General features: G+C 37.2%; 9 protein-coding genes across 11 annotated transcripts; 1 reads left to right on the top strand and 8 right to left on the bottom strand.

Annotated features, from left to right (window-relative positions):
- Positions 1-5996: 5996 nt before the first annotated feature.
- Positions 5997-7048, bottom strand: LOC147499951 (molybdopterin biosynthesis MoaE family protein). Its single transcript, XM_086561696.1, has 2 exons — positions 6890-7048; positions 5997-6710 (listed from the first exon to the last, which is right to left on the bottom strand). Exons 1-2 carry the CDS (start codon positions 6918-6920, stop codon positions 6184-6186), a joined length of 558 nt encoding a protein of 185 aa, XP_086417822.1. The 5' UTR covers positions 6921-7048; the 3' UTR covers positions 5997-6183.
- A 261-nt stretch (positions 7049-7309) lies between these two features.
- LOC147499950 (putative CRM domain-containing protein At3g25440, chloroplastic) lies at positions 7310-10605 on the bottom strand. Its single transcript, XM_086561694.1, has 4 exons — positions 10472-10605; positions 10071-10365; positions 8724-9125; positions 7310-8417 (listed from the first exon to the last, which is right to left on the bottom strand). The coding sequence occupies exons 1-4, from the start codon at positions 10555-10557 to the stop codon at positions 8259-8261; spliced, it is 942 nt and encodes a 313-aa protein (XP_086417820.1). The 5' UTR covers positions 10558-10605; the 3' UTR covers positions 7310-8258.
- A 415-nt stretch (positions 10606-11020) lies between these two features.
- LOC147499949 (uncharacterized) lies at positions 11021-12898 on the bottom strand. Of its 2 annotated transcripts, XM_086561692.1 has the most exons (3): positions 12714-12897; positions 11384-12560; positions 11021-11159 (listed from the first exon to the last, which is right to left on the bottom strand). In XM_086561692.1, exon 2 carries the CDS (start codon positions 12552-12554, stop codon positions 11421-11423), a length of 1134 nt encoding a protein of 377 aa, XP_086417818.1. In that variant the 5' UTR covers positions 12555-12560; positions 12714-12897; the 3' UTR covers positions 11021-11159; positions 11384-11420. The 2 variants fall into 2 exon arrangements, with proteins under 2 accessions (XP_086417818.1, XP_086417819.1); XM_086561693.1 differs by lacking the exon at positions 11021-11159 and having other exon boundaries at positions 11254-12558; positions 12714-12898.
- Positions 12899-13291: 393 nt separating this feature from the next.
- Positions 13292-16214, top strand: LOC147499948 (pollen receptor-like kinase 1). Its single transcript, XM_086561691.1, has 3 exons — positions 13292-14477; positions 14913-15287; positions 15507-16214. The coding sequence occupies exons 1-3, from the start codon at positions 13646-13648 to the stop codon at positions 16091-16093; spliced, it is 1794 nt and encodes a 597-aa protein (XP_086417817.1). The 5' UTR covers positions 13292-13645; the 3' UTR covers positions 16094-16214.
- Positions 16215-17177: 963 nt separating this feature from the next.
- LOC147499947 (uncharacterized) lies at positions 17178-18888 on the bottom strand. Of its 2 annotated transcripts, none has more exons than XM_086561697.1 (6): positions 18549-18888; positions 18416-18485; positions 18228-18337; positions 17894-18008; positions 17686-17794; positions 17178-17568 (listed from the first exon to the last, which is right to left on the bottom strand). In XM_086561697.1, exons 1-5 carry the CDS (start codon positions 18643-18645, stop codon positions 17710-17712), a joined length of 477 nt encoding a protein of 158 aa, XP_086417823.1. In that variant the 5' UTR covers positions 18646-18888; the 3' UTR covers positions 17178-17568; positions 17686-17709. The 2 variants fall into 2 exon arrangements, with proteins under 2 accessions (XP_086417823.1, XP_086417824.1); XM_086561698.1 differs by having other exon boundaries at positions 17178-17565.
- Positions 18889-18950: 62 nt separating this feature from the next.
- LOC147499946 (serine/threonine receptor-like kinase NFP) lies at positions 18951-22474 on the bottom strand. The gene is given in 3 exon segments (XM_086561690.1): positions 18951-19823; positions 21153-21677; positions 21679-22474. Coding segments are annotated over 3 exon segments (1833 nt in total). The 5' UTR covers positions 22246-22474; the 3' UTR covers positions 18951-19082.
- A 10711-nt stretch (positions 22475-33185) lies between these two features.
- LOC147499945 (uncharacterized) lies at positions 33186-33695 on the bottom strand. The gene has a single exon (XM_086563574.1). It carries the CDS (start codon positions 33693-33695, stop codon positions 33186-33188), a length of 510 nt encoding a protein of 169 aa, XP_086419700.1.
- Positions 33696-34100: 405 nt separating this feature from the next.
- LOC147499944 (uncharacterized) lies at positions 34101-34556 on the bottom strand. Its single transcript, XM_086563573.1, has one exon. The coding sequence runs from the start codon at positions 34554-34556 to the stop codon at positions 34101-34103; it is 456 nt and encodes a 151-aa protein (XP_086419699.1).
- Positions 34557-39932: 5376 nt separating this feature from the next.
- On the bottom strand, positions 39933-41114 carry LOC147499943 (F-box/kelch-repeat protein At3g23880-like). The gene has a single exon (XM_086563572.1). The coding sequence runs from the start codon at positions 41112-41114 to the stop codon at positions 39933-39935; it is 1182 nt and encodes a 393-aa protein (XP_086419698.1).
- Between the last annotated feature and the right edge of the window lie 17899 nt (positions 41115-59013).

Genomic DNA, 59013 nt, shown 5'->3' with positions numbered 1-59013 from the left:
AGATTTGTCAGGACTAAGAAGAGAATGACCCTTTCTTTGGAGAATCAAAGTACACCTATACGGCTGTACCCTTTCTTTGTTATAATGTTCCACAAATTTTACTCAACTTATTATAATGTTCTACTTATAATTTTATTTATAACTACATATTATAATTAGAATAAAATGTTCTACTTATAATGTTCTACTAGCTTATAACTATATACTACAAATATATAATTAGAGTAAAATGTTATACTTATAATGTTCTACTAGCTTATAACTATATATTACAAATATATAATTAGAGTAAAATGTTCTACTTAGTATAATGTTCCACTAATTTTATTCTAGTATAATTTTATAATATATATTTGTCAATATTTCTCTCTCTTCTATATTTACATCTCTATTAGAATGTACATTTGTAAATTGTATAGGAAAATAAGAATTAGAAGTAACACATTTATGTCTTTATGTTAGTTTACTCGATCATTTAATTTGCAAAAAGAAAAAAGAACGCATTACATAGATATACAAAAGCTTTTAAGTCATGGCCGGTCAATCTCATATCTCTTTTCCCCTCTATTTTTTGTTTCTTATTTATGTTTCTTCATGCTACTCATCCTTATAAGATTATATATATATAAAGTATTTGAAATGAATTTTTGAATAATTCGGTAATTCGTGTTTTATACGTTTATAGTGAAAAAAACGTTTAACACTTCCGAATCTTTCAATAATTTGATTCGTGAATTATACGCGAATTATTCGGAGTATTGCTAACAAGGCATGCATTAATGCTTAATTAAATATCAAGACATAATATTTCTTTTTAATCTACAATTGTTGATAGAAATGCGAGCAAAATGTTATAAAATAGTGCAATTACATTGGTTAAACAGAGCTACAACGAATTTGGCCAGTGGTTATTTTTTCGTTACTGGTTTTATGTCCTCGTTTGCCTTCTGGTCAATGTGCTTATGGTCACAACTGTGGCAATATGGCTACCTACTATTGAAAAAGAGAGCAACAACAACAATAATGGCAGGGTAGCAAGCAAAGAGATGAATGACGCATTTTATTACCTTCAAATTCAAGAATTATTATGGTACCCAAAAAATAATAATAATAATAATAATAATAATAATAAAGCAAGAATTATAGATCTTAACTTGGACAAAGTTAAATCAAGCAATTTGTTCAACTCCAATTTGACGGTACAAGTTGGCTATACACAATGATCAACAATAATACTAAATGTTAATTAGAAATGTCCAAGGGAAACTGAGACTCTGCGCCTCTAGGCACAAAAATGAATAAACAAACTACAGGAGATTAGGATTTCCATACATATGAGTTCTTTTGCTCTCTACCATTACAACACAAAATGCATGCAGCAGGATTGAGAAAACAGCTACCTGATTAATATGGGTGTTGAATAAACAAAATGCATTAAAGAGAACGAAGCACCTTGAACATAATTTTAAAGTACATTTTCTGTAAAATCTCAAACTAATTAGGGGTGGACTATGCACCACTGAGAAGTTATGACTTACCAAAAGTCTCTCAACGAACTTGTGCATGCCATACATGATAAATCAGAGTTGTTTGATCTAGTGCAAAGGGAGAAAGTGATATGAAGATATAAATTTTCGACTAAAGCCCACCAAGAGACAACTCGCCCAGAAAAATGGTGCAACTAAAAGCAGTTGAATGTTTGTTTAGTACGACAAAGTTTCGTCTTGCCAATGAGTTAGGGTACCCAATTAGTATGAACTTATATGGTCCTTACTGCAGAAAGGGATAATAAGGTCCATCTAGATCTAGTGTTATCGTAAATACAATGCTATATTTTTCTTTTCCTATTGAATATTATAACTGTGCATGCTGCTTATGGCATCACATGTTAAAAACATAAATGAGGAGAAGATCGAAAATGGGGAAGGATGGGAGAAGCTAAGGCGGGGGGAGAGACCATGAAGGTATAGAAGTAGAATAGAAAGGAACTAGCTAGAAAATGATGTCATATCCTACTTGATTGGTACTAATTACATACTGCCTCATTAAAGACTTTTACAGTTATTAATCCTAGTTTCACTCTCTCTTCTTTCTTTCTTTTTTTTTTTTTTACTAGGATGTTTGCTTGGAAAAGATTTGTCAGAACTAAGAAGAGAATGGCCCTTTCTTTGGAGAATCAAAGTACACCTATACGGCTGTACTAAAACGAGAACTAGCTTTCGAACCCGTACTACGAATGAGTGTCGTTATATTAAATTATTTTTAAATATATTAGCAACTATACATAGCTATGAGATATGAATATTATATTGATCATTCACTCTCCATAAAAAGAAATAACTCAATTTTGATAAAACCATTCGACATATTTTTGTAGTTTAATAATAAAATTGGATTGAAATTATGTAAGAATACCCAATTAGGCAAAAATTATATTGAAACTACTTGAATAGCAAGACATTCTCAATCATACGAAAAAAGATGTGATGAACTTCATTTTAAATGCAAACTATACTTGTCAAGTGTACATATAATACAACTATGTTTTGAGATTAGTTCAATGCATTTTCATCAAGTTTCCAATTTTCCGTTAATTATTTTTTGACGTTAGTTCAGTGGATTTGCAATTTTGCATCCAATTTTCAATTTTTCGTTAATTATTCTTTGAGGTTACTTCAATGCATTTGCATCCAATTTTTGATTTTTCGTTAATTATTCTTTGAAGTTAGTTCAATACATTTGCATACACTTTCAGATTTCCAGTTAATTATTCTTCGAGGGTAATTCAATGCATTTGAATCCTTTGAATTTCTAATTAATTATTCTTTGATGTTAGTTCAATGCAGTTATACAACTCTTATCTAAAATAAATGAGAATGAACTGATTTCCCATTAATTATTTTTCTTTGATGTTAGTTCACTACATTTCAACTGCATTCAATTTTTCGATTTCCTGTTAATTATTCGTTGAGTTTCGTTCAATGCATTTGAATCAAGTTTCCGATTTTCCATTAATTATTTGAATCAAGTTTAATTATTCTTTGAGGTTAGTTCAATATAGTTGCATACTTGCATCTAGTTTATGATTTCCTGCTCATTATATATTCTTTTTTGAGGTTAGTTCCAATGCAATTGCTTCCAGTTTTTAATTTTCCGTAAATTATTCGTTAAGTTTAGTTCAATGTATTTGCATCTAATTTCTGATTTTCTGTTAATTATTCTTCTTTAAGGTTAACTTAATGCATTTACATACAATTTCTGATTTCATGTTAATTATTCATCTTTGAGATTATTTTAATGCATTTGCATCCAGTTTCTTATATCCCGTTAATCATTCTTTGAGGTTAGTTCCTGGTTTTTGATGTCCCGTTAATTATTCTTTGATATTAGTACGATGCACGATGCAGTTGCATCTACTTTATGATTTTCCATTAATTATTTTTTGAGATTAGTTTGATGTAGTTGCATCCTATTTCCGATTTCCCGACAATTATTCTTTGAAGTTGGTTCAATCCAATTATGATTCCCTGTTAATTACATATTCTTTGAGGTTAGTTCGATGCAGTTATATTCAGTTTTTTATTTCCGCGTTAATTATTTTTTGAGGTTAGTTCGATGTAGTTGCATGCATCTAGTTCCCAATTTCCCGTTAATTATTATTTGAGCTGAGGTTATTTCGATGCATTTTCATCAAGTTTTCGATTTGCCGTTAATTATTCTTTGAGGTTAGTTCAATGCATTTGAATCCAGTTTCCGATTTCCCGCTAATTATTTTTTGAGGTTAGTCCATTGCATTTGCATTCAGTTTTTTATTTCTTGTTAATTATTTTTTGGGGTTAATTCAATGTAGTTGCATACAATTTTTAATTTTATGTTAATTATTCTTTGAGGATTTTTTTTTGAAAAAAATTATTATTGATATGGAATTTCTAATTATTAATTATTATTATTATTATTATTATTTACTTCAACCATACGTTGTCTAAGAATTGAATCCATAATATTTAGTATACATGTAGCAAACTTACTTGAGACCAAAATTCATCTTTAAGTTGGGAGGTGGTAGCAAGCTTACTTAATAAGTTTGAAAGTCTTCTACAATTATAATTGATTGTTCCCAAAGAGATAATAAAGTAATCAACTAATAACTAACATAAAAACATCCCAACCAATTAATAAAATTTACATACAAAATAGTTTCAAGTGCATGATTTATACACTAACCAACAACACTCAATCACAATGTAAGTGGATTTGGTTAAATGTTTGACAAAAAACTAAAGAGAGTAATAGTTACAACCTTTGGAAGCTAATCCCATATTTGGAGATTTTTCTTTCTAGAATTCGACAAAGAATCACATTCAATCACACAAATCAATAAATTAAACCATTTAGTTGGTCTATCAAACAAACCAGAGATTGACGCAACAACAATAAAGTTACATTATATATACTTGGGAGCCATCGATCATCTTTTATTTTTGATGTATTGGTTCTCAATTAAATAGTTAATCTCTCTTGTTGTTATTGCACAAATTGTAACTCCTTTTAACACCAATATGATGAGTATCAAAAGAATCTACGAAGCTCATCATCCTCATTAATTTGGCAATGCAAGATTTGTTTATAAGTTGAACATATTATTAACACATGTGTCTCTATAACAAATTTGGTCCGTACATGCGCCTCTCACTGTTGGTATCTGTGTGTTGTTGTTCTAGGCACATACCCTTCTCACTGACTATCCTTTCGATTGCTGTCCTTAATTAAGATAACCATACTTGTACAATTGTACTTTTTTCATCAGGTCAATTAATTACAACGACATTTGCGCATCTCTCCAATTCAGGTTAAACAAGAGCACCATAATCTATTTTATCCAATACCTGACACTCCAATGGTTAAACTAAACAAACCGTAAGAACACCTTTCTCTTAAGTAACATGCTTTTTATAGTGAAAAAGTGCCAAAAATAACTAGGTAGGAACTAGGGTTTCAATGTAATTCAAAAGGTTTCACCAAAAAGACCCAAAGAATTAAACTACAGTGCTAAAGAAGAAAAACATATCTATGCATCCATAACATGTTTACATTATGAGACATGCATGCTTGCATCTCTTTAACCTTCACTTTTAATATAAACTTCACTTTTAATGTGTCACTTCGTGAAACTATAAGTGGAGTTCTCCACGTAAACTTCTTTTGTTTTCCACAACCTATTATCAACCTTCAGTCCCATCCACCTTATCTGTGTCAACTCATAGTTCACTTTGTTCAATCACTACTTGGCTTACTTTGGATATAAATTGCAATCCTAGAAGTAAGTGGATATAAATTGCAATTCCATTAGAACCTTTTGTTGAACTTGTATGCCATTATTTAGCATGAAGTAAAAAAATACATGTAGATGAATCAAAATAAAGTAGGTAAATAGAGGTTTAGTGAAAACGAATCAGTAGGTAAAACGACAAATAGAGAGAGAAAAAAGCTTAGTTTCTTTGTTTGGGATTTCTAACTGCTAAACCAAACATGCTTCCAAAAGGAGTGTAAAGAAGACGATACAGGAATAAAAGATTTTAAGTGTAGAGTTAGAAAAGATCAGAATTTGATTTTTCCTATGGAAAGAATTAATAGTGATTTATTTTTAGTGGAGACTCTCTAGAAATGCTTCAGTTTCTTTGTCCTCTTCTTTGGTATCTTTCATGTTTTCTCTCTTATTATTTTTTTTTTTTTTTGCAAAGTGATTTTTCAAAATTAGCTACTTGACGTGGACACTCTAAAATCGCTCAAAAAATTATAGCCAAAAGGACATAACTATAGTGTATATCTAAGGACAATGCCCCTTTTAACGATAAATCATGAAATAAAATATGAATACTACTTAGTTATCAATTTTTAGTTGTGGGAAAATTTACTTTAGCCATCCTATTTTTTTTTTCGTAACTTAAATAGGAATTGTTATGTAATTTATATAAATCTTAGAGACCTAAAAAAAAAAAAAAAAACCCTGAGACGTCCATGATATATTAAATAAGAACAACAATTCTACAAAAATATGACCAATTATTCTACATTTCTACCAGAGACATCGTTCAAAATTGAAAACACAAAACATCATGCATTTGTGCCTTCTACTCATTTCCCAACTTTACTTCATAGAAAAGAAACATTTTCCTTCCCATCCTAAACCATCACCTTAACTTTGCCTCCACAACACCCACCACTCTTTCTCTGGCCACCCTTCCCAAACTCCAATCTCCTCTCCATGAACTCTGAATTCTCCTTCCAAACTTCCCCATTAGCATAAACCTCCTTTTTCCAAATTGGCACAGATGCTTTAATCTCATCAATTACATATTTACAAGCATCCAACGCATCAGCCCGATGAACAGCTGAGACTGCAATGAAAACGCTCGTTTCTCCAACAGGAACAGGACCCAAACGATGAGCAACCGCAATGGCATCCAGGTTCCAAGTTGATCTAGCGGAAGAACAAATGGAGTTAATGCACCGAACAGCCATTGGTACATATGCTTCGTAGCGCAGCTCCACGACAGTTTTACCCTCAAATGTATCACGCGTTGTGCCAGAAAATGTTGCGATCGCACCAGACTGTGGACTATGTACGGAATTTATGTACTTAGCTATGTCAATAGGAATGTTTTCCTCCAGGATTTCGACTAATGTTTTCTCGTCCTCATTAGTCATATCTGTTTAAGTTCAATTTCAAAAAAGTCACATGCATGATAAACATATTATGTATTTCGACTAAATAAAATTAATTTTCCTCAAACTTTCTGATTAACATCAAAGTCAAACGAACCTGATAGATCAATGAAAGGAAATTGCATAGAAGAAAAAAAACGTGAGAAGAATAAGGTTTCATTACCAGCACCGGGTGAATTTGCCTGGGCAGCCATATTGAGTAGAAGAGGATGACAACGTCAGTTGCAGAACCAGATTCTCAACTTTGACTTTGGAACAAAGAAATCAACCCATAGTCCCATACAAAATGCTGATATCTACCGAAATTTTGTTCCTATGTCGGCATATTACACATTTCGTAACATTTTGATCCATATTTGTTGGCTTGTACAATGGTTGATCACCAACTGCATATGCAATTCAATGGAGTTTTGTTTTTCCTCCCTTACGAAATACAAATATACAATTCATTTTGCAGTTCATTTGTAACTAACCATTATAGGAAACTAGAAATTCTGTTGACAATCTTACCTCAAAGCTAAAAGTACTTCGTAAACAATACTACAACAGTTTTAAGATAGCTGAAAAACTAGACTCAAAGAGCAAAGCAAAAGAACTGCCCCATATATAAATACTATACATCTACAAAGCCGAGATTGGCAACTGCAAAAGTTGTTATGCAGCAATGCGATATCAAGGTACAGGAATGTATGGACATCTTTTACTACAAACGGGTACTGCCTTGGCAATACAGGAGCCAGAGCCAAAACTTTCAAATAACTTCAAAAGCGGGAATTTAGTAGAACTTCCCAATTACTGCCATAAATTGTAACAAAATCCCAGGCAAGATGTATGTCCACTGGACTTCCATGTTGCCACTTCAATCTACTCATAAATTTCAGGCACTTGGCATTCACCTCTCCACTCTGCGAATTTGTTTCATTGATGGCATTCTCTTGGCATTGATGACAACACAGTTACTTCATAGCAGAGCACCCTGTATCTTCAAGCTCACCAATTCCTTCCCATCTCAACATCAAGAAAGATACACGGACCTTTCCATCGATTCAGTAAAATCATACCTTATAAAAAAAAAAAAAGACTCGGCAAAATCATATGGACATTAAACAACAAATAAAGGATTGTGAGTCGCTCCATGCGCTTTCTGCAGCTGGATATGTGGTTCCAAGTAGTAAGGGATACCATAATGCTTGCCTGTTGCTTAGCAATAAGATGAAAGAATCGTGGAAGACATCTGCAACTCCTGAAGCGGTTTAGCCCACTCCTAATCGTTCTCCTATCTGAGGAAGAAGACAGAGCATACCAACATAATTTTCCATCGACGGAATACAAATAGTCCAGTTCAATTCTCCTACACTGCTCACCATTGAACTGTTAGAGTAAATACAAATTCCTCTGACAAACTCAAGTTTCCTCTGATGTTGTCACTCAGCGTAGGGTCCAACAACCAGTTGTAGCCTTGTAGCACCTAGGATAGCAGTATCCCTTTTGACCTTGTTAAACCACATTTTTCAGTAGACTCTCGTATCGAGTCAAACAGCATGAGATACATGGGAATCATTTGATACAGCCTCTTTGTTCTTTTTGTACCGCTCAATGTGCTTACGGTACTCTTCTAGCTCGTTTTCTAATTTCTCAATGAACTGACTTGTGTGTTCAAGTGACTGCTCGTATTTAGATTTTTCCAATGCCTGCAACATTTTAGAACAGATAAATATGGGAAACAAATCATATAGGTTTAAGCTAACATATCATGGCATAATCATATTGTGAAGTTTTTGTTCATACATAACTAAGTATCATAAATATATGCACACATCGCATTACATGTAACCCTATATCCTAGAAAAGAACATATCTTTACAGTTTGTTAGATCGACAAATATAATCATCACAGTTTTCTTATTTAATCATTAATATCATTGCATTATGAAAGTGAAGTGAAGAACCAGAAAATATCGTACAACATATGGGAAACCATGGGAAGCAGAAGGTACCTTATTCTTCGACAATGTATCTGGAGGTGACATAACCTTTGGTTGTACATAATTCTTCCCACGATAAAATATAATAGTATTGTTGGATTTTATGTCAATCACAGTGCCTTTACTTAGACGGGTAAGCTCCTCAGCATATTCCTGTATCTGTCCAGGTCTGCAAGGCTTGCAAATCACCTTTACAGTTTCATGCTTCTTCCAGTGAAGATGCATATTGAGAACCACACCTCCAAAGACACCACGTCTACCAACTGGAACATAATGCTTCTTTTTCGCACCAGTACGCTTAAGATAAAACTTCTCTTCCACTGTTAAAATTTCAGGATCATAGGTTTCAACTGGAGGCTTAGGACCCTCAAATTTCATTAGCTTCTCGATGAGCCATGCTTCCTTTCGTTTTGCCTGAATCAGGACGATACAAGTTGACAGTTAGCATTTATGATTTATTGAGGATAAAGAGCCACTATTATATGCAAAAATTACATGGAGTGAAGACTGGTAATCCATTACTGTATCGTGTGCTTGCAGTTCTTTTTTCCCTAATTCTAGTTAGATCATTAAGAAAGAAGGTGAACCCCTAGTCTACGGTCAAGCAGAAGTTTCAAAACTTAAAAATGTATAACTGCCCAGAATGCAATGTCATTCATCAACACAAGAATGCTAAAGCAATACTGACATATAATCTTAAACAACAGAACTACTGGAGTCCTTGACTCGCAAGGTATCATAGGCTTACGTCGTCCTATCCATTTAGAGCTGCCAACAACCGTTAAGAGGGAGCTCACCTTTCTAATATTGTTACCATGGAGGGGAAATCTAAAGGTGGACAAAACAGAATCCCTTCCTCGCATTAGTCCTCTGCAGGGGCGGATCCAGCATTTTCACTCAAGGTGGGCTGCTACTACTAATATACACCAGTACAATTTTTTTTTGGTAGATTAAACACTAGTATCACTACCAAATTTTTTATTTTGGCAAAATTGGGGTGGGCTGCAGCGATCCGTCCCTGGTCCCCAAAATCTCTAACATCCCCTCTCCCCTCTTCTCCTCTTTATACAAAAGGAGCTAAATCATTTCACCAACTGAGGCCAATTCACCAAGTACAATTTTGTAGCTAATCACTTATTGGGAAACTTGTAAAGCTCAACAAGACGGTTGAAAGATACACAATCGTACCTTTGGCTAGGTCTATAATATCGACAATGCACACTTACAATATCAACATATCAATCAAACTATCCCAACAAGCAATCATAATTCATAAGCACCTACGTTAAATACGCTAAATACACAGGCAGAAAAAGAAAAGAAAAAAGACAAAATTCACAATAGTAAAACGTGTCAGACCTTTCCAAGTTTGTACCTAATCCTCACTTGAGGATTGGGAGATGTCATCTTCTTTTTCGCCAGTAATCGATACAACTTGAGTTCATTCACTTTGGCCCTCTTAGACTTGTTCTTCTTTTTCCACGTCTTCTGTCCCCTTATTTCAGTGCCATTCTTATCAGGCGGGGTCGGTGACTTGTCAAGGCAAAATCTAATAACATCATTGTCCACCTTCAACGACACCGATGCATTGCTAATACAACGAGTGGGTGTCGAAATGAGGTTAATTGCATGACGTGGCTGCATTGGAGTATTCCTGTGTGAATGAAGTTGGAAAAAGAAAATAAAAAAGATGAGTTTATTATATAGTTGTATTTAAAGCAATTATGAAATGAATTGAGAAGGTGAGAAGAGTTTGGTACCTGATTGAAGAGGGGAAAGATTGAGAGAGTAATTTGTGAATTGATTGAATGCGCTTTGAATTGAGTTGACGGATTATGTGTGCCATGACGAAAATGGGATTCGTTTCAACTTGGAATTGCGTATTTGGCTCTGTTTAATTTTGCGGATCTTAAAATCGTGGAACCTTACCCATCACCATATATTTACGATACTTATCGAACTCGCTAAAAGGATTATGTGAAGGCACCTAATCCTCATGAAACAGAATGCAAATCACATTCTTTGTCTCTAATTCATTTCATCTTATGGCTTTCAAGAACTTTGCTCTTCAACTAACAAACTCATGCATCATGGGATTGCTGGAACGCTTTAATACAACTTATACCTGCACCAACCACATTGTTCTTTCCTTCATGGATACTATGGCTGTACAATTCATATCATTTACTCATGATTACTGGCCTAGTATGCTTTTAGTTTACTTGGTTTTACATCCCATGAGAGATATACTAGAGGGCAGAGGCTACTGCGACACAACATCAGCTTCTCCTACAGGACCAGCTCAGAATCTTCTTCAGTCACCTCCTGGCGTAGTTTGACACTAGTGTTGTAAAATCAAGTGACTGGAGTATATTACATGGTTAAGTTTCTGTTCTTAGTAGTATTTAACTTTTCATTGGAAGGAATAGTTCGTACACGTGGATTTGCCTGCAATTCAAAACAATATGACCCCAACTATTAGGAGGTATTTGCACCAAATGAATCAAACAAATACAGGCATTCAATATTTTCAGAAAAGCGCTAGAGAAAATATGTTGCTCACTTTGATCCAACTGTTCAAGAATCTTGAAGGCGAAACATTAGTGACATACATTCAGATATAAAATCAAATTAAGCCAAAAACACATGGTAAACATTTTGTTTGTACTTACAAAGTTACAAGGCTACCCTTTTCCAGTGACTAAACTGTCAGAACTTGACTTGAGAAGACACTGGTGGTCCATACGAATATCTCCATTGCCCACAAGCAGTACATTTATCCAGCTTCACACTGTTCTCAAGAGTACAATGTTTACAAGACCAAATCTTAAACTTAGTCGCTACGTCTTTGGGCCTTTCGATACAGCAAGCTTCACATATCGGAGCTAATGACGGATTAAACAAAGTGCAAATCTCACACTCCCAAAATGATTTCTCCTCTATACCATCTGTTGTTGTCCAATGATCAGAAATGGAGCTAGAAGTAGAGGCAGGCACACTATTTTCCACAACACCAGATTTTGGTCCTACATTGGAAGTATTTCTTCCAGCAAAATTACCAGCAAGACGGCTCTTTTTAGAAGGCACCTCGTCCAAGGCACGAGAAGATGAACCACTAGAACACGCTGAGCTTTCACCAGATAATCTACTAGCTGTAAATGCTTGAGAAACATCAGTGCTACTCTCATCTTCAATAATAATCGGCGAAGCTTGAGATCCACACCATAACTCATCCTGCATTCTCCTTTCCGCAGCCATTGCAGCCGCTTGAATTGGGTTCAGTGCAGTCATCATACTTCTATCACCACCAAGACGCTTAGGACCAGACGGTAACAAAGAACTAACACGTGCTCTATTCTCCGCTGCAGCCAATGCAGTTTTTCTAAGAGATGACAAAGGAACTTGACGAGATACTCCACCCAATCGTTTTCCAGCACAATCAAACCCCTCTCCTGTACCACTTACCCCTTTAGATATCAACTCCTCACATTCCTTTCTAAGCTCATCCCATAACTTATAAAACGATGCATTATGAGGACCGTGCTTGTTATGACAAAGTTCATGTAACATTGTGTCAAGAACTTGATTATAAGGAATAAAATTTAAATCCCCATTCACCCTTCTCAATCTTAACTTAACTTCTACACCACCTCCAACATTCAATCCAAGAAGCGCTGGATTGGTTGGACACATTTCCGATAAACGTTTGACTCTCCAATTATGCTTTTTCATTATAGGTTGAACTTGTTTCGCTATTTTCTCAAGCATTTTCCTCGCTTCGTCTTCTCCTGGTTTTTTTAATGCCTTTATTTCCCATACCTTGTTCAAATCGCCATGATTCATTGGTCTCTAGGAAATAAAACGAGGAAATATTCTCAAGCATTAATAACAAATTTAGCAAATTCATATAATTAAAGGTTTAAAAATTGTTTTAATTTTTGCAAAAAGTATATAAAAACAAAATAATAAGAAGCATAATATGTTGGGGAGGGAGAAATAGACCTGAGATTTTGCTGATCGAAGCGCCCTTGTTTATTTTTCTACTTTTCAATTTTTATTGAAAGAAAAGGGAAGCCGGGAAAACTTAACAATATTATTCGGGTGGATCCGATCTTACATTGGGTGGGTCTGAAAACTGCCCCCATATGTAACCCAATTTTGTTTCTACCCGTTTTAAGTATTCCTAGAGCATTCCCATTCCCAATGCAATTCAATATGAGGGGAAATTGAGAATTTTCACCTCTAAATATTAAAAAACTCTTCTAATGCAAGGGTGACTATGGGCTGATTTATTCACTAAGTCAAAACCAGAGTGAGTTGGGAACTTCGGAAGGGATGTTTTATTCGGTCTTCGTGTGTTTTTTAAAAAAAAATTGGGTTTTTTTTTCCGACGTCCCGCGTGTTTTTTCGGTTTTTTTTTTAACTTCAGACAAAATGTTTCATTCCGTCCAGCATGTTTTTTCGATTTTTACATTCAGACGGAATCAAACATCCCATCTGAAAATAATAGTCACTTTTGCATTGGGCAGCCTCACCTTGCTTTTCACCAAAACGGTAGAAAAGAGGAGAAATTGAGCCTAAGTAGAGGTGAATATGAGTGACTTGCATTGGGAATGCTTTTACCAGTCAACCAGTCAACCAATTCGGACTCCTCTATGGAGTATCAAATACGGATCAACAGCTTATCCTAAAAAACAAGAAAATAGCTGTGTACACTAATTCCTGATTTCTAACTTAAAAAATGATTCTTAGTTTGTTCCGCTTCTGTGTCATGCCGTCTTCGTACATGCAATACAAATGCTTAGATCAATATTATTTTCGTAAATCCTTTGCTGCCCATTCATTTTGGTTTTCTTTCTTCCAGTTTGATGCATAACAACTCTCAAGTAAATTGAACCTCTTTCTCAACTTTAAACCAAAAACAGATTATATGAATGAATTTCACTACGCTCCTGGTTACCGTTACCATGCTGATCATGATTCATCCATTGATGGCGGCAGAGCTTGAAGAGTTCTATCCAGGCGAAAGAGATGCTCTAATTCAGCTTAGGGAGTCAGTCAAATCCAATGCAATAGATTTACATTCAAGATGGACAGGTCCTCCTTGTAACAATAATAGTAGCAACTGGGTGGGCATCGCGTGTTCTAATGGTCATGTGATCCACATTGTTCTTGATAATCTTCAGTTAACTGGTTTACTCCCACCTACATTTCTACAAGAGATTACTTACTTATCTAAGCTTAGCTTTGAAAACAATATCTTATTAGGACCTCTTCCCATTCTCGCTGGTCTTGTTCACCTTCAATATGTCTTCCTGTCGCACAATCTGTTTTCTACGTCAATTCCAACGCACTACATCGACTTGCCAGAATTGACATCTCTACAGCTGCAGCAAAATCTACTCACTGGTGGTATCCCGCCTTTTGATCAACCAACTCTTATGGTTTTCAATGTCTCATATAATTCCCTTGAAGGCCTCATCCCACAAACTCCAACTCTTCAGAAGTTTTCGGACGATTCTTACTCTCATAATTTGGAACTGTGTGGAAAACCTTTGAACAATACTTGTCCTACTCCTAACATTTCCCCTCCACCCGCTGCACCTCCTCTTCCTTTGAGTCCGTCAAAGTCCACAAAGCTCTCAATATGGACAATTGTTTTGATTGCAGTGTCAGCGGCATTGTTACTTTTTATCGTCATGATTGCTTTCCTTTGTTATTTTAGGAAAATCAATGTTCTTCAGGGTGATGGAGAGGATGTATCAGGTACGGATGTATGTCTTTCAATTTCATATTTTAGATATTAAGAGCATCAAACTAAGGTATTAAAAAAAGAAAGAAAACTCAATGCAGGAAGTATGTGGAAATCGTTGAATCATATTTTCTTTTTACACTTTTCAAGCACTGTGACTGGAAGTGTTTTGAGCTTTCAAAATTAAGAATTCCATATGGCATTTGAGGTCATTCCTAGGTGTCACAGTAAATTGCTACAGAAGGAAAGAATTTGGTATAACCTGGCTACCTAAACACAAAATTTCTGAGCTTCATATGTGAATTCAAAACTTGCCCCTCGAATCCAAGGGCCAAGATCCATTTGGTTCTTACTCTCCTACAAGAATTTTATTCATTTGCTTGGATGCTCTAAGGCATCCGACAACTAGGACTTATTCAACATCTTGAATTGACTGAGATTTGTTGCAGATGAAGAAAAAGTGCAAAATGCGACGAAAAGAGACTCTGATCCTGAAAGAAGAGTAGAGTTAGAGTTCTTTGACAAAGAGAGACCAATGTTTGACCTAGACGATCTATTAAGGGCTTCAGCAGAAATGATAGGGAAAGGAAAGATGGGAAGCACATACAAAGTTACAATAGACTCGGGTCCCATTGTCGTAGTTAAAAGGTTCAAGGAGATGAGTGACTTGGACAAGAAGGAATTCGTTCAACAGATGCAGCTGCTAGGACAAATGAGGCATGAAAACCTAGTACAGATAGTCTCTTTCTACTGTTCTAAAGATGAAAAGCTCGTTGTCTGTGAATTTGTCCCCAACGATGGTAGCTTGGCTGAACTTCTACATGGTATGTGCCAAGACTGCATACATATATCTAAGATAATCGAGCAAGGCTTTGACCTACTCTATGACGTACAACAACGCTAAAACTCATAAGCGTCCTACACCTACTAATGAAGTTACCACTTGTTTAATTACAAAAGGTTATGCGCTGCGCGAATCATATATCAAAATCTAAAAACTTGAAACTAATTTTCTCATGTTTTGATTTTCTTTTGGGAGTCAGAGAAGAGAGGAAGTGGAGGAAGAGTAGCATTGAACTGGAGCACAAGATTATCCATTGTCAAAGGCGTTGCAAAAGGTCTTGCTTACCTCCATGAATCCTTACCTTCTCATAAGGTTCCCCATGCCAACCTTAAATCGTCCAACATTCTCATACGTCCTAACAGCAACAATAATAATCACCAAATATACCTCACAGACTTTGGCTTCCTACCACTCTTACCTTCTCGAAAAGCCGCTTCAGAAAAGCTTTCTGTAGGAAGAGCGCCAGAATTTTCTCAAGGCAAAAAGCTGACCTACAAGGCTGATGTCTATTGCTTTGGGATAGTATTATTGGAGATCATAACTGGACGTCAGGTTCCACCAGAGCGAAATGGTGATACAACTATTGAAGATTTAGCTCAGTGGGTGAGATCGGTCATTAATGATGATTGGTCAACTGATATACTGGATGCGGAGATATTAGCTGCCAGTGAAACTCATGATGAAATGTTAAAGCTTGCAGAAATTGCTCTGGATTGTACAAGTGTGGAACCAGAGAAGCGTCCCAAGATGAATCAAGTGTTGCGAAGGATACAGAGCATCAACTGAGCAAGCACATAATTTTTCATTTTTTCTTTAATCAAGTATAGAGATACCTGTGAATAATGTAAGAATTTATTTTCTTAACCTCAAAATTATTTTATTTAAAAATTCTTTGTTACTTACGCTAGTACCTTGTGCAGCAGAGCTTTGTTCTCTCATACACTACAAGATAGTAGGTACCAGTAACTATGAAATTTTATTGCTGGAGAAAATCACTGCAAGTCATGTGGAAATCCCAAATTCTACTAAAAGTTATTTGATCTTCAACTGTATACTTATATAGGGAAAAGTTTTCTAGCAAAAAAAAACAAAAAAAAAAAAAAGGAAATTTTTTTGACTCACTGTTCTGAAATATACCAGCAATCTTGGACGAGTGGAATTTCCTAGTGCCCTGTCTGAATCTGCATGTGCAGGAGAGAACATCTTTAAACTTAGCACCATGATTCCAAAACCTATCCATTTCGGAATAAGGATTCGAAGGGGGTTTCAATATAAGCAAAGTTAAGACCACATCAGAGGGGCGAGTTGGTTGTAACTATCAGAAAGGATTCGGCACCCTATTGGAGTATTCTCATGAATGAAAAAACACGGGGAATGAATGCCAGAAGCAAGCATGCTAAATTACTCCAAAATTCTCTCACTAACACCATTCACACACTCTGGTACACTGACAAAAAAGACTCTACAATTCAAACACTATAAAAGGGGAAGTTTTAACTGTTGTCCAGTGGCCTACTGGTCAAGACTTGGGAGGTGAAAACGGGATTTAAGGGGATCAGGGATTAAAAGTTCTCCTCCCCCAAAAAAGAGAAAAAAACTCATGCCAGTAGCAATGGTTCACGAAAAACCACTAAACTCTTCTTCTTTTTTCTCGGTAAAAAATGTAAAAACCAATAAACTCTTGCCCGTAAACTCTTTCTGCTAGAAGTTTGTTGAAAAACTAACGAGTTAGGACTATGCTTTGAAATATACATTATAAATGAACAACAGACATCCTGCCATCCAGGTGATATTATCCCGCTCAGCCCTGAGCCCAATGTCTTTGTTAAAATATCTTTACAAAGAACACAAAAAATCCTCAAGAATCATCTAAAGTGCAAATTCCTCATTTTACTATGTTGCGATCTCAATTTAAGAGACTGGTCTGGGTGCTTCTAAAGCTGTATATCTAGTTTCAGACACCAGAGTAATTAACAATAATTAAAGACATTTCTTCTATCATCCTCTGGTACACCACAAAAATCACTGTGAAGACGGAAGATTATTTCAGTTAAGGAATCTCAAAAACAATCTACATCGTAGAAACAAAAGAGGCTAGAGAAGAGAAACAACTACAACTATTTATGGTGGTCGATACCATTCTTAGCTTAACTCCATTTACCAGCTTTGGGCTTCAACTGAACCTTACAGATTCCTTGAGAATCCAGAAGAGCTTGCTTTAAAAACTTAGTTTTGAGAACATGATGAATCTGCAGCAACTTCTGGTAAAACAAAAATAAGAAAAACAAATGGGGTGGGTCTGCATTACACATACATGAAATGCGAAATATCAAAATGGTAAATCCCCATTCAATTCATGGTCTGCACTCAACGCTTACCATGTAAATCTTGCAAACTGATGTTTAAAGATTTCTTCGACTTAACTGCCACACAAACTGATCAGCAGCCACCATTGCACGGGTCGCTGAACCGATTGATCCTTCATACCTATAATTACATAACAGATATGAAGAGGAAATCAATAATGATATTTAAAAAAATTCAGAAAGAAAGCACAAATTCTACAGAGGCAAAGTCAAGTCTTACAAAGCAACCAAGAGAAAAGCAGCTGTCTGCATAACAATAGCACCTTCACCAGCTGCTTTTGATGTATTTACACACCTAGCACAGAAGAAGCTCTCATGTATTGATGTCACCATATCTGTCATCAAGCCAACCACACAAAGTCATTATCAGGGTAGAACACTTTCACAACACATTCCATCCACACTCCTAATCATTGTAATGCAGGAGATTTCCCAACACTCTTAAAAATACCGTAACGTTAACTGCTCCACTATTTTGTACAAAAACATAAGTGTAAGTTGAAGTGGTATAATATCGACTATGGAAGAATGTAGAACAATGCAACTGGACTTACATTGATTAGAACCAATAACAAAACACTCCCCTGGAAGATTGTTCCGTTTAACGTAGTCAAGAAACGAGACCAACTCAACAGGCTTTCCAACTATCCCTCGTTGCTCTGCTCTGCCCAACATAATAATTAAAAATTTAAGAATGACAAACACAAAAATGGGTTGAAATAATGTAATAAGGTTTACTTACATGATTGAAAGCAGGCGAGAAGGACCAGTTGGGTCATAGTTAAGTAGCATAGCAGCTTTTAATGGTTCACCTGCACCAAAACTATTTTTAGACAAGGAAAATTATATAGTGATGATGATGATGATGAAATTACCAGAAGACCCAATATTGTGAGATGCCCATTTCTCCCAAGCTTTGTGTGTGAAACCCAACTCCATTTTTAAGTTTCTTCTCCTTTGTTTTCGGTTCATATTGAAATTTTGAAAGTGGCTGATATTTATGAAATATCGGCATCTTCACGGAATGTCATGGGAAAATTGCGGCCACTCTATGTGTTGAAATGTCAAAGAATTTCAGACTTTTTGGTTATCACACAGATGTTAAGTCTGAAATGGCATTTGTACAGTGTGACTGTGTGTGTTCGTGTGGACTTCTCTGTGAGAAATAATGGCAATTTCTATCAAACATTACTGTACTAATAACCAGTCTGCTATGCACGATAGTACGATACTACTAGATAGATTGCAATAGCACTGAGTGCCTTGATCAATAAACATCTCAAGCAACCATCAAAACTTTATTTATTATTTACATAGAACGAAGCCGCTTGTTGGAGTACCATTCTGTTAATCTGTTTATAGCTAACGATATCAACTTGAAAAAAACCAATTTTGATGCTAGTAATATATCATCTGGCTGATACGGGACTGACTGATAAGCCTTCCTCTGAGAAATCAAAGTAGAAATCATCGCTCTTACATAAATTATACACAATATCGACCATGTTGGGTCGCCTAGACGGCTCTTTCTGTAGACACGCGATAGCAACAGTCATTACATTCGTCACAGCCTCAAGTGAACAATGTTCTTCGATAAGAACCTCATCCATCCACTCTTTCAGCCTCATATGCTTAACTTCTTCTCCTCCTTCCAGAATTCTGTCTACATTCAACCACAATACCTTACCTTCCTGATTAACTGCTTCCCTTCCGGAAATTAACTCAAGAAGAACAACCCCGAAGGCAAAAACATCCATTTTTGTCGTTACCATCCCATCTGCCAGATACTCTGGAGAAATGTAACCCTGAGTACCAACAATGTGTGTGGTTATGGCGTTACAACCAGATTTCGCTAAGCCAAAATTGGCAATCTTTGCTCTCATGTTCCCATCTAATAGAATGTTGCTAGTCTTGATGTCTTTATGCACAACCTTCGGTCTTGTGTGCTCATGGATGTAGTGGAGGCCATTTGCAACATCAATTGCTATTCCTAGTCTCTTTTTCCAGTCAAGATTCTTCTTGGATAACCTTTCTTCATGAAGCCAAGAACTAAGAGATCCATTCTCAACATACTCATACACAAGAAAGCAATTCCCATCTTCAGGATCTATACAAAAGCCTTCTAACTTAACCAAATTTCCATGGTTTACCTGAATTAGAAAAAAGAAAAAGAAAAAACTAATTAGTAAAACATTGAAGGACAAATAAATCCAGAGTGTCATTTAGCAACAAGGTTATTAATACACAAGGAAGGTATACGAGTGAAGCTGAAACCACGCTGCTCACTGAACCATTTAACAGACTATGACTACATACCATGGCTCATCAATTAACTTCTAAATAAAATGCCTGTCCAAAACATCACTATCTCTCCTTAAAGAATGGCACACTATATGGTTAAGAGGGTTAACTAAGTTCCTGTTAATGCTCTGCCATAAGTTGGCTAACAGCGAATCTGAATGTCTACTGAGGTTTGGAAGGATTTTTTTTTAAATTTGGCATCTGAAAACAAAAATGTCAAGAAATTAAGTTGGGCCATCATCGACTCGAATGAACTCTGGCTCATTTTCCTTGAGTCTTTGTCTAGATCAGGGGATCCAGCCAGTACAAACAAGCAATGTCAAATTACCAACTTATTTTATTTTCCCTTAACTAAAAAAAGATTCCTTGCTGTTCAAAGAGAGACATGCAACTGAGAGCTTAGTAGACAAATTCACCTATTTTCTATTCCAAAATTGTGTGTTATAATCCAAAGCTATGGCCTACTATGACTGCATTTGAGTAGAATAATTTACAATTTCAACAGCAATCACTCATTTAAAAATCTCAATCCATTTGGAACTAGACTGGCCATTTCACCTACTACTTATATTCAACTAATTGAATAAGACATTTTTTAACTACTAAATATTCACTGTCAAAATTAAAGAGAAGTGAAAAGGCATCTATTTATTTACAATGTCCTTCTATGAGGAGAATATCCGGACTAGTTTAGTGATTAGAATCTACTATCTAATGGATCCTATCTGAGGGATCCCCATAAACCAGTGTGAATTAGTGATGATCTATATTATAAATAATCGTACCAATCAACGAAGAATGTAATAAACAGTACAAACAAGTGTATGTTGGAAGTTGTAATCAGGTCACTTTGATGGCTTTGATGTTCAAGAGTTGCTTATCTACTTAACTATGCTACTCAAGATATACTAGTATTGTGCCAAGTGAAGTCACTTTCTCTGTCTAAAACTAGAATGTGTATGAAGAATGAAGAATTAACTGTAAACAACGTAGAAGACGTGCCAGAAATATAGATTTCACACTACTCAATGAACAATCTATGTGTAAATAATTTTTGGTAGTGATATAAGGTTAATATGATTGCTAGCCAGTTTGTCAATGGGAATTAGGCTTGCAATACTAAAAAGTGTCGAATCCAATAACACATATCTGACATTGGCTAACAGATAAAATTTTACCTTCTGCAAGATCTTGAGCTCTTCACAGGCATTCCATTTCATCCTTTTAATGGCGTAAAATTCCCCGCGAATTTTCCCTTTATACACAAATCCCTGAATAACAGAATCTGGACAAAAACCTGCTGTTGCTTCTCTAATCTCTTGAATCCCATATATTTTGTACTTGTCTAAACAGTCTGATACATCAGCCATTAAATTCTCCTCCTCAATCGACAACTTCATTGGCTGGAACCGGAACGAGTCTCTCTTCTCTTGCCTCAAACTTTCGCTCTTCTTTAAGTGTTCTCTGTAGTACCATATACCAATTGTTGAAACTAACAGAATTAACAAAAAACTAGAAACCCCCAAGCCAACAGACAAGCCAACTATCAATGCTTTCCTTTCGGGCTTTGAAAGTGGACGAGGAAGAACAACAGGTTGTGTAAGCTGAGGAATGCGAGACACCGGAACAAACACTGTATCGGAAGGACGAATGTTCTGTCCATTTACATCAATCAGAGACTGCAAACTCGACCCAAACTTTGCAAGCAATTGAAGATAAGCTATCAGAAGGTTGAAAAACATAAGAAATGAGATAATTCACTTGATTCAACACCTGGGTTCTATTTGGGCACTTGCAAAATATTGGAAAAATGACTTCTACTCCTATTTGGAGAAGTATAGGGATAAGAGTTGGATTAACAAGTTCAACAGCTTGGTAAGTAGTAAGGTTTTGAAACTGGTGAGTTGAAACTAGATAGAAAGTATCGCCTTTACGAATTGTGTAACTGATATTGGAGTAGGAGAAGTTTTGGTTTGAGTTGCAAGAGCAAGTTATAGGGATTAGGAGTGAGTGGTCTGGAAGAAGAGGTGAAGATGGATTGGAGATGTTGCTTGGTTTTGAGATCATGCGTCTGCTTACACCAAAAAGATCAGCTATGCTAGCAAGGTCTAGTAAGTCTGGTGCTATGGGTCTGTACAAGACATAGGTTTGGCATGGATTGGTGGTTTGGTTAGTTGAGCAAGTGGAAGTTGGAAGGATTGATTGGGAGTGTACTTGGTGATGGAGGAAGAACAGCAGTATCAAAGACAAGCAAAGGAGCTCTGGCCTCATTTTCTGCTTTTAGTGAATGTGAATCTAGTGAAGGAGTTCTGGCCTCTTTTTATTCATTTTAACTGACGTGTGAATCCTTTTAATTTCATTGTGCTTTTCGGTCAAAATTGGATGCAAAATCCATTTTAGCATCCCCTTCTGAGTTTTGAGAGATCAAGACGAGTAACACTCGCTGTTGGCGGTCCAAGAGGACGAAATTGGACGGCAGTGACATTCACTACTGTCAATATCTAAAGTTCTAAACCATTGCTTACGGGGAGGCGACTGCAGTCCTGTAATGTAAGTTGGCAAGGTCACGGTCATTTATTTTGACAATTTGTACTTCTGGAAGATTTTTCTTTTGAAAAATTAAGCTGGGATTAAGACAGACCCCACTTGTTTTATTGCCAAAGATAAAACCTTACAAAACCCCTTATTATTATAGTTGGATCATTAAAGGGAGTGACATAATAAACTTACAAGTTCAACGAGCATTAAGCCATACACTAGCTAATAGCTATTTCAATTCAAGCCTAATATAGAAGTAGGTTAGATTGATGCATGTCTAGATAAATAAAAATTGTTGTTATATTTAACGGTTCAGAAATGTCGAGTTTTTATAATTATTTTTTACCAATGTAATAGGTTTTAAAATGAGTTGAAATTTTGTGGAGATAATCATTATGGTGAATATATCATATTCACAAAAAATTAGGATTGAATTCATTTTCTAGGTGAAGTTTTACTTACTAGAAAATAAATTCAACCATAATTTTTAATAGTTATAGAGTACTCACATAAAGATCATCTCTCTACAAAATTTCAATTTATTTGGAAACTTCTAACATAGATAAAAATTGTTGTCATCTTTAAAAGTAAATCTAACAGTTTAGAAATGTCGAGTTTTTGTAATTATCTTTTGCCAATGAGGTTTCCAAATTAGCTGAAATTTTGTATAAATGATCTTATAATATTTAGCGTATCATATCCACAAAAAATTATAGTTGAATTCATTTTCTAAGTGAAGTTTTACTTACGTATTTATTTTAAGTTAACTTAAGTAACTACTTTATAGAAAAAGGCTATATATATAGCCAACTCTCATTACGAGCAGCTACCAACAAATGTATGGGGATTTGTTGTCCAAGCTTGATAATAGGTTCTGTGTAAGATGACCTGCGTATGATCTGATGGAATCAGGATTAAAGAAAGAAATGAGAATGAGCCTTCTGTTAGTTAGCGTACAAAATCACCTTCCTATATTCCCCTTTCTAGAATTAATGAATTATGTCTACCAAATCCAGCTGAAATTCTCGGAGTCGAGCCATCTCCAATGCAATTAGCTTGGTTACTTCTTGCTGATCTGATGACGGATCGGAGCATAACAAGGTGAAAAAGTGTATGCTATACCACTGTTCAAGACCCCCGTAGGAAGGGGATATTGGAGTTATCCCTCACATGATGAGAAAAGGAGTTCAGTTTGCGTGGAGAAACTTGAGCGCGCACACGCTCCTATTGGTCTTGCCCAGGCGCTCCCGCGCCTATGCCGTGAACAACCTCTAGTGTTTTTAGGGTGGGCGGGCTCAACTTTGGTCTTGCCCAAGGCACGCCCGCGCCCATGCCTATTTTGGTCAGGATTTCTATTTTTGCGAAACCGCGAGTTTGCAATATAAGGTTTGGGTTTTTGGCAAAACCTAACACATGCTAAGACACGAAAATATACAACACAGAGATAAAACCCAATCTTAAAAGCAATTAAGATTGAGAGAGAATCTTTACAGAGAAACAACTCTGTAAAGAGAGATGAGTGATCTAGTAAGGTGAGAGACTGAAAGCAATGATTGTAATCTTCCTTCCCACTTTATAAAAGGATTAGCTGTTGTGGAAGTAGGCACCATTGGCCGAACCACGCACAGTATATCTTTGTGTTATGGTATGCTTTTTTTGCTTTACATTATTATCTGTTGTTAATAGTTGTTTAGCGAGTTGGGCATGTTAGTTTGGTTGTAGGGAATATTTAGATTGTTGTCTAGAGTTGTTATTGATCATAGTATAAGTTATTTGTGTAATATGGATCGATTGGAATCGGTGTTAAACCCCAACAAGTATTGGAGCCTTGATTAGATTAGCCTAGGATGTTATCCAAATCTTGGTCGGAAGGTGTTTGACAAAACTCCTGAGAGAAGATTTGAGTTTAAATAACTTGTAGAGATGGATAATTCCGTGAATACTCGCATGACGAGTCTGAATAGGAAGAACTACACCATTTGGAAAGCCAAGATGGAAGACTTGCTTTATTGCAAGGACTTTGCACAACCTATTGAGAATGAAGGAGAAAGACCGGAATCGGTTGCTGCGGCTGAGTGGAGCAAACTTGACAGAAAATCAATTGGGTACATTCGACAGTGGATTGACGACAGTGTCTTTCACCATGTATCCCAAGAGACTACAACTTTTGGCTTATGGAAAAAACTCTAAGACCTCTATGAGAGGAAGTCGGGCGAAAACAAAGTGCTGCTCGTTAAGAAGTTTGTCAACACGAAGTACCAAGAAGGTTCTTCAATGTCTGGGCATCTTAACGAAGTACAGAATACCATCAATCAGATGCATTTGATGAAGATTAATTTGGGAGACGAAGTTGAGGCTTTATTTCTATTAGGCTCTCTACCCGAAAGTTGGGAGACGTTAGCAATCTCTCTACATGGATAAGCCAAGGATGGAATCGTTTCCATGGAGATGGCTACCACGTCTTTGTTGAATGAGGATACTAGAAGGAGTTCACAAAGCAACTCCTCTCACTTAGAGATCCTTGTCACAGAGAAACGGGGAAAGGTATAAGCAGAAAACCATCTCGTTCTAGAGGTGATGACAGAAGTAAATCTAGGGGTGAAGCTAGAACTCCTAAGGAAAAAGAGGCAATATTACTATTGTGCCACCAAGAGTCACTTCAGGTATGAGTGCAGAACACTAAAGAGGGATGGAAAGAATAACTGTGTACATGAAGACATAGTGCAGAGAAACGGAAACACAGGCAGAGATACTACCGCACTAGTCGACGATCTAGTGGGAATTATGTCAGATTATGGTGTGTGCTGTCTTAGTACCTCGGGCCAGGATACAGAGTGGGTGATAGATACAGGAGCATCTTATCACGTCATACCGCACAGGGGATTCTTCACTACCTACAGCTGTGGTGAATATGGTGAAGTGAAGATGGGTAACAGTGGAGTCTCGAAGATTATAGGTATTGGTGATGTTCATGTAGAAGCCAATGTCGGCTACACCTTGACACTCAAGGATGTAAGACATGTCCCTGACATTCGGCTAAGCCTAATTTCGGCTGGGAAGTTAGATGATGATGACTTTGTAAACTCGTTTGGTAACGGGGTATGAAAACTTAGCAGAGGTTCCATTGTAGCAGCCAAAGAGAAGAAAACTTGCTCTCTTTACAAAACACAGGCTAGTTTGTGTAAAGCAGAAGTGAATGCGGTAGAAGAAGAAGCTTCTTCTGAACTATGGCACAAGAGACTGTGTCATATGGGCGAAAAAGGGATGGAAGTTCTTGCTAAGCAAAAGGCCTTACCAGACATCAAAGGTACATATTTAAATAGATATACTCACTGTTTGGTAGGAAAGCAACACAGGGTGTCTTTCCAAAGATTCCCGTCTCACAAAAAGGATAATATCCTTGAACTAGTGCACACAAACTTATGTGGTCCTATAAAAGTGAAGTCCCACGGGGGAGCTTTATACTTCGTGACCTTCATTGATGATGTGTCAAGAAAGGTATGAGCATATAGTCTGAAGACCAAGGATGAAGTACTTGGTGTGTTTGAGAAATTCCATAGCATGGTGGAAAGAGAGACAGGGAAGTTGTTGAAGTGTATTCGCTCAGATAATGGGGGTGAGTATGTACATTGGGCCGTTTGAAGAGTATTGCCAAAGTCATGGGATTCGTCATTAGCAAACCGTTCCTAAAACTCCGCAACAGAATGGAATAGCCAAGAGAATGAACCAGACTATTGTGGAGAGGATGAGATGCATGTTGTCTCACTCTAAGCTACCTATAAGCTACTAGGTAGAAGAAATACGCACAGCCGTACATGTGATCAATCTATCATCGTCAAAGCCTCTAAATAGTGACTATCCAGAGAGAGTATGGTCAGGCAGAGATGTTGATTATGGATACTTTAGGGTATTTGGGTGCAGGGTATTTGTGCATATTCCGAAGGATGAGAGATCCAAGCTTGATGACAAAGCCAAGAAGTGCATTTTTCTGGGTTATGGAAATGAAAAGTTTGGTTACAAACTCTATGATCCGATTAACAAGAAGGTAATCCAAAGTTGAGATGTTGTGTTCTTGGAAAACCAAACCATAGTAGACTTTGAGGATGGTGAGAAGCTAGAAGCTTTCACTAATGATCTTGTTGATTCAGAATCAGAAGTTCCTACTGTGGAACTTGCAGAAGGCATTGAGAATGCAGAGAACCATGGGTTTGAAGCTCATGATGATGATCCTATTGCTCATGATGAGATAGAACCTATTGATATAGAAGATGCGGATGAAGTGCATTAACCACCACCTGAGCAAGCAAAAGTGTATCCTCCTGAGACACCAGCAGATGGGGCAAAGAGGTCAGACAGAGAGAGACAAGCTTCAACTAGGTATCCACCACATACGTATGTTTTACTATCTGATGGTGGACAACCTATGTACTATTAAGAGGCACTTGAAGGTACAGACAAAGAGAAATGGTTGAAGGTCATGCATGATGAGATGGATTCTTTGCATAAGAATCACACTTATGACTTAGTTGAGAAACCGAAAGGAAGAAAAATTCTCAAGAATAAGTGGATCTACAATCCAAAGTCAAGCATGAGGAGAATAATCCACATCCAAAGCACAAAGCTCACCTTGTTGTGAAGGGATTCGATCAAAGGAAATGTATTGACTTTGATGAGATTTTCTCTCCTGTAGTGAAAATGAATTCTAACCGGGTAGTATTGGGTATGACCGCAAGTATGAACCTAGAGGTTGAGCAGCTAGATGTTAAGACAGCTTTTCTTCATGGAGACCTTGAAGAAGATGTCTACATAAACCAACCAGAGGGGTTTGAGGTCAAAGGCAAAAATCACCTAATATGCAAGCTGATAAAGAGTTTGTATGGGTTGAAGCAGGCACCGAGGCAGTGGTACATAAAGTTTGATTCCTTTGTAGTGAAGCAAGGATACAAGAAGTCTGCTTCCAATCATTGTGTGTTTGTTCAGAAATTTCCAGACGGGAATTTCATAGTACTCTTGTTGTATATGTGGATGATATGTTGATAGTTAGCCCAAACATCAACAAAATATTCAAGCTAAAGAAAGACTTGAGTAAGTCCTTTGAGATGAAGGATTTGGGTTAAGCAAAGCAGATACTTGGTATGCGGATCACTCGTGACAAAAAGAGTGGGAAATTATGTCTTTCTCAAGAAAGCTACATTGAGAAGGTGTTGAAGAGATTCAACATGGATCAAGCGAAGCCAATTAGTTGTCCGCTTGCTAGCCAGTTCTGCATGACCAAGGAGATATGTCCAAAGGGTGAGCATGAGTAGAGTCAGATGGAAAAGATTCCTTATGCATCCGCAGTGGGCAGCTTGATGTATGTAATGGTGTGTACAAGACCGGATATTGCATTCGCCGTGGGCATTGTAAGCTATTTTCTGTCAAATCTAGGGAAAGAGCATTAGGAAGGTGTTAAGTGGATATTGAGATATCTCAAGGGCACTTCCAAATCGTATTTGTGTTTTGGTGGAAGTAAGCCCTTGAAGGCTACACTGATACAGACATGGCAGGTGATGTTGACTTGATGAAGTCCACCTCCGGTTATCTGGTTACTTTTGCAGGGGGAACAGTTTCTTGGCAATCTAAGTTGCAAATGTGTGTTGCTCTCTCCACTACAGAAGCCGAGTATATTGCAACCACAGAGTGTTGCAAAGAGATGCTATGGATGAAGAGGTTCTTCAACGAACTAGGGCTAAAGCAGAAACAGTTTGTAGTTCTATGTGACAGTTAGAGCGCCATCCATTTGAACAAGAATCCGAGTTTTCATTCTAGATCCAAGCACATACACGTGTGTCATCATTGGATTAGAGAAGTACTTGAAGACAAGCATTTGTGCATTGAGAAGATCCATACCGATAAGAACAGGTCGGATATGATGACCAAAGTCTTACTGAAAGATAAGTTTGATGTTTGTTGTGCTACCGCCGGAATAGTAGCAGACTCCTTCTGTTAATTTGAAAATTGCATGGAGGTATCCCCCCTCACTGTTCGGGAGGGGGAGATTGTTGGAGTTATCCCTCACATGAGGACAAAAGGAGTTCAGTTTGAGTGGAGAAGCTTGAGCGCACACACGCTCCTATTGGTCTTGCTCCGTATGCCGATGCCCATGCCGTGAACAACCTCCAAGAAGCTTTAGGGTGACGCCGACTTTCGACTTTGCCTTGCCTAAGCTTTGCGCCATACCTATTTTGGTCAGGATTTCTATTTTTGCGAAATCGCGAGTTTGCAATATAAGGTTTGGGTTTTTGGCAAAACCTAACACATGCTGAGACATGAAAATATACAACACACAGAGAAGAAACCCAATCTTGAAAGCAATCAAGATTGAGAGAGAACATTTACAGAGAAACACCCCTGTAAAGAGAGAGGAGTGATCTAGTAAGGTGTGAGACTGAAAGGAATGATTTTAATCTTCCTTCCGACTTTATAAAAGGGTTAGCTCTTGTGGAAGTAAGCACCATTGGCCGAACCACGATATATCTTTGTGTTGTGGTATGCTTTTTCTACTTTACATTATTATTTGTTGTTAATAGTTGTTTAGCGAGTTTGGTATGTTAGTTTGGTTGTAGGTGTATGATCAGATTTTACAACCTCTGAAATCAAAATGTAGTCTCTGATCTTACAACCTCTCTTTTCTCTTTCTCTCTGACTTTTCTTTTCTTCCTCTTCCCTCTCTTTTTCTCACTCCTTTATATATCCCATAACCTCTCTCGTTTCTCCAACCACTCCATCCTTTCTAACCACTCTCCATGATCTCTTTTCGTGTCCCACGTCTGCCACTTGTCCAACCATTTCTCTAGGTATTGTGTTCTGGCTACTGTGCTCCTGCTACTTCTTTCCTTAATCCACATCCCTTTAGGCCCCGATACTTCACTGAATCTTATGCCTTTCTAGGTTTCGCGGTACTTCGCTGTTCCGCGGACTTGATCCGACTCTCCCACTCTTTCTTACATTATGCTGCCCCTGGCCATAAAACCTGTCGTTTTGATAGTTATGAATTAGGCTGATACAGATGCCCCCTCTTGGGCCGCGAACCTCAGGTTTGGGGATCGAGATACCCTCAGTCAAACTAAGCCGCGGTGTAAGAGCATTAAATCCTTTCCATGTTTGCGCGTGCCTTACCCTAACTAACACGTGGCGCCCTAACTCTATTTGCGTGCTTCTCACATTTTGCACGCTTTCACAAGTCATGATGACCTGCAGAACCTGACGCCTCATTCTTTCCCCTCCCACGTGTCGTTCCACCGTTGATCCCTCCTTCTGACCCCTTTGGCTTCTGCACCATGGAATTTACCTTGGTGCCCCTAGCGCTTCGTATTCCATTCAAACCCTTCTTTTTCTCTCCCACACCGTTTCATTTTCTCATTCATTCCTCTCTTCTTAGTCTTCCTTCTTCCTTCGCTCTTCACTATTCAGCCATTTTCCTTTCTTTTTTACTCATCTTCTTCCTCTCGGTGACACCTCCACTGCTCTGACACCAGCTTGCAACGTCACCCTTTTCTTTGCTGCTGCTGCTTCATGAACAAGGTTTGTTTCCTCTTTCTTCCTTTTTTCAAATCTTTACTTTATACTTTGCTTTGTTGTTCGCTGGTGTCTCTTGGATTCTTCCCACTCGTGCCATTTGAATCTTTCACTTTTTCATTTCTACGATTCGTACTGTTTGCGACATGTCGGCTTCTGAGTCGACAAGCTCATCCGCCGCCATATCCATCAGGTCTAGGTCCCCCTCCCCTAGATCTAGTATCCCCGTCGCTAATAAATCTGAGTCCACAGCTTCGGACTCAAATGGACCTATCGCTATCCCCTCTACCTCTGGGAGATCCTTTAAACTCCCTCCCCCTTCATCTCATTACCGCTGCCCTAATTTAGCTGCGGTCAAGGCGGCTTATGATATCCCGGACGACGTGATTTTAGAACATGTGCATGGGATTACTCATTTCCCTCATCTGGTCAAGCCATGACAGGGAACCCTTGTCGCTACAGTAGGTCAAATAGTGGCCAGTCTGCGCTTTCCCTTGACCTTACTAGATGTAGAAGTATGCAACCATTTCAACATTCTGCCCTGTCAGGGTATTGGTAATTTTTGGCGTGTTATGTATGCCGCTAACTTCTATAACAAAACCAACTCCCCCAAAATCCAACTTCGAGACATGATCGCCCATTATTATATAAAGAAGAGTACCAAGTTTGGGAGTGTAGGTTACCAATCCTTTTGTAGCCGTCCGCGGAAGAAATCCTTTGTTCTCAATATCACGACCTCCGACAAAGTGTGGCACCACTATCTGTTGTACATATCTGGGAGCTTTCTGTCTGCGGACATAACTACTGAAGTCTCTCTGAGGCATTTACATTTTCTCCCGAGCGGTAAGTATAGTTAGACCGCCTATGTTCCTTCTTCATGTTCTCACCGCTAATTCCCTATACTTTTCTTGGGCACAGGTTGGAGACCAGACTCGCACTCTCAGCTCTATGCCGGCGTTTTCTCTAACATCTTCCAAAAACTCCGCGAACTAGGTAGTGAACAGTGCGACGCTCTTGGAATTGATCCGGAGAAAGGCACCCCTCTTCTTCTTGATCCATCTCTCAAAGACTTTGGCAAGTACCAGGGCCCCTTCTACCGTCTGCCTCCCCCCAAGGAAAGGTTGCCCCCCTAAGACCAAAAGGAGGGGCTATACCAAGAAGATTTCTCACTCCCAAACTGCTACCAAAAGAGTTGCGGCTGCTCAATCACACATTCCCACCGCGGATACCTCGTCGGGCAGCCCCCAAAGTGCCCCGGCCCATTACTCTTCCCTTGCTAATTGGGAGGACGATTTTGAGGCTGCCGACTCCCCTCTTCAACCCCCAAACATGGATGTCAACAAGCTGAAACTATGGGACAACGATGAAGAGGACGTCAACACTGACTCTGCGCCCAAGAGCCCGCCCACTAAGAGATGCAAGACTATGGGAGCTTCCACTAACCTTTCTGCCCCAGCTCCAGTTGTGTCGCGACCTGTGGCCCCTCCCCGTCGCCCTGTCAAGGATCCTATCCATGTTGGTCCTGAAGTCTGGTGTCCTGAGTTCAAAGCTAGGGATAGGGTGGTCACCACCCGTGACTCGGCTATGGATAACGTTGATGTGGCTGCCACACTATTTTTCAGTCCCCACCTTCCTCGGGACCATGCCTACGGTGACTCGGGAACCTTCGCTGCTCACCGCGCTGCTATCTACACTGGTTGGGAAAAGGTATGCCTCTTTCCACTGGCGTCAACAGCAGGATCCAACTATTTTTTATTTTATTTTATTTTTTTTTCTTGTGGATAGCATACTTAACCGCTCGTTTGCGTTCAGCTAAGCTTGGATGTAGGCTACGTCATCCGCGGCCTTACCAACACGCTGGACACCCTAGAAGTGGTGAAACAAGAGATCCACGGGCCCGAGGGTTGGAAAGCGCGATATGCACGTCTGGAGAAAGACCGAGATGATTCACGTCTCGCAGCTCTCAAATCCCACAAGGCGCTCTAGACCGCGGAAGAGACTTTCCGCCAACAAATGTCAGAAATTCAGGCCAAGATGGAGGGTGAGAAGACAGCCATTGAGACGGCGGCAAAAGCCTCACTTGAGCAATCACTGAAAGCTGCATTTGATCACTTTCATGAATTAGCCGAAAAAAAGATTGCTAGGGAGCTACAACGGTAGATAGAGGATCTCACCGCTGCATGCCGGGAGACTCATTCCCTCACCCTCCTCCACCTCTACCCCTGCTGTTGGTCCTTCCGCTGCCTCACCGCCGCCACCCGAAGGAAATCTCAGTACTGACCTGGTGGCTAATGACGCGGTGGTGGAGATATCTGAAGGCTCCCCCCAAAAGGAAACAACTGAAGATCACAATTTGAAGGAGGCGGTCGTGGAGCAGTAAATTGAAGCAAGTTTTTCCTGTACTTAACCCGACCATATTTTGCTAGAAATCTTTTTGTATGCACACTACATTTCCTATATTTCTGCGTAGTCCTAGCGGGCCTTAACTGATGTTTCAATATTTCCCCCAGTGGGTTTGCTATTCCCTTAGTCAAGTGTTTTATCTTATTGCATTGACAACCAACAGTTGGGGTGAAAGGGTTGTGCCACTTTCCCTCTTTTTCAATTCATTAGGATACTTGGGGGCAGCTCAATTTGCCCCCAGTCGGGTTTCAGACCTCATCGTCCGCGGAGGGCTTCCTCCCCCACTAGCTCACGAGTGTTCCCAAGTGGGGCATTTCGGTTGCCCCGGTTGGTTTCGGACCTCGTCGTTAGATCCCACGGGGCTTGCCCCCCTTGTTATCTCTTGCGTTCCCAACTTGGTGCAACTTTCGATTTGCCCCAAGTTGGATTCATTTCTCATTGTCCGTGAAGGGCTCCCCCGGCTTTTCCAGCCATGAGGCTTGTTAGGGCAACTCAATTTGCCCCCAAGTTAGATTTGGACCTCATCGTCCTTAATCAATTTCTCTGCTCGCTTGCATCCAACAATACCATTCAACATTTGGAACAAAATTGTACTCTATTCATTGATAACATATGTAACATAAACATTATCATAAACAATCAACACATCTCTAGAAGCCGCTGATTTTATCATTGATTCCAACGCCGTACATGGTTCTACTCGTGGAAACTTTTCAACATTCTGATGTTCCAAGGCCTCGCGATGTCCTTTCCTTGCAGTGTCTGCAGCCAATACGTTCCTGCACTCCCTTTTCTACCACGGTATAGGGCCCCTCCCAGTTAGGCCCTAACTTTTCGTCCACCTCCTTTCTAGTTGTTGGTGTCACTCGCCTCAGAACGCGATCTCCCACCTGAAACTGTCGCGGCTTCACTCTCCTGTCGTACTGTCTTTGCAATCTCCTGTGATATTCCTCTAGTCTGATGCGAGCTGTGTCTCTCATTTCCTCCGTAAGATTCAAATTTGTGGCCAAGATAATCTCATTGACCCCCTCTTCCACCACTTTGGTTCGGGTTGTGGCCGCCACCATCTCTAATGGAATCACCGCTTCTACCCCATATGCCATGGCAAACGGTGACTCATGAGTGGAGGTTCGCGGAGTGGTACGATAGGCCCACAACACATGATTTAACTCGTCCGCCCAAGTCCCCTTTTTATCTTCCAACTTCTTCTTCAGATTATCCATGATTGTCTTGTTGGAAGATTCTGTCTACCCATTCCCTTTTGGGTTATAAAGAGCCGCGAATCCCTATTTCACTTTGAACGCCTGTAGGAAATCTCACACCTTCCCACCTATAAATTAAGTCCTATTATCAGCAATTATGGTGTGTGGCAACCCGAACCGGCATATTATATTCTCCCACAAGAATTTCTTCACCTGTTCCTCCTTGATCTGTTGGAGCGCCACACCTTCTACCCACTTGGTAAAATAATCAGTCGCAGCTAGCATATATCTTCGTTTACCACTGGCAATCAGTAGCGGTCCTACAATATCCAGTGCCCACATCGTGAACGGCCAAGGACTACATACCTTATGCAAGGGCTCAGCCGGCGCATGTATCAGTGGCGCGAATCTTTGGCATTTCTTGCACTACTTGGCATACTCGGTTGCTTCTCTCTTCATGTGTGGCCAGAAATAATACCTTGGGGCTGACACCGATCTTGTGATCGTTCTTCCAACCGAATGGCTCCCACAGTCCCCCTCATGAGCCTCTCCCAAGATCTCTTGTGCCTGCCGCGACCCTAAACGTCTCAACAAAGGTCCGCTGACGTTCCGTCGGTACAGGTCTCCATCCATCAAAGTGTATCTTTGTGATACCTGTTCCATTCTCCTTCTTTCTCGTTTATCTTCGATCTCTATCCCCAACAAGAAATTCCTTATGGGCTCTATCCACCCTATTTCTTCTTCCGCGGTCACCCTCACCTCTGCATTTTTGTAGGTACTAGGCTTGTTCAACACCCTGACCTCAATGGATTTGCCCTCGGATCTAGAAAGTACTGCGGCTACATACGCCAATGCATCCGCATGTCTATTTTCACGCCGCATCCTAAATGGGCGAATCGAATGTTGCCAAACTTACTCGCTTTCCTCTGTAATACCTCTAGATACTTCGCCACCGTGGGGTATCGGGCAGCGAATTCTCCATTCATCTGACAAATCACCAAGTTGGAATCGGAATACACTGTCAGCTCTCTTACCCCAAGGTCTGCGGCTAATCCTAGCCCAGCTATCACCGCTTCATACTCTGATTCATTGTTAGAAGCCGCAAAACCCAACTTCATCGACAATTCAAGGCGATTATTCTCTGGGGTAACTAATACCACTCCCATTCCGTTCCCAGTGTCAGTCGCGGACCCATCTGCGAAAACCCTCCATCCATTCCTCATGTCCTAAGGGTCTAACAAATCCCGGCTGACCTCACCCTCTTGTTCCATGATCATTTCTTCCCCCCACGTTGGGTCTTCGGCAGGGAACTCTACCAAAAACTCTGCCATAGCTTGTGCTTTTTCCGCTGTTCGGATTTGATACTCAATGTCATATGCACTTAACATCACGACCCATTTCAACATTCTCCCTGATTTGTCAGCCTTCAACGCTTGTTTGAGAGGCAAGTTGGTTACCACGACCACAGAGTGAGCCTCAAAGTAAGGCTTCAATTTCAATGCTGAAAACACCAAGGCCAACGCAAACTTCTCCGATCTTCTTTGATATCGGTTTTACGCATCTAACATTGTTTTACTCTGGAAGTACACCGGCCTCTCTGCCTTGTCCACCACCCTTATCAACACAAAACTAATTGCGTATTCTGACACCCCCAAATATAAATACAACTTTTCCCCTTGCCCCAGTCGCGACAAGATCGGAGCCTTTCCTAAATACACCTTCAACTCTTGGAAAGCTAGTTCACATGCCTCGGTCCACTAAAAGTCGGTTGTCTTCCTTAAGAGTAAGTACAGCGGTCTACATTTGTTCGATGACTTGGAAGTGAACCGGTTGAGTGCCGCAATTCTTCCCGCTAACCTCTGAACCTCCTTCACGTTTTGTGGTGACTGCATTTCCAACAACGCCCTGATCTGGTCCGGGTTAGCTTCTATGCCGCGGTATATGACGATATATCCCAAAAACTTTCCAGATGTCACCCCGAATGTGCACTTCTCAGGGTTCAATCTTAGCTTGTATTTCCGTAGTATCGCGAAGGTCTCCCTCAATCCATCCAGATGATCCTCTTCAGTCATACTCTTCTCCACCATATCATCTATGTATATTTCCATACTCCTCCTAATTTTTCCTTCAAACATCTTCTCTCCTATCCTTTGAAAAGTTGCCCCCGTGTTCTTCAGTCCGAAAGGCATTCGGGTATAACAATACACCCCTCCCTCTACTATGAACGCGGTCTTCTCCTGGTCCGATTCATACATTACCACCTGATTATACCCCATCGAGGCATCCATGAAAGAAAAAAACTTGAATTCGGCTGTTCGGTCCACCAGTTCATCTATCCGCGGCATTGGGTAACAATCCTTCGGGCACTGCTGGTTGACATCGGTGAAATCGACACACATCCTCACCTTCCCATTTTTCTTGGGTACGACGACGATGTTTGAAAGCCATTCGATGGCCCGACATTCATTATTTATTCTTGCGGCTTTCAACTTTTGCACCTCCTCTCTTATTCCTTCTGCATACTGCGGTCTCACCCCTCTCATTTTATGCCTGATGGGTTTGGCCTCTTCTCGCATGTGCAGCCTATGATAGGCAAACTCTGGATCCAGCCCAATCAAATCCTCAATCGACCATGCAAAAACATCGTTGTTCTCTGTTAACAAAACAACTAACTCTGCCTTCCAACCCTCTGGCAACTCAGCCCCAACAGACACCAGTTTCTCTTCTTCCCCCTCATCCAGATTCACGATCTCAATCTCATCCAGTGTCTTTCCCCCCACCGACCCGTCTTCCTCAGACGTCATGGACTTTAATTGCTACATCGGCGTCTTGCCCTCCCCATGCACTCCCTCCTCTGGTGCGCGAACCAATTCTCTAACCACCATCTGGTGAATGTTTTGAGCTGCGACCTGGTCCCCTCTTATCTCATAGGTTCCCCCATTGGTCGGAAAACGAACCACCTGATAGTATGTGGATGGAACTGCTTTCATTTCGTGGATCCATCTTCTTCCCAAGATCACATTGTACTGTGAGGCGACATCTACTATCATGAAACGAGTAAACACAGTCACCGGTCCCGCAGTTATGGGTAACAGTAACTCCCCAATGGGTTCGGTCATGCTGCCATTGAACCCAAACAAATTAGTCCTCGGTGGTTTCATCTGCCTCTGTTCGATGCACATTTCTCCATCGCACCCCTAAACAACAAATCTACCGAGCTCCCACAACCTATCAAAACCCTCTTTTCCATATAATTACCCACTGCTACTATAATCACCAACGCATCTTCGTGAGGCGCAATTACTGCTTCCAGATCCTTCGGGGTGAACTCTATCCTTCCGTCTCCCATGACAGACCCTGGTACTGGTCACGGTCTCACGGAACACACGAAACCTCGTTTATCTGCTGTAAGTTAGCACTTCTTCTTATTTTGTCTCGGTGGGCATTCCTTCCCATCGTCTCCCCACTAAATATGACATTGATTGTACCTAAAATTCTGGCTACGGCTGGTGCTCTTTCCACCGGACGTATCTCCTTCATAAACTCCCTCAACGGCCCTTTCTCTATCATCCTCTCGATCAACCATCGCAATGATAAACACTCATTGGTAGTATGATTTCTGATCTGGTGATAAGCGCAGAACGGCTTATCTTCTAACTCCCTGGGTAAGTTTCGCGGACCTTCGTAGTGCTGCATCTCTTTAATCAGTGGCAAGATTTCATCCAATGGTTTATTCAGCGGTGTGGACTCGACGTCAGCGATATGGTTTCCGTTCGCGAACTTCCCTCCTAACTTGGTCTCTGCCTCTCTCTGATTTCCGTGACTCTTCCCTATAAGATCCTTCCTCTCTTGTCGCAGCCTTACCTTTGTCTTTCCGTCCCTCCTGTTCTACACTCAGTATTGACTTATCTGCCTTCCTTGGCTCCTTAGCATTTCTCTGTAAAATATCCTCATAACGGATGTACTTCTCAACTTTTGGATACAATGCATGCAAAGTTGTGACCTCGATCTTGGATACAGATTCGTGGACTCTAGTTCCCTGCTTCAACCCATGTTGGAAAGCAATGACTGCGGTGTGCTCGTCCAAACTTTCCACCCTCAAAGTCTCCTCCTTGAATCTACCACGGGAATTCCCTGGCGTCTCCAGCGGACTTCGTTTGACATTAAAAGCGGATCCATATATCCACTACCCTCCTTTTCTGGTGAATAAAATGGTCCACGAATGCCTGCTCTAGCTCCTCGAACTTGGTTATACTCCGCGATGCCAACCGATAGTACCAGTCTGACGCTCCGCCCTTTAAGCTGGCTGGAAACATCATGCATCGAAGTCCGTCATATTTGCTTTCTTGCCACAGCGGCATCTGCTGCCTGAAATGGTGTAGGTGGTCCGCGGATCGCCCTTCCCGTCGTACCTCTCGAATCTTGGTTGCGAGAACCTCTTGGGCACCTCGGCGTTCCAGACTGCATTGGCCAGCGGATTCTGATTGGGCCCGGCTCGGCCACCACCTTCTTCACAACACCTTGACTCTCCCTTTCCGCCACCCGATTCATTTCTCTATCCTTTTCAATCATTGCTTGGACCATCTCCAGTGTAATGCCTTCCCCCAGATCGCCCCTTGGCCTGTGACGCGCTTCTTCTTGCTGGCCTTCCACTTCGCTATTCTCTGGCTCTCTTATCTCTTCCTCTCCCTGTGTGGATCCTCTTTCTTTTCTTAGACTATCATTCTCATTCCTCAGCCTCCCTATCTCCTCCTGCAACAGCCTGGTTGCTTCCCCCGCCACCTCTTGCACTTCCTCTTCCACTTCTTCCATCTCTTCCATCTCCACGCTCATAGTCTCGTCCCCTACTCCCTCAACCCTCACTTTTTTGGGTCTCCCTCTTGTTTTCTTCGCCATCGTTGCCATCCTGCTCTCTCTTCTTTATCAATCACTTGATTGTAACACCTTCATCGTTATGTCCCCATAGGCAGCGCTAAATGTATGATCAGATTTTACAACCTCTGAAATCAAAATATAGTCTCTGATCTTACAACCTCTCTTTTCTCTCTCTCTGACTTTTCTTTTCTTCCTCTTCCCTCTCTCTTTCTCGCTCCTTTATATATCCCATAACCGCTCTTATTTCTCCAACCGCTCCATCCTCTCTAACCGCTCTCCATGATCTCTTTTCGTGTCCCACGTCTGCCACTTGTCCAACCATCTCTCTAGGTATTGTGTTATGGCTACTTCTTTCCTTAATCCACATCCCTTTAGGCCCCAATACTTCACTGAATCTTATGCCTTTCTAGGTTCCGCGGTACTTCGTTGTTCCGCGGACTTGATCTGACGCTCCCACTCTTTCTTACATTATGCTGCCCCTGGCCATAAAACCTGTCGTCTTGATAGTCATGAATTAGGCTGATACAGTAGGGAATATTTAGATTGTTGTCTTGAATTGTTATTGATCTTAATACAAATTATATGTGTAATGAGGATCGATTGGAATCGGTGTTAAACCCCAACAAAGGCCACATACGTTTCCTGTATTTTGGGGTGCCTACACAGTACTGCCCCTTAAATTATCAAACCTGGAGGAGTAGTAGTGTTGGAGAGATCCTACTTTAATTCACGCTGCTATATGCAGACTACATTGTATATATACCAGACATTCTATCATGTGTAGAGGTCACACCCAGAGATTGGATCTCTTTAACAGGTTGTAGATTATCCAGTATATATACTAGACCAAGATATGGTCTTCCATTATGTATCTACTGAACTCTTGTATATACTAGCTGGGTCAGATTTAAGATGTACTATATAGAGATGTACTACGGATGCAATTTTCTTTGTGTTCTGTGTTTGCTTCCTTTTAGTTACAGAACATGTGATGTTCTCACTCACTCTCTGTAACCGTGCTTTGCCTTTCTAATAAAATCTACTTATAAAAAAAAAAACTATATAGAGATGATGGCTATAAAACAGTAGAATGAAATAACATAGCCAAAAAAAAAAGCAACAACATACAATAAGATGGAAACTTGCAGGTAATTGTTGGGCATACGTACACCATCATATCATAAATACTTCAGTGAAAATAACTAGACATGCCCAGAAATGCGTAATATTCATATATAACATATGGTAAATGGTAATTCAGTTCGAGGAGAAACGCAAACAAAAACACACGAAGTAAACTAAAAAGTTAAAACTATGATGAGCACGTACACTTTATTTCTTGCGCACACACGTACTGGGTGTATCATGGGATCATCTTTTTCATCATAAGTCTTTATTTGCTACAAGAGCATCCTTTAACGGAAGAAGGGTTGCCATGTGAGGAAAAGCCTCGTAAGTCCTTGGAAGCCCATTTGTTATAACTTCTTCAAGTCGATTGGTTTTAGGATCATAAGAATAGAATTCATGCTGGTGGAAACAACGATAGTCTAGAAGAACATTACCATTTGTTTGCATTGCCAAAGGTTGTAGCTGAGATGATGTACTTGAGCAGCAACACATAGGTCTTCGAATGAGATATGTAAGAGTCCAAACATCTACCCCATAGTCTTTCATTTGCCAAACTTCTAAATTGTGTTCCAAGGCGCAGTTAAGGGCCACGGTAAGAAATCCACCTAGGTCTCCTAAGTAAACACGTCGGCAGTTTATGAATTTGAGAGAATTCGGACCTGAATACATTGTGAAGTCTGTTCTTTCATCATCAAACGCTGCAATTTGATCAATAATGCCTTTGTCCCTAAAGATGTAAAACCAGTGCATTTTTCCATTTAGAAAAACGCCATAGGAGTTTCCCATTGATCCAATGATCCTTTCATTTGGGATTTGAGTGAATTCCCAATAATCATTCCCTATGTCATGTGTGTCAACATTCAACTTTTCGACATCCCCAGTTGGACGTACTCTAACCACCTTATACTTTTTCTCACTTGGAATGTACCCGAAACCAAAGAATTTTCCATGAATTAAACCGTATTCAGGTACGTCTGGCATCAAGTTCCAATCACCAATTACCGGATTGCTGATAATTATGCCTCGATAAGTACTTGTATCATCTGCAACGCAAATGAATCCATTGCAAGAGCCCATCACTTTAAATATTGGAATCCAAGATTTAAACGGTAGGTTGTTGAGCTTTATGGTAATGTCACATCTGTCTATGTCCGGAATGACATATAGATCTAAACTAGTCCTCGACCTTGAGTAAAGTATCAAACCAATTGGTTTTGGATTTCGACATGAATTAAGGTAATGTAGTTTAGCAAAACTAGGCCCCTTCATCAAATCACGCCAACTGTGGGACACATACCTGAAGGTGAGGATATCCTCCAAGGGTAACTTTGATAGAATAACTCGGATAAGTTCTGGGGGCAACTCATTAGCTCTTCCTGCTAGGAAGTTGAGGATGGCTCTTGGTGGGTACATTGACCTCACTATCCTTCTGTCCATGTCTTGGTTCAACGTCTACACCTTTTTGGCTTCTTAGGTTTAAGAGTTTTTGCCGTCAGGGAAATGAGAGGAAGAAATAATTGGCTGCGAGGTTTACATTCAAATTTTCAAGGATGCTTTCTGTCTTGTTTTTTGCAATAAATATTTTTGAAAGTATCACATTCATGTCTTTAGTTTGTATATAGCAAGTTTTTCATCGTAAATGGAAGGAGTTCAAAGATAGAACTTTGGGTTAATTTATTTACAGAGATCTCAGGACACAAATAGTATTGTTGTTTACATTTGGTCGACTAGTTTAGCCGTTTAGGTTTGTGCCATGCCGCCCTATTAAGTAAACACAAAATGCTAGTCATAATTCACAAGACTGTCTAAATATGTGGCCCGCCGTTTAGCTATACGTATCATTCAATCATCAAATTTACGATTTTGGTGTGGGAGTACTTATTTATGTTATGATTCAAAAATATAAGATGTTAGATGTGGACACGGTCGCGTGTCTACAACCTGAGCAAAGACAGGAGAGTAGAACATTAGTCATGAACACTAGCTTCCTGGTTGAGTAGTTACAACCAACATGATTTTCCTGCTAAATGAAAATGTTCCTTATTCATTTCTATCGTATGGTTTTCGGATAATCCGAAATAATCATCCAGTTATTATATGTACCACTAGCTTTCGAACCCGTCATACAAACGGGTGCCGTTATAAAAGTATTAGCAACTATGCATAACTATGAGATATGAATATTATATTGACTACTCATCCAAATTTTTTGCAATATGAAAATCCCACTTTCAAAAAAAAAAAGAAAACCCACACTTGATAAAACTCTTCGACTTTTTTGTTGTTGTTTAATTAGTAATATAAGTTTGTTTGAAGTTTTGGGAGAATGCCCAAGGAGGCGAAGATCACATTGACGCTAATTGAATAGCAAAACATTACGATAAACACCATTTTAAATACAAAACTATACTTGTCAAGACATTCTCATTATATATGATACAACTATGTTTTGAGGTTAGTTCGATGCATTTGCATCCAGTTTTCGAATTCCCATTAATTATTTCTTGAGGTAAGTTCGATGCATTTATATCATGTTGCCAATTTCGGTTAATTATTCTTTGGGGATAGTTCGATCAATTTGCATTTAGTTTATGATTTTCCGCTAAATATTTTTTAAGGTTAGTTCATTGCATTTGCATCAAGTTTCCGATTCCCCGTTAATTATATTATTTACGGTTAGAATAAACCTTCAATCATGAAGAACAAATTCTTTAGAATAAATATTTAATAACAATCATCTAACGATGAAGGCCTAGCTGCCTTTATATAATAACCAATGTTTCTAATTCTATTTAGAAACCAAAATAGAAACCTTACTAATTAACCTATATCTAGAACAAATAAGAAACTCTACTAATAAATTATATAAGACTACTAATAATATAATTAGAAGTTTTTATGCCCATGCATCATACTCTCCGGCTTGAAAGAAACTCGTCCTCGAGTTTGGTTGCATGTAGATTTGTGAATATTCCACAAAACTCTTGTACTTATCATCATAGTTCCATGCAGTTGCATCTAGTTTACAATTTTCCATTAATTATGCTTTGAAGTTAGTTCGATGCACTTGCATCAAGTTTCTGATTTTCTGTTAATTATTTTTTGAGGTTAGTCTGATGCATTTGCATCCAGTTTCCGATTTCCAGTTAATTATTTTTTGAGGTTAATATGACGCATTTACACCCAGTTTATGATTTCCCGTTAATTATTCTTTGAGGTTAGTTTCATGCAGTTGCGTCCAATTTTCGATTTCTCGTTAATTATGCTTTGAGATTAATTTGATGCATTTGCTATCAATTTCTAATTTTTCGTTAATCTTTTTTTGAGGTTAGATTGATGCATTCACATCCAGTTTCCGATTTCCCGTTAGTTTTTTTTAATGCATTTGCATCAAATTTTCCTATTTCCTGCTAATTATCTTTTGAAGTTAGTTATATGCAGTTATAATTAGTTTTCAATTTATCGTTAATCATTCTTTTAGGTTACTTTTATGCATTTGCATTCAATTTATGATTTCCAGTTAATTATTCTTAACTTTGAGGTTAGATTGATGCATTCACATCCTGTTTACGATTTCTCATTAGTGATTCTTTGATCGTATGCTAGTTCAATACATTTACATCTAATTTCTAATTTCTCATTAATTATCTTTTAAAGTTAGATAAATGCAATTTCATCCAGTTTTTAATTTGTCGTTAATCATATTTTTAGGTTAGTTCTATGCATTTGCATTCAATTTTTGATTTCCCGTTAATTATTCTTTGAGATTAGTTCAATGCAGTTGTATCTATTTTCTGATTTCCCGTTAATTACTTTTAGAGGTTAGTTGGATGCATTAGCAAGGTAGTGAAACTGGGATGAAAGTATATATGGGTGGAGTCGGATTCCACTGCTGCAATGAAGTCATTTAATAACAGCCAATCAAATACATTGGTGAGTGCGAGCGGCATGGAAAAAAGTCAAGTATCTAACCGATTGGATTCTAATCACCAACACATGTCAAGAGGTAACTTTGGAGCAAACATTTGCTCTAAAATTGTTGTCACCTTGGCAAAGGGGAAAACAAATGGTGGGTTGGTACTCCTAATTTTCTATACAGGATAGAAGACAATAATATGACCTACATATATATTATAGATTTGTAAATTAGCTATCTGTCGAAATGAAGACATGTTACCTATATTAACTTTAACTCTTTTTTGAAACTTGTAACATTTTCTTAATCAATAAAATGATCTTTAGCAAAAAAGATATATATATATATATATTTTCGTTAATTACTCTTTGAGGTTTGTAAAATGCATTTGCATCTAATTGCCGATTTTCCCTTAATTATTTTTAGAGGTTAGTTGGATGTAATTGCATCAAGTTTTCAATTTTCCATTAGTAATATCAAATTCTATTAATCCTTTTGTTGTTACCTTGCAAACATGGCTTTAAAAAATATCATATAAATACATGATTCACAATGTTGGATCATAAAAAAAATTCTAGTTAATTATTATTTAAGGTTAGTTCATTATATTTTCATCATATTTCGGATTTTCTGTTAATTATTCTTTGAGGTTAGTTCAATGCATTTGCATCATATTGCCAATTCCCCGTTAGTTATTCTTTAGGATAGTTCAATTCATTTGCATCTAGTTTTTAATTCTCTGTTAAATATTCTTTGAGGTTAGTTCGATGCATCTAGTTTCCAATTTTTTATTAATTATTCATTAAGGTTAGTTCCATGCAATTGCGTATAGTTTGTGATTTTCCGTTAATTATGTTTTGAAGTTAGTTTGATGCATTTGCATACAATTTTTTATTTTTCTTTAATTATTCTTTGAGGTTAAATTGATGCATTCGCATCAAGTTTCTAATTTTTCGTTAATTATTCTTTGAAGTTAGTTCAATGCAGTTACACCTGGTTTTTTTATTTCTCGTTAATCATTCTTTTAGATTTGTTCAATGCAGTTGCATCCATTAATTTTTTGATTTTCTGTTAATTATTTTTTGAGGTTAGTTAGATGCATTTGCATACAGTTTGTGATTTCCTATTAGTTATTCAAGATTTCAAGGTGGTGTGTAATACCAACTTCTATTGATTCTTCTGTAGTTTATTTGCAAACTTGACATAAAAAAAAAATATTATACATGATTTACTAAGTATGATCATCAAAGAATTTCTAATTTCTGATTTTTTGTTAATTATTCTTTTAGGTTAGTACAATGTATTTGCATCCAGTTTTCGATCTCCCGTTAATTATTCTTTGTTGTTAGTTCTATGCAATTGCATCCAGTTTCCAATATCCAATTAATTATTTTTTGAGGTTAATTTGATGCAATTGCATCAAGTTTTTGATTTAATGTTAATTATTTTTTAAGGTTAGTTCAACGTGGTTGTATCCAGTTTCCAATTTCACGTTAATTATCCTTTGATATTAGTTCAATGCATTTGCATATTGTTGTTGATTTTTCGTTGACTATTCTGTGAGGTTAGTTCGATTCATTAATTTGCATCTAGTTTTCAATTTTACGTTAATTATTCTTCGATGTTAGTTCAATGCATTTCTATCCAGTTTTTGATTTTATGTTAATTATTCTATAAGGATATTTCAATACAATTGCATCCAATTTCTGATTTCTCGTTAATTATTTTGTGAGGTTAGTTCAATACATTTGCATCCAGTTTCTGATTTCCCATTAATTATTTTTTTGAGGTTAATTCCAAGCAGTTGGGTCCAATTTCTGATTTGGCGTTAATTATGCTTTTAGTTTAGTTTGATGCGTTTGCTTTTAGTTTTCAATTTTCTGTTAATTATTCTTAGAGGTTAGATCGATGCATTCACATCCAATTTCTGATTTCCCATTAATTATTCTTTGAAGTTAGTTCAATGCAGTTGCATCACCTACTTAGCTTGCTCATGTCACTGATAGAGTGATCTTCCAAGAAACCCTTCCCTTTTTCACTAATCCAAAATAAAAGCCTTACACACAAATCTAAACATTCTTGGAGCATTATGTGACGTGATTATTCTCTTTTTGGTCTAATATTTTAATAGGTTATGGACTATCACTATATAGTAACATAAGATTAGTATCGATAGTCTATACAGTACAAAGAGATTTGGGCCTTCTATAGATTTGAGAATAATGATGTTTCGTATTTTACCTAATATATGTTTTGCAAGGTCTACATGTCTTAGAAGTTATCATTTTCTCATAACAATCATTAGTTATTTTCATTATTATCGTATCTGGCTGTCATCATATAAAAACACATGATTGACATTTTCCCTTGACATTGAGGATATAAAACATGATATTGTTGTTGAAAATATAAGTATCAGGACAGTGAAATCACCATATTATTATCTACGTTATTGAACTCGGCTTTAATATTTAAATAGTGAACACTGTCCGGGTTGAATGTCTCTCTAACATACTGCTTGACTTCTATAACCGTATTACCTATTACTGTTATAACTTAAAAGTTGGGTACTCGAAACTCGTTTATAATTGATCAAACTTTATTAACAATAATTTTTAGTGCAAAAAAAAAAAAAAAAAAAAAAAACTTGTAACTCTTTGATATGGGGGTTTTGTTTCTTTGTGGTTATTTTCTATGTGGGTTTTCTAGGGTTTATCCAACTAAAATTTTTAATTTAAAAGAAAAATTGAGAAAGAGTGTTTTTGTGGGACTCCTTGTTGAACCCCCATTACATGAATAATGGAAACTCTTAATTTGGAATTCATTTTTTTTTTCGTAATTAATATTAGAGTTTACAAAAAATTGGAGACTCTAGGAAGGCTTGAAAAATAGAGCCAAGAGGGTATATCTATATATAAATACTAGATTTTGGACCCGGGCATACGCCCGGGATCTATTAAATATTTTGTGTGCTGAAAAGGCTTTATAAAATGTCTCACACGAATTTTCGAATCAGAATATATTTTTATTGAAAATAAATCAAAATATGTTAATGAGCAGCGATTATGGTGCATAAGTACTTAGAAACTAAGAGATCAAATTGAGATAGCATTTTCACTTTATGGTTTAGGATATTAATCCATAATTTTCAAATAAAATTATCTTAAACTCGATCTAGCTTGTATAATAGTTTTCTTAGATTTATGGTGATTTAGCAGCAAATTTTCGAATCAGAATATATTTTTATTGAAAATAAACCGAAATACGTTAATGAGCAGCGATTATGGTGCATAAGTACTTGGAAACTAAGGGATCAAATTGAGATAGCCGAGCAGCGATTATGGTACATAAGTACTTGGAAACTAAGGGATCAAATTGAGATAGCTTATTCACTTTGTGGTTTAGGATATTAATCCGTAATTTTCAAATGAAATTATCTTAAACTCGATCTAGCTTGTATAATAGTTTTATTAGATTTATGGTGATTTAACGGTAAATCATCACCGCCAAACTTATTTACTAATGTGTACAAATCACTAAAACAGATTGATTGTTTCCATATCCTCAAAGAATACACTACTCCCACTTGAAAAAATTATCACATGAACGTGTCCTACGAACGGGTGTCGTTATATTAAATTATTCTAAAAAATATTAGCAACTATGCATAACTATGAGATATAAAAATTATATTAATTACTCAATTAAATTTCTTGCACCACTCTCTATAAAAAGGAAGCATCAAACCTTGATAAAACTCATCGACTTCTTTTCATTGTTAGTTTTAACAATAGAAGTTTGATTGAAGTTTTTTGAGAATGTCCAATTTGGTGAAGATAATATTGAAGCTACTTGAATAGCAAGGCATTCCCAATCACAATAAAAGAAGTATGATAAACACTACTTAAAATGCAAAACTATATTTGTCGAGACATTTATTCCCCCTACATATAATACAAATATATTTTAGGGTTATTAGTTGAATGCATTTGCATCAAGTTTATGATTTTCCATTAATTATTCTTTGAGGTTAGTTTAATGTAGTACGTTGCAGCCAGTTTCCAAATTCTCATTAATTATTCTTTGAGGTTAGTTCAATGCAGTTGCATCAAGTTTCCGATTTCCTATCAATTATTATTTAAGGTTAGTTCAGTGCAATTGCATCCATTTTATGATATCCCGTTACTTATTCATTATGGTTAATTCAGTACAGTTGCATCCAATTTTTGATGTTTCGTTAATTAGTATTTGAGATTAGTTTATTGCATTTGCATCCAGGTTCTAATCTCTCGTTAATTACTCTTTGAGGTTAGTTCAATACATCCGCATCCGGTTTACGATTTCACTAATTGTTTTTATAAGTTAGTTCGATAGTTTACAATTTCTATACAGTTTGCATACATGTAAGAGTCTGTTTTTTTAAACTCACTTTCATTTTGGGTTCCTAATTACTCGTAATTACTCATGTGAGAAGGCTAAAAAAGCCGACATTTATGCTTTGAGGTCACTGTGATGCAGTTACATCCGACTTTCGATTTCCAGTTAACTATTTTTTTATGATATTTCAATGCATTTGCATCCAATTTCTGATTTCCCGTTAGTTAATATCTTATTTTAGTTTAATGCAGTTGCATCTAGTTTTTGCTTTTCTGTTAATTATTCTTTGAGGTTAGTTCAATGCAGTTGCATCCAATTTCCAAATTTATGCTAATTGTTCTTTGAGGTTAGTTCAATGCATTTGCATCAAGTTTTCGATTTCCCGTTAATTATTTTTTGAGGTTAGTTCAATGCAGTTACATCAAATTTATAATTTTCTGATAATTATTCATTTAGGTTAGTTCAGTGTAGTTTCATCTATTTTTCAATGTTTCGTTAATTAGTTTTTGAGATTAGTTCATTGCATTTGGATCCAGTTTTCGATTTCCCGTTAATAACTCTTTAAGATTAGTTCAATACATCTGCATCTAGTCTTTGATTATTTATGCTTTGAGATTAGTTCAATGCAATTATATATGGTTTTTTATTTCCCGTTAATTATTTTTTGAGATTATTTCAATGCATTTGCATTTAGTTTCCGATTTCCCACCAATTATTCTATGAGGTTAGTTTAATGCAGTTTTGCATTCGGTTTTTTTATTTTATGTTAATTATTTTTTTGAGTTTAGTTCAATGCATTTGCATCCAGTTTCTGATTTCTCGGCCCATTAATTATTATCTGAGGTTTGTTTGATGTATTTGGATACCGTTTCCGATTTTCCGTTAAATATTTTTCAAAGATTTGCATACAATTTATAATTTCCCTTTAGTTATTATCTGACGTTAGTTTAATGCAATTGCACCCAGTTTTCAATTTATAGTTAATTAGTTTTTTAGTTTAGTTTATTGCATTTGCATAAAGTTTTCAATTTCTCGTTAATTACTCTTTGAGCTCAGTTATGCATTTGGATCCAATTTCCGATTTCCTTTTAATTATCCAATGTGGTGTATAATATCAACTTCTACTGATCCATCTGTAGTGTCCTTGCAAACATGACATAAAAAGTAAATTATGTTTGATTTATTATGTGGGATCATTGAAGATTATCCAGTTCCCGATTTTCCATTAATTATTCTTTAAATTATGCATGACTTACTATGTAGAATATTCAAAGATTATCTACGAACGGGTGTTGTTATATTAATTATTTTTTGAAAAATATTTGCAAATATACAAAACTATTATATATTAATATTATATTGATCACTCAACCAAATTTCTTATAACGTGAAAACCTCATTCTCCATTAAAAAAAAAAAATAACTCATGTACCTTTTAATAAAACCCTTCAACTTCATTTTGTTATTTAATAATAGAAGTTTGATTGAAGTTTTGTGAGATTGCCTAATAAGGTGAAGTTCATATATATTGTAGCTACTTGAATAACAAAGAGTTCCCAATCATACGGAAAGAGATAAGGTAAACATCATTTTAAATCCAAAACTATACTTATCGAGACATTCCCACAACATATAACCCAACTATGTTTTGAGGTTAGTTAAATGCATTTGTATCCAGTTTCTGATTTTCCGTTATTTATATTTTGAGGTTAGTTCAATACAGTTGCATCCAGTTTATGATTTCTCGTTAATTATTCTTTTCGATTAGTTCAATACATTTGCATCCAATTTCCAATTCCCTGTTAATTGTTATTTGAGGTCAGTTCAATATATTTGCATCCAGTTTCTGATTTCCCAGTAATTATTTTGTGAGATTAGTTTAATGCATTTGCATCCAGTTTCTGATTTCTCGTTTATTATTTGATAAAGTTACATTTGCATCTAGTTTCCGATTTCTCATTAATTATTGTTTGAGATTAGTTCAATGAATTTGCATCCAGTTTCCTATTTTCCATTAATTATTTCTTGAGGTTAGTTCAATGCATTTGCATCCAGTTTATTTTTTGAGATTAGTTCAGTGCAGTTCCATCCCGTTTCCGATTTCCCATTAATTATTTTTTAATATTAGTTCCACGCATTTGCATCATGCTTCCAATTAATAATTAATTTTTCTTTGATGTTAATTCAATGCAATTGCATCCAGTTTCTGATTTCCTATTAATTTAATCTTTGATGGTTAGCTCAATGCATTTGCATCCAGTTTCCGATTTGCCGACAATTATTTTTTTTATGTTAGTTTGATATATTTGCATCCAAGTTTTGATTTTATGTTAATTATTATTTGAGGTTAGTTTAATACAGTTGTATCTATATATATTCCAATTTTCTATTAATTACTTTTTAAGATTAGTTTAATGTTTGCATTTGCATCCAATTTTGATTTTTCAAGTAAATATTATTTGAGGTTAGTTCGATACATTTGCATCCAGTTTTCGGTTCCCCATTAAATGTTTTTTTTTGTTAGTTTCATTCAATATTATATATATTTTAAAATATTTGTCATTATTGCTTTGCCGTTTTTTTTTTTTTTTTTTTTTTTTTTTTTTTTTTCCATTTTCTATTATATATTTTGTAATGTTATTTTTTGTATAATTGTTTTTAACTATGTTTTGAGGCCGTGTTAATGATATATTTGAAATAAGTCGGTGTTTTATCATAGACACTAAAATTGTATGATTTGTAGTAGGGAATTAGTTTATACAAATTACATATTTTTTAGCAATTTTTTTTATTTGATCAAATATATAAGAATTGGAACACTAAAAGTGTTTGATTCGTAATAGAAAATTACCTTTTACAAATCACCTATTTTTTAGCAATTTTTAAAAATATTTGTCATTATTGCTTTGCCGTTATTTTTTTTTTCATTTTCTATTATATATTTTGTGATGTTATTTTTTGTATAATTGTTTTTAACTATGTTTTGAGGCCGTGTTAAGAATATATTCGAAATAAGTCAGTGTTTTATCATAGACACTAAAATTGTATGATTTGTAATAAGGAATTATACAAATTATCCTTCTTCTTTTTTATTTTTTTTTTTATTTTTTTTTATTTGATCAAATATATAAGAATTGGAACACTCAAATTGTTTGATTCATAATAGGAAATTACCTTTTACAAATCACCTATTTTTTAGTAATTTTTTTTATTTGATCAAATATGTAAGAATTGGAAATACACTCAAACTCTCCAAATATAATAATTAGAAATACACTCAAACTCTTCTAAGAGGTTCTATGTATGTGAGATTGTAGGCTATTAGAAAAGACTATTTTTCATATTAGAGTGTCACATAGGAGAGAGAAAAAACTAACTCTCTCATATTAGAATGCCACATAGGAAAGATAAAATCCTCAATTAGAGGTCTCTGCTTTAGTATATAGACTAGATTTTGGACCTGGGCATACGCTCGGGATCTATTAAATATTTTGTGTGCTGAAAAGGCTTTACAAAATGTCTCACACAAATTTTCGAATTAGAATATATTTTTATTAAAAATAAATATAAATACGTTAATGACCAGTGATTATGGTGCATAAGTACTTGGAAACTAAGGGATCAAATTGAGGTAGCCTCTTCACTTTGTGGTTTAGGATATTAATCCGTAATTTTCAAATAGAATTATCTTAAACTCTATCTAGCTTGTATAATAGTTTTCTTAGATTTATGGTGATTTAGCGGCAAATTTTCGAATAAAAAATATTTTTATTGAAAATAAACCGAAATACGTTAATGAGCAACGATTATAGTGCATAAGTACTTGGAAACTAAGGGATCAAATTGAGATAGCCTCTTCACATTGTGGTTTAGAATACTAATCCGTAATTTTGAAATAAAATTATCTTAAACTCGATCTAGCTTGTATAATAGTTTTATTAGATTTATGGTGATTTAGCGGTAAATCATCACCATTCGGCTTACGTAATGTGTACAAATCACTAAAACAGATAGATTGTTTCCATATCTTCAAAGAATACACTACTCCCACTTGAAAAGATTTTTCACATGAACGTGTCCTACGAACGGGTGTCATTATATTAAATTATTCTAAAAAATATTAGCAACTATGCATAGCTATGAGATATGAAAATTATACTAATTACTCATTTAAATTTCTTGACCACTCTCTATAAAAAGGAAGCGCCAAGCCTTGATAAAACTCATCGAATTTTTTTTATTGTTAGGTTTAATAATAGAAGTTTGATTGAAGCTTTGTGAGAATGCCCAATATGACGAAAATAATATTGAAACTACTTGAATAGCAAGACATTCCCAATTACAATAAAATTATTATAATAAACACTATTTAAAATGCAAAACTATATTTGTTGAGACATTTATTTCCCCTACATATGATACAAATATGTTTTAGGATTATTAGTTCAATGCATTTGCATCAAGTTTTTTTATTTTCCATTAATTATTCTTTGAGATTAGTTTAATGTAGTACGTTGCATCTAGTTTCCAATTTCTCATTAATTATTCTTTGAGGTTAGTTCAATGCAATTGCATCAAGTTTATGTTTTGATGATGTGTTAAGGATATATTTGAAATAAGTCAGTGCTTTACCATTAACACTAAAATTGTATGATTTGTAATAGGGAATTAGTTTTTACAAATCACCTATTTTTTAGCAATTTTTTTTATTTGATCAAATATATAAGAATTGGAACACTAAAAGTGTTTGATTCGTAATAGGAAATTATTTTCTACAAATCATTTATTTTTTAGCATTTTTTTTTTATTTGATCAAATATATAAGAATTGGAAATACACTAAAACTCTCAAAATATAAGAATTAGAAATACACTTAAACTCTCCAAAGAGGTTCCATGTATGTGTAGGCTATTAGAAGATACTATCTTTCATATTGCCACATAGGATAGAGAAAATGCTAACTCTCATATTATAGTGCCACATAGGAGAGAGAAAATCCTTTTTTAAAGGTCTCTGCTTTAGTATATATATAGGGAATTAGTTTTTACAAATCACCTATTTTTTAGCAATTTTTTTTATTTGATCAAATATATAAGAATTGGAACACTAAAAGTGTTTGATTCGTAATAGGAAATTATTTTCTACAAATCATTTATTTTTTAGCATTTTTTTTTATTTGATCAAATATATAAGAATTGGAAATACACTAAAACTCTCAAAATATAAGAATTAGAAATACACTTAAACTCTCCAAAGAGGTTCCATGTATGTGTAGGCTATTAGAAGATACTATCTTTCATATTGCCACATAGGATAGAGAAAATGTTAACTCTCATATTAGAGTGCCACATAGGAGAGAGAAAATCCTTTTTTAAAGGTCTCTGCTTTAGTATATAGGTAGTAGATATCTAAAGACATCGAAAGTAATCCACTTTGATCAACTCAAAGATTTTTTTGGAACACATTTTCAGAGTTTGGGAGGCAGACCATTATTTCTGGAAAGGCCCATTTAGATAAGCCATAGGCCCCAATAACTTTAAGCCGGCCTCCATCTCAAAGAGAGTCCAGGATATATTTTCTCACTTACCAAACGAAGCAATCCTTTAAACCTGAAAGTCTATTGTACTCTGGCACTACCAAATATGTTGCTCCAAAGCAATTACTCTCTGTCCCGCAGCATTTGATGATCCAAAACACTGAATTTTATTGCATGATTATAAATATTTAATTGTATATAGCTGAAATCTGAAGGTTTTCAACTCTTATCCTAGATTGCATCGGCTGTTTGTCTGTTTCGCCATTATATGGACGTGCATGAGTAGAGTGATCATTATGTGGATTTTACTGTTAAGTTATTTTTCATCATGTGTAGGGTGCATATAATAATATGAAGTATACGTACTAATACATTTATTTTACTGAACCAGAGAGAATTAAACACCATAATCGTCAATGTCGGATCTCCCTGGTGATATTATCACCAACATCCTATCAAGGCTTCCAGTAAAATCTCTTTTACGATTCAAGTGTATTTGTAAATAAACAATGGTGCTCCTTAATCAAGGATCCAGTCTTCATTAAAATGCACCTTAGTCACGCAGTCGAATGCAACAATGTAGGGTTTTTACCGATATCTTGATTTCTACGATATGTATAATTACACTATATCACATGCATAAAATAGCGTAGTGGAAACAAAAGATTGTACTTTGGTCACGGCTTTCAATTTGAAATTCCAAACTTTGATCTATAGGAGAAGATGATGCTCTTGGCACACTCAAGATTTTCTTCTTCTCGACTTAGCTGGAGTCAAGTTCCAACCACGAACGGGAAGCAACCTTTGTTCACGAACGAAAAACCGACAATGGCTAGGGAGGTTACCACCTATGTAATCTCCACAAATTACTAATTTCTTATTTAGAAAATGTTGGAGGCCACCATTAAAGGAGAGAGAGCTTTTCTTTGTTGGGATGATCAATATGTGAAGGGTGGGGGGTCTATTTATAGAGCTCTCCCACCTCCTCAATATTGGATAGAATAGAGTCCTATACTCATCTAATATCAGATAGGATAGAATCCTATACTCATCTAATATCAGATAGGATAGAGTCCTACACTCATCCTAATACTTGGTGGTTATCCTTATCTTGGTGGTTTATCCTTATCCTGGTGGGCGTTTATCCAGCCTTATTTCCAATATCTCCCACTTGCCCACAACGGCGAAAAAGATTTCTAAGAGAAACATTTAAGTAGAATGCTCAGCCATTTGTGTGTCTCACACAGCAAATGGTTCGTGTGACCCTAGCACACGTATCATGATATCTGTGAAGTAGCAAGTCGCAATAAGAAGCACGACACAGTGATCTACCATGAAAGTGATCTTAAAGAAGACGAATCCGGAAACCTAATATCCGGAGAGTGTGTGTATACCCCAAGATCTGTTTGTTTCATCACTTTGACAAATAGCACTCATCCCTATGAGTCCACACCATAAAATCAAAAAACGTATTACATGATTCACAATTATTATCAATTTTACCTGGCCAGGTAGAATCCCAGTGATTGTGTGATAAACATTCAGTTCTTTTACCCTTTGCACGCAAGTCATTGTCATCAGAGTTCTACCAACTTTCCAGTATGCATTCAGTCAGCCTTTTAGTAAGAGCTTGTGGGGAGCAAACCAAAGTTACGAGTAGTCCTCTTATTTTCTTGACAAGGTCAAAAGTTCAAGGAGGGTACCATTCGATATGTCTTAAACAAAAAGCATATCAATAGAGCTCACATAGCAAGAATTTTTAGGGATATTTATTTTCTTGCTCTCAGGTGGTCAACTATACACATGTTGTGTGAAAACATGTCATGGCAAGAGTATCTAATTTGTTTACTCAACAATAGATATCTGTATATCCACTCATACCATGCAAGTGTTGTCATCCCTAATGACAATTCCAAGGATACTTTGTTCCCACTTGGCAACAACCCGTTTGTAGGTTTAGATGTAATCTTCTATGAAGTCCGCTTTCTTCTTATCCAATATATTATAAGAAGGGGCATGACTCGACTAGGTCCACCACTTCCATAAGGTTTAGTGACTTGTCAAGCTAAACTCCCATTTTAAAATGGAAGTGACTGTTCATGTGAGTGAACCACCAACCCCCTTACATACATATGAGATGATAAACAATATAATAATGAGAATGCAATCGATCCGAAAGAATGGACGCTTATTCATTAAACCATCAAAGTGTTCTTATCATAATCACATCCTCTTTAACCCAAGCATTTTTACATGTGCAAGGAAGAGTTCCTTTGGGATAGGTTTGGTCAGTGGATCCGCAACCATCCGGATCAGTGGATATATGTTGTAGAACCACTTTCTTCTTTAGTATCATTTGTCGTACGTAATGGTACTTTAACTCTATATACTTGGTTCTTCCATGATACTTTGGATCTTTAGCATATGCAGAGCAGCCATGTCATGTCGATCCGATGTGAACTGGTTCAACAAACTCTTGAGAACACCGACAAGTGTTTGATGAATCGTCTAAGCCATCTGACCTCTCGTGTGGCGTGAGCAAAGATGCAATATACTCACCTTCCATAGTTGAAAGTGTTATGGAAGTTTGCTTCTTCGCTGCTCGGGATATAGCACCTCCATTCATTATGTAGGTATATCCCGAAGTTGACTTCCTCTCATCAAGGTCTCCAGCCCAGGCATCGAGTACCCAATCGACTTAAGATCTTTCCCTTGGTAGACAAGTGAGTAGTCCACCACGGTGCCTTTAAGATACCTCATTATCTTCTTGACAGGCTTCCATTAATGCGACCCCGTGGATTTGTTTGGAACCTTGATACTAACCCAACTACATAGTAGATGTCCGCCTTGTACACAACATTGCATACATAAGGCTTCCGATCGCTTGAGTATGATACATTTTTTTATAGCCCGAAGTTTCAAGAGGGATTCTTGAGAGATATTTTAGAACTCAAAGACTCTCCTAGACTTCTTGGGAGATCCACTTGCTTGCAATCACCATGTTGAATCTTTCCAAAATCTTCTTGATATATGTCTCCTGAGACAAAGATAACAAGCGTTTGGGCCGATCCCGAGTTATTTTAACTCCTAAGACATAACTAGCTTCACCCATGTCCTTCACTTCGAAGTTTAATGACAACCACTCCTTAGTGGAATTTATCAATGCCTTATTATTACCTGCTAACAAAATGTCATCCACATATAGAGATAGAATCACAAAACCATTTTTAGATGTCTTGACATATACGCAATGGTCCTCATTTACCATTTCGAATTTGCCTTGAAGCATAGCTTCATGGAATCTTAGATTCCACTGTCTAGAGGCCTATTTTAAACCATATATGGATCTGTTCAGTTTACACACTTTGTGTTCCTGACCCTTGATTGAAAAACCAGTGGGTTGATCCATATAGATTTCCTCTTGCAATTCTCCATTGAGAAAAACAGTTTTGACATCCATCTGGTAAAGCTCTAAATCTAAGTGGGCAACCGTTGACAAGAGGAGACGTATGGAGGCAAATCTCACTACTGGTGAGAAGGTGTCTTCATAGTCTATTCCTTCTTTTTGGTGTAACATTTTGCAACAAGCCTGGCTTTGAATTTGTCTATGTTCCCTTCCGCATTTTTCTTGATCTTGAGAACCCACCTGTTCCCAATAGATCTCCTGTTTGGAGGTAGATCAACTAAGTCTCATACTTTGTTTTTCTTCATCGACTCCAATTCTTCCTTCATAGCTTCCATCCACTTGTATTGGACCCATAAATAGCCTCCTTGAACATTTTAGGTTTATCAGATATTTCTGTAAGTGCATTGGTCATATTTATCTCCCCTTCAATCTCAAACCGACTTTTGGGGATATGGCCTCTAACACTCTTACAAGGTTGGGATTGATCAATCAGTTGACCAATGTCATTGTCACTGGAATCAAGGTTGATGAAAGTTTCATCTTCGCCTTGTTCATCAGCAGTTATAAGGTTGTCAACTTCGTAAAGTTGTATATCCTTATCAACCTCACCCCTCATTGGGTATTGATCCTCTAAGAATCTGACGTTACGTGCTTCTATTTCTGTGACATGCCCTTGAGTAGGGGTGGGCAATGGGCCGGGTCGGGCTAGCCCGGCCCTAAACATTTAAAGCCCTTCAGATATTAGGGTCGGGTCGGGCCGGGTCACAAGTCTAAACCTCAAGCCTTGACCCTGACCCTAGCCCTCTTTAAGGGCTTTTAGTCGGCTTTAGGGCGGGCTTTTAGGCCGGCCTATATATTTTTTTTTTTTACATCAGTTTTAAAACTCATTTATATTACAAAATGTACAATAATCTACAAACTCAAAGTCCAACCAATCTAGTAATAATCCTGTATAAGTCCAAAAATTTTAAATGCACATCCACAATCTAATGAACTGAAGTACATCGAGAGTTCGGAATTTGTTCTTCCTTGTACTCAAACCTCACTGAAATTACATTTAACATTGAAATACATAGACAAATAATTATATTATCATTTTAAAGGAAGAAGTAATAGATATAAAGAAGAAACATAATAGTTTTGGTTAAAGGTCATGGAAGTTGTTAAACTATTTGTAATATCATAAATTATTTCTATAATAGATTCAAACAAATATAATATTACCTTTCTTCTAATTTAAAAGTGATTCAAGCTTTGTATATGGAAATGAAAATATTGGCTTTTGAACAAGTGATGGAGAAAGGTTTGAGATTACAAATGTCATTTTTCCTCAAAGGGTGTTTTTGGTTTCTATGTTACAAATGTCCAAGCTCGTATTTTGCTTTAATGGTGTGGAAGGAAACCTTTAGTTTTAGACTTGGCTTGGATGTGAATAAAAATATAATTTATAAGAAATAAGTGAGAAAAGAAATTGAGAATAATAAGTTATGGACTTTGACTTGATGATCAAAGGAATAAAGTCTTATTTTTTATTAGGCTAGTGCTCATTGTTCTTCATGGCTGCTAAGTTGACAAGTTTTTGTTATATAAAACAAGTTATTGGAAGTACCCTTGGGTGTAAGTGATAAATTACAAAGGACAATGTTATTTTAATTGAAAATATTTAACAAAGAGTTGGACAATTATGGTATGTGTATTTATAGTGAAAGTATGAAACAGGGCTTGGTTAGGGTCGGGCCTATGTTTTAGAATCTTAGCCCTAGCCCTGCCCTAGAAGGCATTAGGGCCGGGCCGGGCCAGCCCTAAACTCTGTGAGGGCTTTAGTTGTGAGGGCTTAGGGTCGGGTCGGTCAGGGCCGGGTTAGGGTCGTTAGGGCCAAATTCCCACCCCTACCCTTGAGTATCCTCCCCTAGGAAGACATACCCCTTAGAAGTCTCACTGTATCTTATAAAGACACACTTCTTTCCAGGAGCACTCAACTTCCCAAATTCTTGATTTTGAGAAGTGACAAAGGCTGCACACCCACTACACCAGAAATGGCAAAAAACGACGGAAAAAACCGTCTTAAATCGAGATTTACGACGGAAAATAGTGTCCCAGA

This window comes from Coptis chinensis, chromosome 5, assembly GCF_015680905.1.
Source record: "Coptis chinensis isolate HL-2020 chromosome 5, ASM1568090v1, whole genome shotgun sequence".
Taxonomy (NCBI): Eukaryota; Viridiplantae; Streptophyta; class Magnoliopsida; order Ranunculales; family Ranunculaceae; genus Coptis; species Coptis chinensis.
This window is presented reverse-complemented; position numbering and strand designations above follow the sequence as displayed.

Bases quoted from the DNA above. Each gene is read 5' to 3' on its own strand.
- LOC147499951 (XM_086561696.1), bottom strand. From the start codon at position 6,920: ATGGCTGCCCAGGCAAATTCACCCGGTGCTG. The intron at 6,711-6,889 runs GTAATGAAACCT...GAACTTAAACAG, and splicing joins GGCAAATTCACCCGGTGCTG to ATATGACTAATGAGGACGAG.
- LOC147499950 (XM_086561694.1), bottom strand. From the start codon at position 10,557: ATGGCACACATAATCCGTCAACTCAATTCAAAGCGCATTCAATCAATT. The intron at 10,366-10,471 runs GTACCAAACTCT...TCATTCACACAG, and splicing joins TCTTTCCCCTCTTCAATCAG to GAATACTCCAATGCAGCCAC. The intron at 9,126-10,070 runs GTCTGACACGTT...GTCCTGATTCAG, and splicing joins TTAGGTACAAACTTGGAAAG to GCAAAACGAAAGGAAGCATG.
- LOC147499949 (XM_086561693.1), bottom strand. From the start codon at position 12,554: ATGAATCATGGCGATTTGAACAAGGTATGGGAAATAAAGGCATTAAAA.
- LOC147499948 (XM_086561691.1), top strand. From the start codon at position 13,646: ATGAATTTCACTACGCTCCTGGTTACCGTTACCATGCTGATCATGATT. The intron at 14,478-14,912 runs GTACGGATGTAT...GATTTGTTGCAG, and splicing joins TGATGGAGAGGATGTATCAG to ATGAAGAAAAAGTGCAAAAT. The intron at 15,288-15,506 runs GTATGTGCCAAG...TTTGGGAGTCAG, and splicing joins CTTGGCTGAACTTCTACATG to AGAAGAGAGGAAGTGGAGGA.
- LOC147499947 (XM_086561697.1), bottom strand. From the start codon at position 18,645: ATGAACCGAAAACAAAGGAGAAGAAACTTAAAAATGGAGTTGGGTTTC. The intron at 18,486-18,548 runs GTAATTTCATCA...GTTTTGGTGCAG, and splicing joins TCACAATATTGGGTCTTCTG to GTGAACCATTAAAAGCTGCT. The intron at 18,338-18,415 runs GTAAGTAAACCT...TATGTTGGGCAG, and splicing joins TCTCGCCTGCTTTCAATCAT to AGCAGAGCAACGAGGGATAG.
- LOC147499945 (XM_086563574.1), bottom strand. From the start codon at position 33,695: ATGGATAATCTGAAGAAGAAGTTGGAAGATAAAAAGGGGACTTGGGCG.
- LOC147499944 (XM_086563573.1), bottom strand. From the start codon at position 34,556: ATGCGGCGTGAAAATAGACATGCGGATGCATTGGCGTATGTAGCCGCA.
- LOC147499943 (XM_086563572.1), bottom strand. From the start codon at position 41,114: ATGGACAGAAGGATAGTGAGGTCAATGTACCCACCAAGAGCCATCCTC.